Source organism: Ochotona princeps, chromosome 5 (assembly GCF_030435755.1).
Source record: "Ochotona princeps isolate mOchPri1 chromosome 5, mOchPri1.hap1, whole genome shotgun sequence".
Taxonomy (NCBI): domain Eukaryota; kingdom Metazoa; phylum Chordata; class Mammalia; order Lagomorpha; family Ochotonidae; genus Ochotona; species Ochotona princeps.
The window spans coordinates 92,262,636-92,334,724 of record NC_080836.1 but is presented as its reverse complement, the minus strand read 5'-3'; positions in this window follow the sequence as shown (position 1 = coordinate 92,334,724).

Here is a 72,089-nt window from a genome sequence, read left to right as displayed (position 1 = left end):
ATTTGATCTGCTGAGCTCAAAGTGAACTCGCTTCCCTTCCCGGAGCCTTGAACGCAAAGAGGACAACGTCTTCTGTCCAAACCAGCCAAAAGAAACTTGCAGTGCAACTCCCTAATGTCATGTCTGCTAGTGACAAAAATGGAGTCCCAACAGAACTGCAAGGCACAGGCCAGGTGCTGAAGGAAATAGAGCTGCAAGTCACCCCCCTCAGTCCTTGTCTTGGTGCCACCTGTCATTCCCTAGGCCAGCTAGTACAGCTGGTCAGCATGAGCCAAAGTGACCAAGGCTCCCTGGGTTAGTTAGCTTTGGTTCAGGTTCCAAGCCAAGGATGCATCAGTCATCTGGTCACCTGCCTTCAAAAGCAAGATCCCTTCCCTCCACAGAGCTCCCAGTCATGCAGGAGTAAGAGGGAGATTTTCTACATTCACTGAGTTCAAAGGTTGACATTGTGGACTGGGATCTTAACATCACTGAGAATATAAGACTTCTGCAGATGTTAGATTGATATATAGGCTGTGCAGTGAAAACCCAACACAAAAAAGAGGTCCCCCTGTTTATACTTTACGCAATAGGTATGCATTTTACCTAATAATTATTCATGTTTAATATCATAATAAGTGCATGCATTTTATAATACTTTACGATGTACAAAGCACTTCACATGCTAATGTGTGTGAATCCTATTAGTTGTTAAAGCAGATATTACTATCTCACCATGCCTGTTTAAAAAAAGTGAAAAAAATAAAAAGAAAGCTCAAGCAGATCTAGCCATTTGTCCTAGATGAGGCTGCGAGGTGATTAGGGCGCCCATCCCAAGCCTCCGAACCCCCAGGTGGTTACCTCAACACCATTTGCTACATATATGGACTTTGGCTCTTGTCCCTGGAAAAATAACAAAAAAGTTCAAAGTCACAGCTCTGACTAATCTCATGTGCGTAGATGAACTGAAAGGAAAATACATTTTTTTTTCTTCCCTGCCCTCCACTCCAACTCAGCACAACTGTGTCCAGATAACTACTCCAAACGAATTCAACAGTTCCTGGTCCTGGTCCTTCTCAATAGCCACTTAGGCAGCAGAGACCCAACAGCGAATCATTCTTGCTACCCCTCTCCTTACTCACCCCAGATGTCACAGATTCCCTGGAGTAGGAGCTCCTTGAGGGCCAGCCCTGGGCCGTGCTCCCTGGTGAGGATCTACTGTGCCTAACAGAGTAGGTTTCACTCAGCAACCATCTAGAATAGTAAGATTCCATTCCTGCCTAGCATGAAGAGCACAGTCCGTACAATTCTGCTCCCTAATAATGCTCACTTTCCTCAGAGAATAAGAGACCCAATGACCAAGAAAGACCAAAAATACTGGCTGCGCACAGCATGGTAGTCTAGCAGTTAAAGTCCTTGCCTTGCACGCACCAGGATCCCATGTAGGTGCCGGTTCTAATCCCAGCGGCCCCACTTCCCATCCAGATCCCTGCTGGTGGCCTGGGAAAGCAGTCGAGGACAGCCCAGGACCTTGGGAACCTGCATCCACATGAAAGACCCAGAAGAGGCTCCTGGCTTCTGTCTTCGAATTGGCTCAGCCCCAGCCGTTGCGGCTGCTTGAGGAGTAAATCAACAGATGGAATATCTTCCTCTCTATCTCTCCTCCTCTGACTTTCTGATAAAAATAAATTCATATTCCTTTAAAAGAAAGAAAAACAACTGGCTGTGACAAACACAGCCTCCTGGTTTTGAGACTGTCTCCAATTTTCTGCTAAAAAAAAGCTGTATGCATGCCATATGCTTTGCTATCAAACATAAAAGAGCAAGTGATGGGCTCCAGACCATGCAGTAAAGTCAGCCAAGCCGCTCATCCTTAGGGCAGCTCCGTGATGTGGGCAGGAAGGACAGCCTGGCACCTGCTCAGAGTCCTGAAAGACTAGATAGACAGGACACAGCAGCTGCAAGCCAAGGTTGGAAGAATGAGGCACATTAGAATGTGAGCTCTCTTTGGCCTGTCCATTAGACATCATCAAAGGATCCCAGCACCCTTCAACCCAACCAAGGGCTCTGTCCCTCCTAAACACTATACTTCACTTATTTGGGACTGGCAAACAAAATGTCACCATGTGCCACCCTTAAATGACAGACCATTTTCCTCCTGGAAATCAGCATTTCACATCATAGACTTACTTCATGGTGCTGCTTCTCCTCCGAGTTCAAGAATTGAGATCCCAGGTGGGCAACCTAATTTGGATCTCCTACATGACAGTCCTCAACTTGTGGTTGCTGTCTGCCCTTTTCCTAGATTGTCAGCCCCCACAGCCACCTCAGACCAGGCCTGGTGACCTGTCCCAACTCCTGAGTCTTGACTGGTAGCCTTTTCACCAGTATTCCCTCTGACTCAATTTACCTTCCTACCGTTCAGGCTTAGCAGAAAGTGCCTGGACCAGGGCAAGATCCCCTGTCTGGGTGACCACACAACCACATGAGGACAATGAAGGGCTGGGACATGAGCACAGACGTAAGAAAATGGAAGACACACGAAGGAGGAAAGGGAGAGCCCACTGATGGTTCCGAAAAGCTCCCTCTGCCATGGAGTGTTCCAGAAGGCGGGGCCCAGTCTTTGTATCTCCCATCAGAGAAGGCGAAAGATTCCAGGGCTGGCTTTTTCTGCTTTATGGTGGAGTTCCTGCCTTCGAGGTAAGGAGCAGATGTTTCCTAAGCTCCCAGGGATTTATCTGCCTTGTTCGCACCTTCAGCAGACAGTTCATTGCAGTTTTAATTTATACGGCTCTGTTTCACTGAGGGGACAATAACTCTCTCTCCACTTGAAGTCACAACATGGAGGCCAAAGAACAAGGCGGGCTGTGCCTCCTACCACCTAGCCTCGCGTCCCTCTCCCTCCCTGCTCACACTTCCCTGACATGTCACGTATTTCCTGAATCCAAACAATACAACCTCAGTTCTGCAGCTTGCTGCCAAGAGAGGCTCCGTGGTGAGGCAGGGAGACCAGGAGTTTGGAAGCCACATGCTGGGTTCAAGATTCAGAGCCCAGGCAGCAGATCAGACAGACCTCTTCCCTTCTCTAGGTCTCAGTTTATTCATCTGTAGCCAGAAAAGGGGGTGGAGGGTGATTTTCATGATCTATAAGGTCCCCTACAGCTCTGACATTCGATTACACTCAAGTTCATCCACAAAAGGAGGTTTCCAATCTCCATTCAGCTGGTGCCACCCCAAGCCTGGGTGAGCTTTCCCCGTGCCTCTCTGCCGCTCCCTGCCACTAAGGCTTACACCGACAGAGGGAGAATCATTCCCAGCTGCTGGCAGCCTAATCCAGCTGCCATGCGGCGAGTTTTGTTACGCCTGTTTCACAGTGGGTCATGTCAAGTCAACATGTATTTCTTAAATGCCTCTGACAAGCCCAGAAAGAAGGCGGGCCCTTCAGGGGCCCAATGACTTCATCTACAAAAATGAAAGGCTCACTCACTGGATGCCTCGGCTGCCCCTCATCCCTGCAGATATGAGATCCTCAGACTCAGGGTACCAGCAAGCAACAGGAACCGTCACCTGCTGGCCTCCCTCCTGACAGGCCCATCTTGTTTCAAATCTACACACCTGCAACCTCCCCTGGGTAGAGTGGTTCTCAAAGCCAGGTATACCCCATGCAGAGACTAGACAGCATGTCACACACTCAGGCACTCCTCCAGGAGGTATGGCCGAATCCCTATCCTGGCCCCTCCAAGCACCCAATTTCTGAGCCACTCAGGGGAGGGGAAAAAGAGGCAGGGTCCTGTGCAGATGGTGTGATCTGAAGCAAGCCCCCACAGAGCCACAAACTCCCTCTCTTGCAGACCTGCCTGAAACTCATCCCAGGCACTTGCATTCTCTGCCTCCAGGCATCTTGCTTCCAGAAGTTTCCTGTTACATGCAAACAGGTACCTATGTGTAACCTGCTCCCCAACATGTGCCTTTTCCCCCAGCGCCGCCCTCTCACCACAGAGGCACAGCAGTTCCTGTCACTCTTTCCCAGCCCCCAAGGACAGAACAAAGACCTCTGATGGAGACGGGCAGGGAGCCTACGACTGACAAAAGGGGAACCACAGCAGTAACAGGAGGAAGCAAACAGGCAAACTGTCCAGTATCCACCTGATTTGTTTCATGTCCTCCGCAACTACTGAAAGAAATAGAAATCGATGGGAAAAAAAAAAAAAGGATACGGGATAATTTAAGGGTGAGCTTCAAGTCCACTGTCTCAGGGTTTCCAGGAATAAAAATTCTCACTTTGGAGAGTTGTAAAGCCCTGTCACTGTTTGTTTGACTTGGCCAGCTGGACCTTGGCTGAAATTACTGCACATGTTTATCATTTAAAAGTGAATGACTACAAATGAATTTTGAGTGGAGAAATTTTGAGGGCAAAGTGTAGGTACACAGATGGAAACCACAGAGACACACAACTAAGGTACCTGCCCTGCCTGCCTCCCTGAGGCCGCAAGAAGGAAAAATGGGTTCACCCTGCGTGGAATACGACTGAATCCATGGGAAAGACTTCTCCAAGGGAGGGTTGTAGAATCTGAAAGAGTGAATTAAAGGAGCTTGTGAGGACATCCCCTTTCTTCCATAAGTATTTTAAAACAGAATCAGGACCCAGCACGGTAGCCTAGCAGCTAAAGTCTTCGCTATATGGACACCAGTTCTAATCCCAACAGCCCTGCTTCCCATCCAGATCCCTGCTTGTGGCCTGAGAAAGCAGTCAAGGACGGCCTATCGTGGTCCCCTGGGGTCTCCCTTACCTGCAGAAGAAATCACCGGACACTCCAGGCTCTGTTTCAAGAGCCACTTTACTTCCAACCAGTCTTTCTTCATCTTCATCGTCGTCATCTGTCCCGTCCGTCCTTCCATCTGCCTGTCCTCTGTAGCTCTCTCTCTAGCTTGCCTACAGCGGGCTGCTTATATAGCCTTTTTTCCCGTGGGTCCACTGGGTGCTACCTGATTGGCCAGGCCCTGGAGAGGAGGCAAATTTGTCTCACCTGCTGGCAAGACCAGCTCTCGTCTCTCCACTTTGCAGAGCAGCTGCCAGTCCTGGGTTATTGGCCGCAGCTGCCACCATGGGGCTTTCTTCAGCAACCCGCTCCCCACACAGCCCAAAGCCTTGGGACCGTGCACCTGAGCGGAAGACCTGGAAGAAGTTCCTGGCTTCAGATCGTCTCAGCATAAGCCATTGCAGCTACTTGGGGAGTGAATCATCAGACAGAAGATCTTCCTCTCTATCTCTCCTCTTCTCTGTATATCTGACTTTCCAATAAAAATATATAAATCTTTTAAAAAACATCAGTTGGGGCCAGCATTGTAGCACTGCAGTAAATGCTGCCTGAGTACCGACATCCAACATGGGCACTGGTTTATGTCCTGGCTGCTCCATTTCTGGTAGAGTTCCCTGCCACTGACCCAAATGCTTGGGCTTGTGCTAACCCTGTGAGGAGCCTGAATGAAGTTCCTGGCTTCAGCGTGGCCCAGGGCTGGCTGTTGAGGCTCCTGGAGAGTGAGCCAACAGGTAGAAGATCTCCGCTTCTCCCTCTCTCCAACTCTTACTTTCAAATAAATAAGTAAATAAATCTAAGCCCCCCAAATCAGTTCCTGTTTCTTAGGGATGGAATTGTGTGTGGAATTCCTCACCCACACCACTCCAGGTGTTAAGAGGTTGAAGTCCTAATCCCCACTATGAATGCATCAGGATATAGGATCTTTAGGAAAACAGTAAGGTTACATGAGGTTGTATCAGTGAAGCCCTAATCTGATAGGACCAGGATCCCCACAAGAGGCAGCAGACACACCAGAGTGCTCTCCCACCTCCCCTTCTCCGCGCATGTGCAGCAAGGGGGCCATGCAAGGACACAGCCACAGAGTCAAGAAGGGCATCCTGTCCTGGAACTGATTTGTGGCCCCCTGATGTTGGACTTCTCACCTCCAGATGTGAGAATATAAATGTCTGTTGTGTGATGAGCCAGCCAGCGTGGGGTGTTTCTGTGCAGGCTCATGCACCATTTGTGGAGTTGTCACTCAAGGCACAGCCTATGGGGCAGTGAACGTGACCATGGTCCCAGCAGGGGCAGGGCGACCATGTCACAGCACCATTAGCCCAATGGCTCTAGAATCCGCATCCTGTTCTCAAACACACTGCCTCTGGCCCTCCAAATATCAGAGCAACTGGGCCGACCCGACCCTCCCTCAAGGTTGGCTTTGGCACAAGTTCAAGGGCAATGCCAGATGTCCAGACTTGAGAAGGAAGAGAAAGAAGTAAAAGGTTGATGCTTTGGAGAAGTAGAAAGTGACCACGGCCCTCACTAGCAAACCCAAAAGGAACAGGCAGCTCGGGCGGGTCTGTGGGCCTGTCATCAGTGTTGAGCCCAAAAGGACCAGTGGAGGGGCTGATGGCCCAGGTAAGGGATGCAGTTAGGCGCAGTTACCTTCAGGAGGCCACAGGTGGCAGTCCGAGAGACTGAGGGTGTCACAAGAGGAAATGAGAGGCCAAACTCTCTAGGTTACAGGTTGGCTTCAGGGAAAGGCCTGTTTCCGAAAGTTGGGACATGCCTGTCTTTTGAACAAACTTATTAAGAGCAAAAAACGACACTCAATGTTTCAAAAACTAACACTTTAGAAAGAAGGAGATGAAAATGTAGGGGTTTGTTTTGGTTTTATGTTTTGTTTTGGTTTTGGTCTGTTTTCTTCTCAGTAAATATTTGCATCAAAATCCCGAAGTCCTCCACCACTAACAGAAGGGGTGTTGAGTATGCGTACACTAATACTGACAGGTACATGCAGGCTACCGGAGAGGGCTTGAGTACAACTTTGGCCAGTTGGTTGTCATACGTACTCCCATCGTAGCAGATTTCAAACACCTTATGGCCTAGCAACCAGCCCGAAAAATCCCCAGGTGTTTGACCCTAATCTTCAGCAAGTGAGCACCAGCTGACCTGAGCACACTCCTGCCGAGGGCTATTGGGTGGGCAAGTGATGGGTGAGTTCGCACAGAAGCCACCAAGAGGCTCATGGGCCCAGTATCCAGCACCCAGAGGAATCCGGAAGGTGACATCAGAACACAACCAGACAGCCCCCGCACCCCCGGGTGGCACCTCTCAACAGCACTGACCGAGCAAGAGCCACCAGCATGTCACTGAGCCACCCCGTGTCCCAGAAGGCAAGGTGTCTCTGTCCTTTTAAGCATCCCTATGAAAGGATAGCCTCCATGATTGTGCCAAGGGAAAAGCAGCAGGCACACAGAATCCCACAAACCCATGACATTTCTAAACCTCTAAAATGTCATCTAGAACCTTTGCCTGCAGGGGAGAAAAAAAAAGGAAAGAAAGGGAGAAAGAGTGATTTAACTGACAGAAGATGTTTACTGAGCCTTGTAAGATCAATGAGCCCAACTTGCCCAAGGACTCCTAGAAAATGCCTATTTTCCCCATAAAAGTAAAGAAGGAAAAAAGGAATTCCTAACGTCTCATTTTGGATTTGGCCAAAGCAGCACTGACTACTCCCAGCATAGACTACACACATGGGGCCAGGGCAAGTCCATCCCCTCCTCGCCACCGCCAACCCTGGCCTTTGACCTTTGGAGATCATGCTTAGGCCCCAAGTAGACCCTGAGCCCTCATGTAAGGAATTTATCTAGAACTTCATTCTGTGTCCAATGTGAGTCTTCAAAAGGAATTACAAACATGAGCTTTTGCCAGAAGTGGAGTTAATACCTCTCCACCTTATCCTTCACCGGACTTCAACTGGGCCAGTATTCAGCACCTCCTCATCCTGGTGAGTTCTTCCACTTTGCCCTGCAGATACACACCAGGGGATTTCCTCTGAGGTTTGTGCCAGTTACCACTCAGGGGTTACGAAAACCGGCTCTCCGGGCTCCCAGCCATAGCATGGCACAGAAGTTGAGGTGGCACCAGTATGCATTAAACTAATACTGGATGAAGTGGACTGGTTATCAGGATTGATAAACAGGATTATCAGACATAATCTAATGGTTCCTAGGAGTCCAGGTAGAGTAAAGCATTTAAACATTGCATAAGAAAGAAGACACAACCAGTGTGAACAATACACAATTTCCGGCAGCCTCTGACCGTGCTGCAAGCTGAAAACTACTGCATTGCTTTGAACCAAGGAATAAAAGCTGAGCCAAGTACAGGGGAACCATAGAGGAGAAAGGGTGACCTCTGCTGGTGAGCTGAGGTCTTTGCCCAACTCGGCTGAGAAGCGATCAGAGTGGGAGGGGGCAGGGATGTGTGAGAACATCCTCCTGAATAAATGATCTTTTTTCCACACTGATCGTTTTTACAATTTCACCAGCAAAGGATCATTGTTCGTTTGGCTCAAGAACTCTTTAATGATGTGTAGAAATAAAGCTTTTAGTGTGTTTAATGATCACCCTAGAAAAAAACTGCTTCCGTCTGAAACTTGATCATTTTGGTTTTTTTTCCCTGTTTTCTTTCTTGTTTTGACACACTCCATTGATGAAACAAAGAATGGACAACCAATAAAGAAATGTCCGTGCTGGCAGCCCCCGAAACTTTCATTAAGGGTCTATATTCATCCGTTGAATAAAGCACATTTTAGGGCCTGGCACAGTAGCCTAGCAGTTAAAGTCCTCGCCTTGCACACACCAGGATCCCATATGGGCACCGGCTCTAATCCTGGCAGCCCCACTTCCCATCCAGATCCCTGCTTGTGGCCTGGGGAAGCAGTTGAGGACGGTCCAAAACCTCGGGACCCTGCACCCGCGTGGGAGACCTGGGAGAGGCACCAGACTCCTGGCTTCGGGTCAGTTCAGCACTGGCCATTGTGGCCACCTGGGGAGTAAATACAGGAAGATCTTCCTCTCTGTCTCTCCTCCTCTATATATCTAACTTTACAATAAAATTTTTTAAAAAATTAATAAACCACATTTTAGAAATTTCATTTTGAAAATACTTTCAAGTAGCATATACATTTAACAATTCAGTGGGGGGGAGTGGGAGTGAGTTACTTTAAAACTCAGCAATGCTCAAGACAAAATCATTTCCATATTGCTTTCATTATGGTGTTTGATTTTGCCCCCTGAGTCTCTCTCGTGGTCTTTGGATAAGTCATGCTACCAGCTCTCCAACAGTATTCAACGATTAGCTAGGCTTTCCCGCACCACAATCAGAACTTTTATTTACCAAATTTAAAGCAAAATGTTTATTTCAACCTTTGCACAGAAGAGCTGGGCAAGGTCTTTTATTTTATGTCTGTGTAGCCAGACTTGTTACAGGAAGGGAAAGCAGAGGGGAGAGCTAGGAAAACAGACTTACTTGTCTTCCTATTTGGAGCTACAGGAGCAAGACTGCATCCGAGTGGGAACTTCTGTCTTTCAGGATTCATAACCATATAAGACATGGGTATTGGACCAGCGTGGTAGCCTAGTGGCTAAAGTCCTCGTCTTGCACACACCAGGATCCCATATGGGCACCTTATAATCCCGGCAACCCCACTTCCCATCCAACTCTCTGCTGGCGGCCTGGAAAAGCAGTCAAGGACGGCCCAGAGCCTTCAGAACCTGCACCCATGTGGGAGACCTGGAAGAGGCCCTGAGCTTCTGGCTTCAGATTGGTGCAGCTTCAGCTGTTGCAGCTACTTGGAGAGTGATTCAGTGGACAGAAGATCTTCCTCTCTATCTCTCCTCCTCTCCGTATACCTGTTTTTCCAATAAAAATGACTCTCTTTTAGTTTTTTTTTTAAAAAACATGGGTATTCAGTATACTATAACCTATACCCTATCTCAACCAACAAAATTCAATGAAATAAATTTTTCTTCTTTAAATACCTGTTTATCTGCCATGCACAATCAAAGGATTGGATTTGGGGTCAGGTGCTTCCCCCTAAGCCTGTGTATCCTTCCCTCCCATTCCTCTCAGTCTGATGAGAGGCCAGACTATTTCACAGCCAACACCTCTGGAAATCAGGCAGAAAGGACAGAAAAGAAGATGTTACTTGATATTTATGGATTGTGCTGCTTTCCTGGGCCTACACTGAGCTGGGAAAGCAGGGAAGGAGACCAGCAGTGAAAGGCAGCCAGGCAGGATCCACCCAGCATTGGTCACAGGTTCTCCAGCCCCTGGCTTGCTCATCTAGTAATGTGCTTCCCCAAGAAGACCAAGGAGAGCCAAGACTCCTTGCAGACAGTAAAATGTAGACATTGCTGTGCTCTGAGCATGACCTCTGCAGTTCAAATGTCCGAAACTTAGTCCCCAACACACCAGGGACGGGAGGTGGGACCTTGCAGAAGTGATTGCTGAGTGGATTAATGTCACTGTGGTAGAAGTGCTTCCCCCAGCCTGAAAACAAGTTTGTTATGAAATCCACTCTGGGCCCCTGTTGGTCCTCTTATGTGGGTGCGCACAACCCCTCCATCCTCCACCTTCCGCCATGGGGGGCCACAGCAACAAAGCCCCGACCGGAGGCCAGCACCTTGTTGTGGAATTTCCCGGCCTTCAGGAGTGTGAACACAACACTGCCGTTTGTCAGCAATCATTCAGACTGTAGTACTCTGTGAGAGCACCCTGAAACAGACTAGGACACGAAACTGAGAAATTAATTCTGCTATTATTTATGTAAATACCAATATTTTTTCAAGCATTTTTAAGAATTTAAGTAAGTGAAACTAATAAGAAATAGCTATGAAAGAAGAACATATTCCCAAAACTATTATGACAAATACATACACAAGTATGTATTGCTTTGCAAAAGAATGCTTTCAAGTTGTCACCATTCAAAGGGGTGGCCAGCAACCATTAACTGAGTCATTCTCTACAAATGCCTTGGTCATTTCTATCAATTCATATTTATGTAAACACCCACCCCGTACTGCACACTGGGCTAGGAATCATGGAAACAATGGCTAATAAACTCAAATAGATCTCTGTCTTGCTGGGGTTCATCATACGAGGCCAGACATCAATCAACCGCCCACACCTGTGAATATAAAACCGCCACAGTGATGAGCGCCATAGCCAAGAGGTCAACGGTGTACCAGAGCGTTGTTTTTCCTAAATGAAAGATTGTATTTTGAAAATCCACCTGTTTATTAGGCCAACCCAGCAGTGCTGAACTTGAGCCTAGGGCTAAGAAAGTGTAAATCAAAGAACCAAAATCAACATTTATAGACAACATAACCCAACAGATTCAGGCAACTGGCCAACAAAGTGCCCAGCTCCATTTAAATAGCCCTGTTCAGCATCTATGCAGTGTAAAGAAACACTTCTCAAACCTCAGTGGGAATGGCATTGACCTGGGCTCCTGTTTCATGGTAGAGTCTGATTCTGCAGGTCCGCGGAAGACCTGGGACTCTGCATTTATAAACAAGCTCTACTTCTAGTCTCACACTCTCTTAGCTCCATTTCAGGCCAGGATAGTAAAGCCAGCATGGCTCCCAAGAACCCACCAGCCTGCCCAGGCCTCACTCCCACAAACCCCCCAAGAACTAGAAAAATACAGAAGGAAAAGCATGCGACTCCTGTAAGTTGTTTGGTATTGCTGGAGGAGTTGCTTCATTCTGGGGTGCAAAGCAGCCCAAAAGGGTGATGGGAAGATTAAAAACTTCAAACATTGGTGGAATTCTACTCCCGTGTTCCCCACTAACACTTTGATGCCAACCCTCTGCACAGGCCAGCTTTGGAAAGCAGCACACTAAGCCTCTGCTTGCAATGCTGGGTATCACTGAGCCAGCATTGTGAAACCGCATGCTGAGCTGCCACTTGCAACGCTAGCACACCATTCCCTGAGTGCCAACTGGAGTCCCAGCTACTCTGCTTCTGTTACAGTTATCTGCTAATGCCCCCAGGAGGGCAACAGAAGATGGGCCCAAGTACTTGTGCTCCTGCCATCCATGTGGAAGACCAGGATGGAGTCCCTGGCACCTTGCTTTGGCCTGGCCAGGACCTGGCTGTTGCAAGCAATTGGGGTGTGAGCAAATAGTTAGAAGATTTCTCTAATTCTCTCCCCATCCCTTTCTGTCAGTCTGTCATTCAAATGAGTAAGTTTAAAAAAAAAAAAAAAACAGTGCCTGCATCTCACCTGCCAAGACTAGAGATCTGGTCCAGATGTCCTCAGAAGAAATAGAAAAACCAAGAGAACCCACTGACCTCTGGAAATTATTTCCAGAACTGGAGAATTATGGTCCAATCTTGCTGGTGGGTCTCAAACTGAGCCACACATGGAAATCACCTGGGAAGTTTGAAAGGCCCTGATGCTTAGATTCAGCCCCTAGAGATTCCAGTGAAATTGCCTTGGGGCCTGGCCTAGAAATTAGGACTTTAAAAATCTTCCCAGGTGAATGCCGTGCAGCCAAGATACAAAACCACGGAATTGCAGTGTCTCATGAATTTGCTTCTTTCAAGAGGAGGCAGGGAGGGGCAGCAAAGGATGAAGAGCTGACCTGGGGGGTTACTCTGGGAGAAGGAGTGACTGAGTACGATTTTCTAATGTCAGGGCTCTCCACCCTGAAGCTCAACAACCCCATCCCGTGAGCTCAGTGACACCAGCAGGGCTGCAGTCCACCTTCCCCCATCAGCGCTGCTTAGTAGCGCTGTCCTAGAGGAAAAAGAAAAGAATGCAATACACACAAATACTAAGATGTTTGAGCACAGCCAGTAAGAAATGAAAATGACTTCCTGCATTACAAATTCTAATAGAAGCAGAAGCACTAGAACAGATGAACAAAGTGTTTTTACTCAGATACAGTCAAGACAGAAGATGGGATGGCATTATGGCACAGATTAAGTCTCTGCGTGCAGCACTGGTATCCTACATGGGCGCTGGTTCAAATCCCGGCTGTTCCACTAGTGATCCAGCCTCCCTCCTAACGCATCTAGAAAAGCAGAAGATGGCCCAAGTGACTAGGCCGCTATATCCACACAGGAGACACAGAGGAAGACCCTGGCTCCTGGGTTGCCCCAGCCCAGCCCCAGCTGTCAAGGCCACTTGGGGAGTGAACCAGCAGATGAATGGCCTCCTTCTCTCTCTCTCTCTCTCTCTCTCAAATAAATATCACTTTAAAAATATTAACAAGAAGCAGGAAAACTTAAGAACTGACCAAAAAAAAAAAAAAGTATAAAATAAAGAGAACTGATACTGTTGAACAGCACACTAGTGATTGGGTAACCAGGTTAAAAAAAAATCAAAAAAAAAAAAAGAAAAAGAAAAGGAAATAGTATAAAAGAAAATTTGAAATAAAGGAGGTGAATACAAAAGCACAGACATTCGATAATTAGAGTTTCATTAAAAGAAAGAAAAAAGTGGAGAGAAATATTTGAGAAATAATAATTTTTGTATAAAATGTTTAATAGATAAATATGTTAATTTTAAATATCCACACACATTTGGAAACTAAGCACACAGAAAACAAAACTCAAGAATATTTTCATATAAAATAAAAGTCCTAGAAGTTATCACAAAAGGTTAATAGACCATATAAAAGAGCAAGAAACAGACTTTTATCAGCAACACCAGATGGGAAAACATTAATGTTTTCACAAAATTGAAAGAAATAAAATTTAGAACAAGGTATTCGCTGTTCAAACTATTTTTCAAATATTACAGCCATTTAAGAATATTCTCAAGCATTCAACATTTGCTTCAGAAAGATGTGCATTAAACAATTTTGGCTGAATTACTATGGCAGAGAAAATACCAGGAGATTCTGAAAAAAAAAAAATTGAGCAAGATGATCACATAAATCCCATAACAATAAATTCCCTTACTGCTTAAACAAGGAAACACTCAGGAGGAAGCCAAGACAAAGGGATGATTCAGAATTAAAAGTCCAGGTTACATTCAGGGAATGGGGCCAGAAGCCTAGTGAACCCTCAATCTCCATCTAATGGAAAAATGTAGATAAAAAGATCTGTGCCATTTTTTCAAAAGCAAGAAGAGTAAGGAGAAAGTCTTGAACACAGGGCACAAGCTGAGACAACAAAACAGAGTAAGAAACTGTTCTGTGTCAACGAGGTTGCAATGAGCTCACCACCTCAGCACAGGCAGGAGTTCGTTTTTAAATTGTGATATATGCTGTTTACAGAAGATACGTTTCAAACCTATGAACATGCCAAGGTCGAAAACAAAAGAATTGAAAATGACATATCGGGCAGTCATGAATCAGAAGAAAACTGGCCCAGGCATGCTTATTCCGGGGGCGGGGGGAAGGGGGGAGGCTACTGGAGCTACTACTGGAGCTAAAGTACCCAAAACACAGCAATCCCATGCCCAGGTATAAACTGCAGAGAAAAACACACAGGTGCAACCAAGCACTCGGAATGACCTCCAACAGTCCCCTTGTCCGTAGCTCCCCTGCCACATCCTCCAGCCCCTTCCTATACCAAGAGCCAAAGGAGAAGTCACATCACCAGAAATGTGCCGGGTGAAATGACTTCTGAGGCAGCCTTGAGTGGGGGCTTGGGAAGAGGAAAGAAAGCTTCCTCCTCCCGGGGATGGGCTATAGAAAGGAAGTCCGAGAAACTGAGGGAGGAGCATCTTTCTTGGCTTTGGGAATGGAGGACTTTATCATTATGAATCTCATTTAACTCACAGCACCTGCAGTACAAGGGAACCCCTCCCCAAGTTGGCAGCCCTATTACCTCCAGATTCACTCTGCCTCGGGACACCCTGATAAATGACCCATTAGCAGCCCACACTGAGATTAAGAAACAATTCCATTTAGAAGGATACACAGTTACCCTTGAATTGGAACAGTCTGCTTCTGCTATCTTGCGAGACCCAAAGGAGCAGGGATTTTGAGGTCACAGTCAGCCTGACCATATTTTGTTCTTATCTCCCCATTTTCTACGCAGTAATGAAATTTAAATAGCTTGCTATCGCTAAGTAAATAATTGGCGCCATAACAGCCTTCTGGAAGCTTTTAATTGTGTCAAATCAGCTCTTCAATACTAAACATTTCTTACAATCCAGTGATAGTTACAGCTTTGGGTGTTGTCTTGGCAGATGGAGAAAGAAACACAAAAGAAGATAAGAAGGCAGGAGCTTCTAATCAATCATGATAGTGCTCCAGGATTCCAGGATCAGAGAATGCCTAAGGTACTGGCTTTGACATGATGGAGAGAGGCAGGGAACCCCTGAGTAACAGAAAATCTGAAGTTAGTTCCTGCAGGGGCCCCTGCCCAGCTCTCCGACTTGGGACAAGGCGTTGAACAACCTCTTTGGATTTCATTTTCCCCTGTGCACACCAGACGCTGCAGCCTGAGTGTATACCATCCCGACTGCTTCAGGTCTAATGGGCATGAAATAAAAATTGCAGGAGGCCATTGCTTTGACTTAGGTTCCTGCACTACACCCGCACCCAACTGGGCTGAAAATCAACATAGAGTCACTCTTGCCAAAATTCCACATTGTGAAGCTTCCTCTCCTTCAAGCCTTACCAGAGCAGGTAACCTGAAGTCAACCCATCAGTTCTTTTTCTGTGGTTCTGGGTCCCTGACCCCATCTGAAAAGGAAAGTAACTTTGGGATGATCCATCTGCTTTTTGCTCTTTGTCTGCTTTCTTCAAGCCCTTCTCTGTCTACCCAACCAGGTTCCTCTGGAACCCTGATTCTAGAATCAAAAATAAAATCAATAAAGAAGGCCCAGCACGATAGCCTAATGACTAAAGTCTTCGCCTTGCATGTACCAACATCCCATATGGGCGCCAGTTCGCATCCCGGTGGCCCTGCTTCCCATCTAGCTCCCTGATTGTGGCCTGGGAAAGCAATCAAGGACAGCCCAAAGCCTTGGGACCCTGCATGGGAGACCCAGAAGAAGCTCATGGCTCCTGGCTTCTATTTGGCTTGGCTCCAGCCGTCGTGGTCACCTGGGGAGTGAATCATTGGATGGAAGATCTTCCTGTCTCTCCTCCTCTCTGTATAACTGACTTTTCAATTAAACAAATAAATAAATCTTTAGAAAAACAAAATCCATGAAGAGTTTAAATTGCCAACTGTCCTTCAACACAGGCCTAGAGTTCCAGATCCCTTCTCATACCCTTCTCTGGGGTTCCACGTCGGCTGTGCCAGTGTTCTAGGGTCCTTGCAGAGAAACATCTTTGTGAGATGCCCAAATTCCGTGACAAGCAAGAAAGACTCCAAGCACCAGCCAAATGCTGTCAAGCCCAGATAAAGGCTTGCCTGAAATGAAAGTGTCCACGCTCAGAAACTATCAGAAAAAAACAGTTGAAACAAAGCAAGCGCATGCATTGAGTGCAGGACTTTCCAGCGTCTGTTTGCTCATGTACTTGAGACTGTTCTAAAGAGAGATACAGAAGTATTTGGCCAAGAAATGCTTTTCTTTCAAAAACCAGTGCTGAGATCTGCATGCCTTGGAAGTGTTGGTCCAGAGGCAGGATCCTATTTAGTTTTCTCTCATTGTGCTCTCATCAGAAACAATTCAACATTGGTAGCAAACACAATGTAACCCTAACGCGCAGCCAGTAAGGAGTTCAGAGAGCCAGGGAAGCACGGGCTCTTCCCATGCCTTTTGGGGACTATTGAAAGGGAGGACAGCTCCATCCCTCAGCCAGTGATGCAGAGAGCAACCCAAGAAAATGTTCAACTCTCCACCCAGAGTCAAGGTGTTATGGAAATAGACTACCAGAGACTTGATAGCCACTTGGGGGAAAGGAAGAACCTTTATGTTGCTTTAGAGGGTACCTGTCTGTATCACTCCATGATGGCAGGGCCCCCATGACTACCCTCTTGCATTTTTATAGAGCAGTTACATGAGCTATTTTTAGCACTGGAGGGTGATGGGGGTGTAATTAAGTGGGAATACAGAAGAAAATACACACTGCTTAGCTTTTGTGCAATTACAATCCTGGGAACTTCCTGAGTCCTTACAGCCAGCTATTTCCTTATCTCTTTCCTTATCTTCAGCATTCTTATCTTTACCTGACTTTCATGTTCCTGGGAAACCTGGTTTCTTGCTACCACTGTGGCCTGTGGGCCACATGCAGGCCGGTTTCCACTTCAAAAGCTCAAGTTCCCCAGTCCCAGTCCACTGGGAAGACCGGAATTCCAAATGGTGAATCAGTTGGGATTCTCACCCAAGTCATTTTTTTTTTTGTAAACCCTGTGATTTTTCCTTTCCAAACATAAATGACTTTACTGATGCTCTGGTTGTAATGTAATGCCTACTCACGGTGGGGATAGGGGAGGAAGTACCCCAAATTCTTAATCCCCCACAGTGAAAATTTTCTGTTTACTTCTTGACCTTTATTGTGTGTTTAATAGTATTTTGTAACATGGCCTTTTACTTACCAACATTTGCCAAATGTCCTTCTGTTTGAATGTAAACAAAACTAAATCAGCATCCTCAATGGCCCCATCAAATTCTGCACAGACCATCACATATTTAATCAGTCTCTTTATTTAGCTATTTTAGTGTTTATAATCAATGATGGAACAGAGATCTTTGCAAGTATGTCTGATTAGCGCCTTACAATAATTTCTTGGACATGGAAATCCCTAGTAACTACTGTACCACTCATGGGGTCTCTATGTCTCTCTACCCATCAGAGGAAGTGTCCTTGCCTCTCATCTCCCCCACTGTCAGCCCATTGTCTTAGTTCATTGTGTGCCATTATTAAAGAAAGACCTGAGATGGGGGAGGTTATACAGGAAGGAGATCTATTTTGAACTTCGGTGCAGCAAAATCCAAGCCAGGCAACCGCACGTGGCTAGGGCTCCATGTTTCCTCACAGCAGGGAAGACAGCTGAGAGCAAGCATCTGGATGGCCTTGCTGTGTAACAACTCCCCTGGCAATTACTAATCCAGTCCCCAGAGGCTTGGTCCAATCTTGAAGGACAGACTGACCCACTAGCCCCTTCTGGGGGTGGTGACCAGTTGTCTAATGGGTGCCTAAAGACCTCCCACTAGATCCAACCTCCTAAAGCTTCCACCTCCTCTCGCTACCATTGCACTGGAGGCCAAGCTTCCAGTACACGGACCCCTGGAAGACAAATCATGGCCAAACCACAGCATCTTCCATTTTCTCCACTCTCTAGCTTGTTCATTTTCTAGCTGCTATAGATCCAAGCCCCCTGACCTTTATCAAACCTCCCTCAGGGTTCACTCTCCAAGTCTGGGCTCTGTGCAGGCCTCCCCTCTCCTGGCACGGACCAGTCTAGATCAGGCTGGAGTTTTCAGCCCCCAGTAGAGGTCACCAAATCCTCTTTTAAGCAAAGAGTAAGGCATCAGCAAGTTAAGGTTGCTGCTTCTGAGACGTGACCTCACACGCACCTATCCCTCTGCGGCAGCACCTGTTATTCCGTGTTCTGTTTGCACATCAATCCCCACAGGTTACCCAGGCCCCTGACTCCGGGCACCAGCACCCCCAGAGGAGGCAGTACTGCCTTCAGGGCTTCTGTCTGCCATTGAGAGGCTATGGTCTTCCAGGAAAAGCTCCAAGCTATGTCTCTAACACCAAAACTGGTAATGACAACTCAAACCCACATGTTACCACAAAAAGATGTAGCCTCGTCTTCAGCTAGGCTGGCTCGTGTGACTAGACACTTAGGCACCAAGAACAGACCTGTTTTGTTTTTTGTTTTTGTTTGGTTTTTTTTTTTTTTAAAGATTTTATTGTTATTGGAAAGCTGGATATACAGAGAGGAGGAGAGACAGAGAGGAAGATCTTCCATCCGATGATTCACTCCCCAAGTGAGCCGCAACGGGCCGGTACTGCGCCGATCCGATGCCAGGAACCAGGAACCTCTTCCGGGTCTCCCACGCGGGTGCAGGGTCCCAAAGCTTTGGGCCATCCTCGACTGCTTCCCCAGGCCACAAGCAGGGAGCTGGATGGGAAGTGGAGCTGCCAGGATTAGAACTGGCGCCCATATGGGATCCCGGGGCTTTCAAGGCGAGGACTTTAGCCGCTAGGCCACGCCGCCGGGCCCTGTTTTTTGTTTTTTTAACAGTCAGGAGTGGATAGGACCCTCTTGCCCCCACTTCACATCACACCTTCCGCCCTGGCCATCTGCAGGGGCAGGAAGCTGCTGAGACAAGTGCCAGCCTCACATGGGAGTAACCCTGCTGACAAATGGCTGTGTGTTGTGTCCCCTCCAGCTCCACTTATACACTTTACACAGTCCCCAAGAATATTTGAGTGTTTTGTGGCTGGCCACGCTATGGCAAGGCAGGTAAACCTGGTGTCTGTCTGTCTCTCTCTCTCTCTCTCTCTCTCTTTCTCCTCTCTCCCTCTCTCTGTAACTCTACCTCTCAAATAAATAAATAAATAAGTTTGTTTGTTTGCTTTTTCAAAAAGAAGCTAAAAGAAAGGAAACGGCTAATAGTGCTAGAAGCTAGAGGAGCCCATCACGCATCTGCAGAATAGCAGGAAGAGGAAACACCTTTCCAAAACAAGGAGCAGCACCTTGGGCACATTGAGATGCTTGTGGTCCTGAAGTCTGGTGAGAAGGGGGCCCAGGGCAAGATGTGAGCTACGGAAGCCTGGCAGGGTATGTTTGGGTACATGAGTTTTAGACCCTCTGACAGAATTCAGAGTCCAGTTGGTTATTATCAAAACATTACTCAGATGCTAAATTACGAAATAGTACAAGTTTTTCTGTTTCTCCCACAAACAACAAAATTTTTCATTTTGACTCTTCAGAGTATCTCAAACCAGTGCCCTGCCACGACAACTCACCTGGACAGGTTAAAACTGGGACAGTATGTTAAAGGAGAATCACAGGAAAATTCTCTGAAATGCTAACTGTAATGTGTTTGCAATTTCTTTCAAAGAAACAAAGCACATGTCATTTCAGTTTGAGTTTTGGTTTTGTTTTGGTCTCTTTTCACCCTTTGCATTAGAAGATTGTCATGGGTCCCTCAGCAGAGAAGGATGCGAGGCAGAAAAAAGCCGTTTGATACAGTTTTCAAAATAAGAATCAGGACCCTCCTTCTTCACTCCCAGTGATGATGTGCAAGCCTCCCTCTCTCTGTTCCTGCAGCTATTTCTGCTCCTATCCAGGAGGTCCCACTTCCAACCACACCAGGTGTGTTTGCCTCCAGCCCCATATTTGGCTCCAGAATTAGAATATATGCAGGCAAGAGTCCTGCAAACATGGCAACCTGAAAGGGCTGCGTAGATGGGAACCTGCGGGAAGGGCGGACCACAGGCGTCGGTCCAGGCAGGGGTTATTCTTGGAAAACAGGACAACATTCATACAAAGTCTTCCTTATGCAGAGCTGTTTGTGTATAAAGCATGCATTGAATCCTCCCATGTGCCACCTTAAATACCCTGCCACCCAGTCCAGACACCTCTAACTGCTCGGCCTCAGGAAGTTGGTGTTTCAGAATTTCCAGAAGTAACCCCAATTCTACCAGCTGGAGAAGTGGGGACAGGCAAGGTGGGTGGAGGATACAACTTGATCATGAAGGGCATGGATTGGCGTCACTCAGCTGGCATTTTTATTCTCACCCCGAAAAGTAATTCCAAAAATAAATCATCGCAAAGTGAGTGCTGGGGTGTTAGAAGGATCTTCTAAGGGGTCTTTGCAACATTGCCAGGAACCATAAGAAAATCAAAACAAGTAAAGAATAATTGGCCCTCACAAATGTTTACTGATTCAGTGTTTATAGAACTCATTTTTCTTTATCATCTAATGGTGGGGAGAGGGTAGAAGTCAAACAATACTGCAGAGTTAACTTTAAAAGTCTAACAAGCCGTCAGTTTCAAGGAATCGTCTATCCATTTGTAGGATCAGGCTTAGCTTCCTGGAGGAGTTTTCTCTAAATTCTATTCTGCTTCTTAAACCTCAGTATTGAGGCAGCTACTAAAAGAGGTAGGTTTTACCAAGGTCAACTTTCCTTGGCACTTCAACAATAAGGACATGTCATGGCATGGGCACAAGAACAGGAGTTTAGGGGGTTCTGAAACTCCAAAAATGTCTGAGATTCTAAAATTACAAGAGGAATGTGCCTACCAGTCGGACCCAGACAAGACACAGTTGGAGAGGGATAAGGTAGAGACATACCCTGCCACACCCTATATCAGTTTCTTTTGTTGCACTGGGTGGAGATATGTAAGCAAACACTGAACACATCAGTAAGGGTTCTCTGTTCCTCCCATGTCTAATAACACCACAGCCAGGCTGCCTTGTTTAGTGAGAAAGCACATAGCAAAGAAGGTGGTCTGTGGTCAATGGGGAAATGTGTTCTTTGTGACCAAACAGAACACCTGAGAATTGTTTAGACCAAGGATATCACACATGGTTGGGTTTCCTCCACATGCCATATTGCACGCAGACATCACAAATCAATCACAGCACTCCTTCAACACAAAGCCCTGATGTTACTCCAAAATCCTCTCAAACAGGACTCAGAAAGTACAACTACCAATCAGCAGAGCTGTCACAAAAGACAAAGCCCAAAGACCATCTCTGGCAGCAGCTCACTGCACGGCAGACTTGTTCCCAAGAAGGAAAAAACCATGGGGCAGGCAGAAATTAAAGTCTTGGGACTTAAAGAAACATGAAGTAAATCAGTAAGAAGATGGCCATATATCATCTCCTAAGGATTGCTAAACAAACAATTCACTTGCATTTTAGGTTTACTTGGACTTGAGTTATAAAACAGATGTAAAGAGACGAGACTCCAACTTTGAGAACATCTAACTTCGGGGGTTAAGTGAATTTTCAAGAAGGTTTACTGAAGAGTTCTTTAAACGCCAAGTTCCTCTCCATCAAATGCATTAAAGATCTTAACTACCTAACAAGAAGGAAGAGGGGGAAGAGTGTTCAATCAGTACAAATCCCACAGGCATTTGAAAAGGAATCCCAAACAGTCATGAAGAAAATGCTTTTCTGCTTACACACTTCTTGAGAAACGACTCAAGTCTTGGAAATCATCTCACCCTGGGTTTGTTACTGCCAAATGTGAACCACAGGCAAAGACAGAATAACCCCGTGGAGAGAGGTGGGAAAGAAACTGCTCGTTTATCTCTGAAAGCATGCATTAGGCTTTGTCCAAAAAAGCACGAGTGGACCACTCTGAAGTAAGTTCTGAGGTTTCCACCCGGTCACAGAGCTCTCATTCTCAGTGGCTACTAACGTCGGTTGGGCAGCGTCCAGTTCAGTTCAGAGCAGAGGTTGTCCAGCTCCATCCCTGGAGGTGCCTCGGGGCTGCCCACCTGGGAGGGGGGGAGGTAGACAGGACTGTGACCCCACCACTCCCTCAGCAAACACATGCGTGCCCATCAGAGCAGCCCTGCTACCCCTCCTACCATTTCACTTGCAGAGAGACTCGTTGCCAAAACAAATCAAGGTTGTTGATATTATCTAAGAAGTAATCAGACATCCACAGGGTTCCCAAAACCAAAACCAACAGCCAGCATGGAAGGCAGATATATGTTCCCAGACCAAAGCAGAACATGCAAAAATACTCTTTCAGGCTTGGGAGCTTTAAATTTTTATTTAGAAGTAATTTTAAGCTTATGGGGAGTGGGGAGATATGCAAGAATAAAAATAGCAAGGAAAAAAATTCCTGTTTTTCAGTTGAGATTCCTGTTTACACATTTGCTTTATTCTCTGTTCCCCCACCCTATGCACACACATTCTGTCTCAGCTTTCTTCCCTTTGCACCATTTTAGCAAAAGTTACATACATCATGACCTCTCACCTCTAAGTGCGTCAATGGGCTTTTCTCTGGATAGAACATGCTCTTGCATTACTATAATATGGATATCAATTTCAGTGAATGTAACAGATACAGCACTTCCATCTCATCCACTACCCTTATCCATTGTTTCCACTGACTTCATAAATGCAGGGCAGCATTTGTCACTCCAGTCGAGAGCCCAGGTCTGGGGACAGGGGCTGCACTGAGCTGTCACATCTCCCAGCCTTCTCCCACCTGCAACACTTCCAGCGCCTGCCTTTGTCATCCATGATGGCCCTACGCCTAGAGCTCTACCTTACCCTGTTTTGAATAGAATGTTCACACTTAAGAGTTGGTCTTATGTTTGCACCTGACACAGACCACACAATCTCAGCTAAAACACTCCATAGGTACCCTTGTCACTCGCTCAGGCCATCACCAGTGGAGGCACACAGCATCCAGTGGCCCTCATTGTGAATACAAATTTTGATGACCCAGTCAAGGTGTCACATTTCTCCATAGAATAATTGCTCCTTTTTTTTTTAACTCCTTAGATTACTCTGTAGGAAAATCAGTTAAAAGCATATAAATACACCCCTATTCATCCAAATTTTCCTCTAAACTTGGCATTGATTAATGGTCCTTGCTTGAGCTACTCTTTGTCACAACAGCTGCACAACACATTCCCACTCCAGCCCTGCCTACCAGTTTACCAGCTGGCATTCAACTTCCACTGTGGGCAAGAGTCCTGCCCCTCCCCAATAAATAAATATTTATCCATGCTACCAGAACAGAATCATAGATTCCTATTGTTAATGTTTTCTGACTCATGCTTTTATTTAGTCTCTTGAGTCTCTCAAACTGTCACCAGGAGCCCTTTCGAGTCGGCTCCTGTGTCCTTGAAGCATGCACCCATCTCTGAGTACCTCCTTCATTTCTAGCAAAACAGATGTCCAGGCTCATCTAGAACAGCCCTGTCCCAACCCCAAAATCATCTGTTTCTCCCAGGAGCCCTGATCCTTTTGGGTGAGCAGCAATACCAGAAACCAAGATTGGGGCACTTGGTGGGTTCCTGGCTACTGCAATATTACTGCTTCTTGACCTTTTTGGCCACAAAACTAAGAATGCATGCCTGTCCTATATATTTATATAACACACATACAAATATGCAAGCATATACACATATTTATTAGTATAGTATACACCAATATCTCTAACTTCAATCCTTTCCAGCAGAGCTTTCTTCTATCCCATATTATGTCTCTTCTTCCCAGTGAGAACCTTGGTTACCAACAACAACACATTTACAAGTTTTGGTTTTTTTTTTTTTTAATTGGAAAGGCAGATCAGATTTAAGGAAAGAAGGAGAGAGAGGGAGAAAGATTTCCCATCTGCTGGTTCACTCCCCAAATGGCTACAATAGCCAGAGCTAAGCTGATCCAAAGTCAGGAGCCAGAAGCTACTTCTGGGTCTCCCATGTGGATGCAGGGTCCCAGGGCTTTGGGCCATCCTCTATTGCTTTCTCAGCCCACAAGCAGAGAGCTAGATGGGAAGTGGAGCAGATGGGACACTTACCGACACCCATATGGGATCCCGACACATGCAAGATGAGGATTTAGCCATTGAGCCAATTTACCAGGCCCAACATATTTACTTTTCACTTTATTCTTTAAACTTAATGCCATCTTCTAGAAATCGTTCCATTCCAATGCCCCTTTCTTGTTTACAGTTGCATACTACTTCATTCTGTATGCCCACCAGAATTTAGCCAATTTTCTATGATCAGATAATGAAGTGGTTCCCAGTTGTTTGCTACAGTTATTTGGGGACATTTTTATTTTCATATGATTGGATATCTTCAGGAGAAATTACTGTAAGTCAAGTTGCTGGGTCAAAAGATAAATACACATATGTTTTTATGAGATGACCAAATTCCCCTGCACAGAAATTACACCATTCCTCTCTCCCACCAACAATGCATGAGGATCTCTGCCTTCCTACAGCCTTGCCAAAGAGAATATGTCAAGCTTTCAAATATTCACAAGCCTGATGGGACAAGTTTGGATTCCAAAAGAAGAAACAGAGCTATGCACATTAAAGATTTATAATGAAATAAATAGAAACAACACAGCAGAAAGAATGGGCCGGGAAGGGTGATCTAATGAGTTTCACATTGTAAAAACATAAATCAGGGATTAAGAAGTACAATGAGATGAAAGACACCAGAACTGATGAAAACCCAAATTACTTCTTAATCCCTGAAATTAAAAGGTTTGTCAACCAACATGATATGCAAACTAGGATCCACTTTTGCTAAGTGATGAATGAATTCTGGGGTTGCTCACTTACATGGCCCCCAGAGTAGTCTCCTTCTTGTTAGTTGCTGAAATGCTCTCGTCTCTTGAGTCACCACCTCTGCATCCTCTATGTATTTACCCAATGTCACATGTCTCATGGCGGTACAGTTATTTAGCCTCAAGTTTGTCCTCAGCCCCAGACTAGAAGCCTCTTGAGGACAGAACCCAGTCTATTCCCATCTGCACAAAACAGTTACAGATGAGCTTAATCTCCAGCAATTACATCACGATTCAAGGGAAAGGAGGATAATTGCAATGGAAGATGGAAACCCTCAGTCAACAACCCACATATCCAAACGCCAAGATCGTTCCAGTGTAACATTGGCTCATTGACCCGCGAATCCCCAGCTTGACCTATTGTAGCTCTTCAGCAGATCTTTCCTAAGCATATATTTAAGTGCAGATTTCCTTCAGAATAAAAAAGGAAGGTCATATCCCAGGAATGATGGTGAATGCCTAGTGGACATTAGAAAAACGAGAAACTTCACGAGTTCTGTCAAGATCAATCTATTGGTGCCTAATTACATCTCAAGCTTTGATTCCAAGTGTCAGAGCAGAATGGCACATCAGTGAGAAATCTGAGTCCATGGGATTCAGTGGGGTGTGAAATTTAAGCACAGAATCATTTACTAACAGGCCTTAATGATGGGTAAGGCATCATTATCACTCATGTAATAAATAACTCGCACAGAGAGCTTGCCAGCACTTTCACACAGTATTTCTTTGGATCCTTCAGGAAATACACTTGGGGATAGGCTTTTTACAGAAGGGGAAACCAGGAGGTTAGGTCTTACCTTATCCGAGATCAGTAGGTGCTGATTATCTGAACTCTGTAACTGCACAGTGCAAGCCAAACAGACCGAGTTAAAACCTAGCAAGTGATTAGAATTGACTGGAGAAACAGGAACCCAACGCTAATTAGGAAATTGGCTAATGAGTCTTCTCTCTACAGACATGACTCCATTCTTGGTCTTTTGCCCTGGCATGGGCTGGGCCTCCATCATGCTTTCTGTGAACCGGCAATGGCAGACAGAGAATATTATTTCCAAATTACATCTGGCCACCAAACAAGTCCCTTCTGTCCTTTCTGGAGCTCTGTCCCCTAGGCCTGAAGCACAGGGCCACCTGCTCTTCTTCCCCAGAAGCCATTTTACGAGTCCACCTCTGTAGCTCCCCATCCAGGCTTTCTTAGCAATGAGCTGCCCAAGGCCTTGGGCTCCACCAGACTCCTGATTTTCCTTCTCTTCTCTCATTTGGTCCTACTAACACCAGCTAAAAATTGTGAAATAAATCCCCCTTGGAACTCCCAGATCCCAAAAGGCATTGCCAATGCTCAGCCCCATCCCAGATCAACATTTGAAAATGATCAGTTACTGAAAAAAAGAAGTAGGCAGTCAGCATTTGGGGTGCCCTTCCAAGTCCATGTGCAAAGATCAGTTCAACAAGCTGTCACTACCACCTACCCCTGAGCACTACAGAAGTTAAATGGAATCAAGGGAAAAGGAAAAAAAAATGAGAAGAAAAGCAATGATAAGAGCTCACAGACCTAGGCACGCCCATTGCTGTAGTCAGGGTGCCACTACAGGTACAGTGATTAAGGGCACAGGTCCTGGAACCATCTATCTGGTGTCACTCAGGACAAGCAACTTACCCTTCCCAGTGCCCCATTTTCTTCATCTGCAGCACAGGTTATACTCGTAGGAGTTATCTCTTAGGGTGTTGCAAGGAACCCATGTGAAGGACATGTGAAAGCACTTAGAACAGTGCCTAGCACCTGTTAACTATCACTCCACTTTACCCAGGATCCTAACTCTTATTTTCACCTCATTTCTAACACTTGTCAAGACCAGCCTTTACAATCCCCAGGTGTCTCACACCTTCTCCCCACCCTCTCCAGCTTCCTAGTTGCTACTTGAATTCAGACTCAGAAGCAGAATCTACCAACTGCCTTCCCCCCAACCTTTCCCCCTCTACATTAGCAGGCAAGTGGTTAGCCACTAAAACATTCCATGTCCCCTGTGCTACTTCGATGAGGTGTGGCCAGGTGACTAAGTGCTAGCCAATGGATGTTAGCAAAGTGTTAAGCAGAACTCCTGGGCAGTTCCTCTTCAAAAACATGTGTTTTCTGCACCCTCCCCGCAGTTTGCTACTGGAATGATTTTGAGAGCAGCAGGCAGGACCCTAGACATGGCAGAGTGCTAACAGACAACTAGATCTCTGACAGCTTTGAGGACCCCACCCAATTCCTTACCACTTAGTGCCTCTTCCCTTCCATGAGTGAGAAATAAAGCTGTGACAGTTACTGACACAGGCAGAAGGAACGAATCCTTGCTGATTCAGATCTCATTACCTCCTTCTTTCCCAGATTCCAGTAATGGCTTCCTGATGTCTCCCGTCCCCACCCGACCTCTCCCCCCACACTGCTGTCATCTACCCAGAGCACAGCTCCTCACCCTCCCAAATCTTCAGTGACTCCCCTCATTATCCAACCACCTTAGCCGCCTTAGCTTTGTCCCCATCTGCTTCTCCATCATTACCTTCAATCCTTCCCTGCTGCCCAACCAAACCCAGTTCCTCCTTGTTCCTCACCTTATTCTTTCCTGCCCTGTATTCACGCAGACTCTTTCCCTTTAGACTTCTTGTATCCCGTCCTGGACTCCCCAACAAGGCGAGCCTCCTGTGAAACCCCAAGGCAGCTATAGCTCTCCATCCTCAAGACCGCACCAGGAGTCACCTCTCACTCCTGTCAAGGGGTCAGGGGGGCCCAGATGTCCTCTACTCTGACACAGGTCACTTGCCTGTCCATCTCGCCACACCTCCTTTGCCTCACACAGGGGCCTCAGCATTCACCTGCTCTCCTTCTCATTTGATCCTCTTGCTGCCCAGTGACCCTCGCTGTTCTTCCTTGCCTGGCCCCCTCTCTTCAGGCTCCTCCTCTTTGCCCCATGGACAGGGCTGCTGGGTCAGCTCACTGAAGACTTCATGTTGTCCCAAATCCTTTTATCCCGTAGGAGGAGTGAATTCAGATTCAGAGGCAGAATCTACCGACTGCCTTCCCCATGTGCTTGGACAGGGAGGAAGTGACAAACATGAAAAGTGGGACTATGGTTATGGTCACTGCCGCCACACGGTGAGCAAATCCTGGGCTTTCCCAGGCCGGAAAGATTTCTCCCCTCAGGGTAAGTATGCCTTGACAGAATCTCTGGGACTGGATTAAGTCCTTGACTCTGTCCTGCCACCACCACCTTGCGGCGGGAGAAGCCTAGGGGGTGTTCAGCAGTGGGGCTTGAATGAAGGGAACTCTCAGCAGCGTGGTAGCTACTGAGAGTACCTGAGACAGGTCAGACTCAATGCTTGGGACTCCGGCCATGGCCACTGCCGCCACGCAGTGAGTGAGTCCTGGGCTTTGGGTGGCCAGCATGCCAAGTGGCACCAGGCTCCGCCTGCAGGTGGCCCAGGGGCGAGCTCTAGGATTTTGGGGGTATGCAATTGCTGCCTAGGGACATCCATGAATAAGGTCAATCTGTGTGTAGGTGAGGAATGAATTCTGTGTGACTCCCAGTGACACGGTCACTGAACTTGCAGGTAAGCATGGGGACTGAGATCTGTGGTTTGGAAGGGAGAGTCCATAAGATCTGCTTGGGCCAGACTGATCCACCAGTCCACATGGGAGTCCTAAGATGGGCTGTTAGCACAGAACATCGCTGAATGCCACATGCCAGCCCGCACAAAAACTATGGCTGAGGTCTGTCTGGCAGGGCTAGATCCCAGTACCTGAGTGAGTGTCATAACAGGGGATGGGTCTCATTAGGCAGGGTCGTGACACTAACCAGCATGCAAGAGAACTAGGTCCAGTGGTAGATTTGGGGAGGCGGAGAGTGGGGGTAAATGGGCCCAACCCTATGGAAATACAAGTCCCACTGGTTAGCTTAAGAGTTGGGGTGGTGATTGGCTGAGCTAGGAGTGGTCATGGAACCTGCCAACACTCAAGGATGCTGGGGCTGGAGAAAGACTGGACAGGTCCAGGTTCTAGCACCCTCACGTGCATCCTAAAACAGGGTGTGAGGCGGGCCAGGCCACAACATCTTCCAGCTCATACAAAGGCCAAGATGGAGTGGCAGGCCAAGATGCCGGGCAAGGAGCCTAGCACCTGCTGGAGCACGTAAGATCTGGGTCAGGGAGTGGACCAAGTGGGGGAACCTGGGAAACTCCCCTATTTAGATCACAGCTCCTGCAGTGAGCACGTGTTTCAAGCCTGGACGTTGAGCAGCCTGAGTAGGGTAACTCCAACTGTTGATTAATGTATGGGTTGGTTTTGGAGGGGGGCGGACCAGGCAGGGCCAAGCCAACCTTACCTCACCAGCAAGAGCAGAAATCAGGCTGAAACACAGGTCAAACTCAGCTAGGTTATCACACCTACCAGGTTGCATGAGCCTGGGATGGGAGCAGACAGAGCAGGGCCAGGTTCCAGCACCCGCCACCAAGTGGTAAGACGTGCAGTAGGCTGGGTCAGGCTAGGCTACAGCTTCTAAGGCAAAGGCCAAAACAGGTGAGGGACTATGCTAAGCTGGGTGAGAGCAACCACTGCCATGTGCAAGATCTACAGCTGGGAAAAGACCAGGTTGGGGAAGTAAGGGGTTGCTCTGGCTGGATTGTGGTTCCCACTGGTAAGTACGGGGCTGGAATGGGAGCCGTGTTCTGGTCTGGACATGGCTGCAGCATACCTTGGCACAAGTGTGGACTGGGGCTGAGTGCACCGGACTGGGCTAGACACCAGCACTCACTGGTACTCGTGAGGACCAGGGTAGATGTAGGATGAGCTAGGCTAGGTTTTTGCCCCTGCTGAGTCAGATGTGAGCTGTTTCTGCATGTGGACCTTGCTAGACTGGGCTATAACACCCAACAATAATAACCAGAATGGATTGAAGGACAGTCAGGAAAAGCATTTGTTCCTGCTAGGTCAGGAAGTGATCTGAATAAGGCTTGCCCATGAACCCACCCATGTGTGCGAGATCTGGCATTGGGAGAGGTTCTGATGGAGGAGCCTGGAAAACTTCTCTGTCAGGTCACAGTACATGCAGGTGATCGCAAGAACCACAATCAGGAGCAGCCCAGATCAGGCCATGGAACAGTACCCAGAGACATACATTTGGCGCAGATTGGGGGCGAACCAGACAGGGCCAGTTCACATCACCCACTGGTGAATCTGAGCGCCAGAATGAAGTGTGGTCTGGGCCAGGTTTGGTTGCAAAACATAGCAGTACACATTATGGTTTGGACTGGTGCTGGCTGGGCTGGGCTGGGTTAGGCTATGGCCCCCACCAACCTGAGCTGGAATTTGGGGTGGGCCAAGCTAGACCAGGCTACAGCACCCACTGGCAAAAGCTGAGGTGAGGTAGGCCATGTCAAACTGGGCCATGGCACCCAACCAACACACGCAAGACCTGGAGGGGAGGGGACAAAGCTGGTAGGGAAATGTGGAGAGCTCCCCTGCTGGATCACCACTCCCATTGGAGAGCATGAGTTGGGATGGGGGCAGACCAGACCAAGCAGAGCTATAACACATATGGGCTTCATGTGAGCTGGACCAGGGAAAAACCAGGCTGGGTTGACTGTTCCTACTGATGCAAGTGTAAGTTAGAGTGGGTGTGGGTTGGGTGGGCTCTGCTGCAGCATCAGCTAGCAGATGCTTGCATAGGGGGCTAATTCTGTCAAGCCAAACTACAGAACCGCCTGGAGTATGCATGATCCTGGAGTGGGGGTGGGCCCAGGAAGGAAACAGTGAGCACCTCCCTCCTGGTTGCCACTCCGTCTGGTGAGCAGGAGAACCAGGACTTCGGCAGGCATGACTACACAGAGAGTGGTACCCATTGGCAGGTGGGTGGGCTGGATGGTGAGGCTGGTTGGGTTGAACTAGGCTTCGACGTCCATTGACATGTGTGTGAACTGAATGGGATGTGGGACAGACTGGACCAATCTACTGTACATACTGGCAAGCATTGCAACCAAGGCAGGGGGGCCTGATGAAAACTATTGGGAGTCGCTCCAACTAGGCTGCAGCTCCTAATGGTTTACATGGCCAAGTGTGTGGTGGGCAGGATTGGGATGAGCTCCAACACCCATTGGTTTGTATAGAAGATGGGGCTGGAAGCAGAACTGACCCAGCAATTGCAACCACCAGCATATGCATAGGCTGATAGGGGCGACAGACTGTGCCCGACCCTGTACTGGCAAGCACACCCAAGAATCTGGTCTAGGATCATTTCAGACAAAGTTTCTTTGGGGATCCCCCCCAATCAAACTGCCAGACTCCAAACCCCAACCATGAAGAAAATTGCAGGTGCCATGATCTGACCATGCAGTGCAAGTGTCAAAGCTGAACATCCTCAGAGGCTCAGACAGAGCAATGGACAGCATATCCAGGTGCACATGGAGAATATGGTAGTACATTGCAGCCTGCATAGAACACCTGGTACCACAACAGAAAACAGAACAAATTGATCAACTAGCCCAGCCAAGTGTTGGCAGTGAAAATCTGGGTAAGTGGCGACACTAAGGTGGGCTATGTCAGTCAGTAGATTCTGAAGAGATTCCATCATGCTTGGAATGGTGAGACTGGCAGCAGTTCAAAACTGTTGAACTATCAAAACCACTTCAGCAGTGCTCTTGGAGCATGCCCCACATCAGAGACCTTGGGATAGTTGAGAGAGTGAGTGTGGCTTCTCCCTTTGTCTCTCTCCTTCCCCCAGAAACAGGAAGGAAAAAAGAGAATGCGAAAACAATGGTTTGATCCACTTCCCTGTAGCCTTTGACCCTTTGAGCCCTGATCAAGTATGTAAAGATCATTAAAATAAAAATAATAATAATAATAAAATTTAAAAAACATGAAAAGTGAGGGGCAAGACCCAGGCCGAAAGAAGCTCATAGCCATCATTATTTTGTTTTTTCAATTAAAGTTTTTGCCTTGAGGCTATTGCATGTTCACACCGTTGTAGGTAATAACACCCACCTGTGAATGGCAGGAACCCAAGCTCTTATGCCTCCCCAGGATGCACATTAGCAGGAAGCTGGATAAGAAGCAGAGGGGTCAGGAGTTAAACCACACCCTCCCATATGGGATGCGGGCATCCCAAGTGATGCTCCAGCCACTGTATCTGGCACAGGCAGGAAGCCACAAACACCTCCAGACCTCCTCCTCTGATCTTATTCCTGTGGGTTGGTTCACCCATCAACATTGCCCACGAAGGCCCTCTTTCCAATAGCTAAGAAAGAAAAAGGAATGAAAATCCCAAGTAAATGTGCTGGGGTCCATGCAGTGGATGACACAAAGGTGTGAAGAGAGCAGCTCCCCTGTTTGGCAAGGCCCAGAGGAGCTTCCAGCTGTTTGGCAAGGCCAGCGGATGTCTCTCCAACCACCTTGATGCAGTCTCACCCCCTTTTGCATGGACACTCAACCACCCCACTAAGAATTCTGTAACCAGGGTCTGGCGTGGTGGGCTAGCAGCTAAAGTTCTCGCCTTGAATGCACTGGGATCCCATTCGGATGCCAGTTCTAATCCCGGCAGCCCCACTTCCCATCCAGCCCCATGCTTGTGGCTTGGGAAAGCAGTGAAGGATGGCCCAAAGCCTTGAGACCCTGTGCCCACGTGGGAGACCTTGAGGAATTTCCTGGCTCCTGGCTTCGGGTCGGCTCAGCACCAGCCATTGTAGTCACTTGGGGAGCGAATCAACAGATGCAAGACCTTCCTCTCTGTCTCTCCTCCTTTCTGTATATCTGACTTTGTAATAAAAATAAATAAATCTTTAAAAAAAAAAGAATTCTGTAACCTATTGAGGCATTGTTGTTTGCCCCTGACCTGGTCTTTGCAACTGGTTGAGCTTGGGAGTTAATGTTATTGATAATGTCTCAGTGAGTGGGCCTTTGACTACATACAGGAGTACAATTAAGCCCATGCCATTTCTGGACACCTTATTGTGTGCCTACCCATTGCCCTGGAATCTGGCCCAGACAAGTAGCATGCCTTCTGGGAAATGGCTTGATAAGAATCCTACAAACTAATGGAAGTGATGGGAGTATGACCTGAAACTTCTATAGCAATAAATATAGTTACTGTGACCTTAAAGGCTAGCCTGTCTTTGCAATTTCTTTGGAGCATAGGAAATGTATCTGATTTAGCCTCTCATATAATTTTTGGTTAGAGGAATTAAAGGATGCTTTTATTAATATTATAGAGATATGATTTTAATTATTGTTTGATTGTTTATGGGGTTACAGAAGCTGTAGTTGTAGGTGGGGTTAATATTTGAAACTTTTGTCTTGGATTTTTATGTTTTTTCCCTTGTGACATATTTCTCCCATTAAATGATGGCAAGTTGTGGAAATAGAAATGTAGTAGGAATGTATTACTGATTAGCAGGTAATCACACATGCCTTGGCCTTGGAGTCCTGGCTGTCGCTCCATTGCTACTACTGAAGAATGAACAATGGCTTGCTTTGAAGAATATGAATACAGTATTTTGCAGAATTATCTTTCTGCTTAGCCATGAAGTACAGACAGAATGACCAAATGTCTGTATATGCCCCCTTAGTCTTGAAGTAAAAATAGAACAATTAAATGTTTATGCAGAAGCTTGTGATGTGGCTGAGTAAATAGAAAAGGACAACTTCTTGAGCTGTTATGAGAAGGCACCAAGTGACAGTGTCCGTGTCTTTTCTTCTCATCCATGCCACACACCCTTCTCAAGCTCCAAACACGGCTGGAGCTGGCCTCAGCCACAAATGTCCCCTGGCTCAGGAGGAAATTATACATCTCAATGAAGCTTCTTTTTTTTTTTTTAATTAATTACATTGCATTATGTGAAACAGTTTCATAGGTTCTGGGATTCCCCCAACCCCTCCCCGTGCCCTCCCCCCATAGTGGATTCCTCCACTTTGTTGCAGTAGTACAGTTCAAATTCAGTCAAGATTCTCTGCATACATATACCAAGCATAGAGTCCAGCATCTTATTATCCAGATACATTCAACGGTTTCTTGGGGAGACCATCTCTGGTCTGAAGGTAGAGCTGGCAGAATATCATCCCAATCAATTGAAAGCCCCAACACAATATCAACAACAATTTACAACATTATGGAATTAATTGACATGGTATTGAGTAACCAATATGTTTTTTAAAATGCAAGTAAAGAAGTTTCTACAGACCTCCTCAGGGGCCCTCTACCCCTCAGAGGAAGGGGCCATATCAGACATTTCCCTATACCCTCTTTCACTGCGTTTTCTCAGCCTTAACCCTAACACTCCATAGTAACAGCCTATGGATTTGTAACCCTCCTCATCCTCACCTGTGCTGGACTTCTCTCCAAACCCACCACACACACTCTTAGGGATGGATGTATCTAATTGAATTCTTCTTGACAGCCCTACAGGACCTACTGAAGCCAATCCCTTATATGAGTAGCCGCTTACACATTAAATTGAAATGGCAGAGATTTCTTCATTTATTAAACCAATGAAGACCAGAGTAGACAGAGAGAATCTATGGAGAAGATGAAGTCCAAAACCATTATTCAAAGAATGGCTAGAACCTAGATTTTCTAAGGAAAGGAAGAAGTCATGTGAGTGTGATGGAGGTGGGATCTAGAACTCTCCATCAAAGTTCTGAAAAGTTCCCCCTTCTTCTCTCAGTCACAACTCAAGCCCCATTTAAGGGAAACTATAGCTCTAACAAGCCTCCTTAGGAGCTCAAGAACTTTCTGAAGTTGGTGTCTCAAGATTCTCAGATGTGGACTGTAACTGACTTCTTTAATTGGGCTTCTGGAAACCCAACAACCTTTGCAAAGGAAATCTCAAATCCTGGCCCCTTATCTTCCATCATCACAACTTCTGTCTAGTCATAGAAAATAAATAATAATAATAATAGTAAAATCCATGACTGGATATAATGAAGACATGGCAGGAAGAGTTAGGTTTAAATTAATTGAATACATGTGGTATTCCATAGTCTCCAAACTGCACAATTCATCTTAGTGGGAAAAGTCATTAGACTCCTATCAGGGTCACCTCTCTGCAAGCCTTTCGAGTGGAATTTTTTGGACCTGCAACCAGGAGAGAAATTCCACATTTAGAAGGAAAATAATTATTTTATAAGATGAGTTATCAGTCCCAAAATAATTTCTGATGGTTAAGAAAATATCCAAACCAAATTACATGTTTTGTTCAAGTTGATCCCATTACAGTCTCTGATACTCCTGTGAAGTCTTTATGTAACCCAGAGTGAGTCCCTCCCAACCACAAGAGGTCACAAGTAAGACAGGCAGCCTGACCCAGGCTTCATGCAGAGCAGATGTCCCCAGTACATGCCAACTAGGAGGCAGGAAGTATGCTGTTTGTGGCTTTAGCCTCTGATGGTCTGCTTATGTGAAGTTAACATGTAACTGGAACTGCTTTGAAAACTAAGCCATGTGATAGCAATTTCAAATTATTTCACTTTTAATTACTAACCAGTTAAAGCTGTTTGCGTGCAAGATGAAGAACACTTCAGAGGCTGTCAAGGTTTATAACATTCCTTGGGTGACAGGTGGTCTGAATATTTAAAGAACTTTTCTGTGCCCAAGATAACCTTGACTGGAAGAATGAACAGGGGAATTTTAATGGAAATACAACCTTTGCACACAAAGTTGGAGTTCATGAGACCTGAGCCCTGATGCAATGGACAATGGATGGAACCACTGGGCTTCCTTGAGAGGTCACATGGCAAAGCAAGGATGGGCTTGAAAGTTTTATGTTGAACAGGCCTGGACTAAGTAAGTTGAGCAAGTTGCTAAGACTCTCAGAGCTTCGAGTTATTTCTCTATGTGGGAAATATCGCCTGCTTGCAAGGTTGTCCTGCAAGCCAAATGAGATCACACATGTAAAGCGCTGTTGTCCTTAGTTGGCCACGTGGCTCTGCTACATCATGTAGAAGCAAAGGGAATTCCCCCTCTGAAGACCTCATCATCAAGCTTGCCCAAATGAGCTGACACTAAAAATATTAACAGGAAAAATGTGTGTGCAAATTTATTGCATTCAAGAACATGAATGCCACACACACCAAAAGAAAGGCCAGATGGTTAAAGCTTAGATGGTACTCAGCTGCAGGAAAGAATAAACTAAGGATTCCAGAAAGAGGTGGATATGGGTTTTGAGAGGTTGGGAGGAGATGCCCAGCCAACAAAGGCTGTCTTGCTGGATAAATAAAATCAGAAGAGCAGGAATGGCTTGTAACCAAGCTTCTCCAGATGAGAAGCCAGAACTTCAGAAGTCCCATTCTCTGCTTCGGCAGGACGCCAGGGAGGAGCACCCAGGACAGCTGCCTTGCTCCTGGAAGCTCCTCCCTCAATTCGTGAGAAACTGCAGAGACTCCTTCCTCGACTTGGGGATGCAAAGGGGGCAAGAGACAGGGAACAGCACAAGCTCAGAGAAACCGTGGAATCTCCTTTAGTTCAAAGCATTGAGGATGCCAAAGTACCATACTTTGCAGCATCACTGACTGAGGCCCAATAACCGCTACACAACAATTACTTTACTTACTGCTTTTATTCTTAAAAGTCATAATTGTGTGTTTCAAATGGGAGGTCAGGACATGTCCACTGCCTTTGACTTAAGCAAGAAGACCTACCTACCATGGCCCAGGAAAAAGCAGATGAGAGAAATTCAATCTCTGACTTCACCATAGTTACATAAATCCCGAAGATTTTTGTCTGTTCCTATCTTCTTCCCAATTTTCAACCCTTTCAGACAGAGTGGAATACCTCAGAAATTCAGTGTAGGGTACACATTTAGAAGCAAGGATTCCAAGATAATCTGGAGGTCCATTTTTTATGATCTTACACAAAATCACACGCCCAGTGCCTTAAGAACTGACCTCGGAAAGTGACTCACCACAGAGTCACAGAGGCCAACATATGTTTGGACCAGATGACTATGTGGCTAGACTGGATCCAAGGGAGAAATAGTCATAAATGAGGGCTATTGTTGACCTGGAGTCTCGAGTCTGATGAACACAGATCGGGCAGCCAACCCATTGGAAGGGTGATGGACTGTAAACAAAACAGGTATTTCAACAGTTTTCAGTTGCCTCCTCTGATGAAGGCTAAGGCTAGCACCTTATAAATCCATTGCACTTCGTCAGTTGCCCGTAAATTTCAGATGTGTCAGTTGGTGCTTACATCATGGGTGGACAACAGATGAGTATCTTAAGTTAGAGTCTGGTGATCAGAAACAGGAGAGATACAGGTCAGAATATTCAAAATAGTTTTGACAGCAAGACAGGACACTTAACCAACCAGGCAGGGACCCTACATCTGGAAGGACTGTCCCATTCCACAAAACTGGCCTGTTAGCAGCAGTGCCTGTTAGTTGAATATCCTGAGGAATTGATTTTCTTCACACTCGCGGCCAGAATGTGCATGAACCAGTTAGCATCAGCTTTGCACGAAAACTTGAATGCCAAGTTTAATCCCCTGTGATTGAAAAGAGCTGAGCTCTACCTCCCCTGAAACAGAACTCAACAGGCCTGTAATTATATGCGATGCCACCAGGAGCATGACTATAATACCATTTTACAACACAAAGGAGAACAATTGAGTTCCATTCATGAGAGGAAAGTACTACAACGATCCCTCTCTCTGTGGGACCGAAAGTGTACGTCACTGCAAATAGTTTTCCTGTAATTAATTTTTACGAAACCAACCATAAAGAATCATGCAGTTGATTTCTGCGGGTTTTTGCTTCTTCTTCTTCATGTGCCCTGAGGGAATTTTAGCAAGCCAGAGAAAGAGAAGCAGTGAATGGACCATTCTGGTTTCAGCGTGGGCAGATGAGTAAACAGATAAGAAGTCAATCTGTCTTAGCATCCCCCACTGACCTGCCTCCTGCATGTCCGCTCCCCCATGCTCCCCTCCTCAGACAAGACCCTGCAGAGCCCAATCCACTCCGAATGGATGAGACACTCCTCTTTCCAAGACCCCTAAGGAAACTCCTCTTGGGGTCTTTACCCGGTGACCCTACCTCACAGCTCAGCTTTATATGACTGAGCCGTGGTTTGCCTACATGTCCACAGGAGGAGCGATCCTGCTGCACTCTCCAAGATGCTGCCTGCTTCGTGCCTGACTGAGTGGATGGCTGCTTGCAGGGACCCCGGGGCAGCCCTGGGAGCACAGCCCACGCACGTGGGAAGGACGAGCCAAGAACATGGTGCCAACCAGAGTCCTCTGCCACAATCCTTGCCCCAGGTACTGGCAGGTGTCTGTCATCACAGCAGTGTCCCTCTGAGGGAACAAGAACCCTTCCTCTCCACCAGCCTTCACTTAGAATGTTATTAATTTTCCCTCCCAGACTCTGGTCCCAAGATGCTGTTCACATCCCCTTTTCTGTGAAAGATCCAGACCACTTGGTAGGGGAGGGGAGTGGTTGCTTTAGTTGATACAGATTTATTCTAGGACAACCAAAGTATCTTTCTGACCCTCTTACAGAACAGAGAGAAAACACAGATTTCATTTCTGGTAGGGCATGCTGCCATGCTTATGATGTACATTTATTTTCCATCTTTTAAATTCTCTGCACAGTAGACGTAGAGTGAAATGGATGTGTCCTCTCTGTGCACTCTTGGAAAATTATTGTAGAGAACATCCCCATTATTCTTTTTCCCTGAGATGAAACCCAGTTCCTTCCTGTCACGTGTCAGACAATTCAGAGAGAAAATACAATTAAGTAAATGTTCTACATAGAGCAATTGGCTTTTCATTAAAGTTTTCGTTGTAAGATCCCAATGTGAAAACAGTACATTTTTATTTCGGCAGTTTTCAATTTACACCGACGAGGAAGGCACCGCTTGTTTTTAATTGGCAGCAATTTATTCATCAATTAATTACATTAAAGAAATTACAAAGTTGGTGGCTGCTGTTAGGATAAACACGAGTCTTTCATGAAGGGCATTTGAAAGCACAAATACTCTGAGATTAACAGAACATGTGTTTGCAATACATAAATTCTGTCTAATCCATGGAGAGGGGTTCTTTTCAGTGCAGAGAACATCAGATTTGGTGCAAAGTCCTAAAACCCAGAGACACATGATACCCAAGCAGTAGCGATAAACACTTCTAAGATCTTCCCCCAGCTGCCTGAATTTGGGTGTAAACATATCAGTCCCACCTTCCTATTTGCAATTGTCCTCCACACTTGACTTTGGCATCTGCATTTCTCTCTGGAAGCACAGCCTGGTGCATTGTTGAGCCCAACCCATCGTTCTCAATACCAAGACACTTCAGACTATTTTATGGGAAAATCAAATTTAAAAATAAGTTTACTTGAGTGCAAATAAATTGGAGGGGCTGGTGTTTACGGTGTAGCAGTTTAAGCAGCCACCTGTGATGACAGCATCCCATATGGGCACCAGTTCGACTCTTAGCTCTTCCACTTCTAATCCAGCTCCCTGCCAATGTGCCTAGGATAACAGGGGAGGATGACCCAAGTGCTTGGGCCCCTGAACCCATGTGGGAGACCCAAATGAAACTCCTGGCTTCTGGCTTCAGCCTGGTCAAGTCCTGACAATTGTGGCCATCTGAGAGTGAACCAGCAGATAGAAGATTCTCTCTGTATCCTTCCCTCTCTCTGTGTAACTCTGCTTTTCAAACAAATCAATCTCTTTTTTTTTAAGAAAATCGAAATCCATTCATACAAGCAACGTTCAAAACACTCATAGAAATTTATATTCTAAAAAAGCCATGAATGATTTCAAAATGTTGTTGCACCAAGATCAACTCTTGGCTCCACTCCCTGTGAACTTCCTGGAGGAAGCCAGCCACACAAAGAACCTCCCAGCAGCCATTTGGGAGGGTCAAGGTGCATGAAAAATCAGCAGCAAAGCACCTCAGCCCTGCAGCATCGAAGTGCCAGGAGCACACCCGGCCAGCGGCACTTTGCATTTTTGCCAAAATTTTTCACATCTGTATTTATTTTCATTTTGCTTCAAAGAGAGACAGAGAAAGAGAGATAGAGACAGGTGGACAGAGACAGTCCACCCAACTCCCCAAATGTCCGTAACAGCCAGGGTTGCCCCAGACCAAAGCAAAGAGCCCAGGACTCCATCACCACAATCCTCCAGAGACAAGAAGGGTTGGAACTGGGAGTTCTGCCAGTGGGAGTTGAGGGTGTCACTAAATAAACACTGAGACGGGCCTTGAACAGTAAGGCTCAAGTTCAAAGGCCACTGAAGAGGGAAGGCAGCAGGCTCAGATTGGCACATAGCAAAAATAACTCTTGGAGCCTGGCACGGTTGCCTAGTGGCTAAAGTACTCACCTTGAAAATGCCAGGATCCAGTATGGGCGTCAGTTCTAATCCCGGTAGCTCCGCTTCCCATCCAGCTCCCTGCTTGTGGTCTGGGAAAGCAGTGAAGGACAGCACAAAGCCTTGGGATGCTGTACCCATGTGGGAGACTCAGAAGAAGCTCCTGCTTCCTGGCTTCGGATCAGCTCAGCTCTGGCCATTGTAGCCACTTGTGGAGTGAACCAGTGGATAGAAGATATTTGTATCTCTCCTTCTCTCTGTAAATCTAACTTTCCAATAAAAATAAACGAATTTGGAAATAAAGAGAGAAAGAGAGATACAGAGGAAGGAAGGAAGGAAGGAAGGAAGGAAGGAAGGAAGGAAGGAAGGAAGGAAGGAAGGACTGACTCTTGGGACCAACCTGTGGCACAGTGGGTTAAGCTATAGCACACAGTTCTAGCATCCTATATGGGCACTAGTTCAAGTCCTGGCTATTCCACTTCCAATCCAGCTCCCTAGGACTGTCCCTGGGAAAAAACAATGGAAGATAACCCAGGTGCTTGAGCCCCTGCGTCCATATAGAAGACCCAGGTGAAGCTCTTGGATCCTGGCTCGGATGTGGTCCAACTCTGGTTCTTGCGGTCATTTCAGGGGTGAACTAGCAGATGAAAAGATCATTCTCTCTCTGTCTCTCCCTCTCTGTGTAACTCTGCCTTTCAAATAAATGATCGTCAAAGAAGAAGAAGGAGAAGAAACGGCTCTGGCGGGAAGGATGTATTGCCTGCGGAAGGAGGCTGCGGAGAGGTGAGCTGGGAGGATCCTATGATCTTCCTGTCCCGCATCCCTTCTCTGGTGACCCTCATCAGGGCTCTGCCCTGTCCCCTCCCACCCAGGACATCCTCCCTATGAGATCCTTCAATATGGAGGACTGACCCAAAACCTGATAACTATTGCCTCCTCCACTTGCCCCTGGCGCCAGCTTCAGTCCTTGGGAAGTGGTGTGGTTTAAACACAATTCCATTCAGCTTTAGCTATTGGCACCTCTTGTCCCTGACAAGACAAGGGTGGCAGATGAACAGAAGCAGCCTGCTAGCTGATGCTGTCTGAGCAAATATGCTTGGCTGAGGTGCACAGACCAGCATGCGACTCAGCCATGCTGACCCCAGCAGGAAGTCATCATTCCATGCCTTACCTGCCCTCCGTTTTCACCATAACTGGTTTTCCTTTGGCAGTGGTACTTGGCTTAGTGCCGGCACTGGCTTTGTGGCTGCCATGGAAGGCACCTCCCAGACCTCCAACTCCACCCAGAGCCCCAGGTGTCACCCTCAGAAACCTAGCTCCCCCTATGCACAAGGACAGCATGATGGCAGAGCTCCCGGGGGGAGGGAGGAGTGAAAGAAAGGTCAGTGTCGAGTCAGTACCCACCAGTCCAAGCAGAGTCCTGGGCACTGCCAGCCATCCAGCATGGCTCCGCCTCAGATACAACAGGAGGGAAGCTAGAAAACCATTCCTCATACCAACTCCTCTCAGAAATGATGCAATGGCACATTGTAAGGACACCACGCCTGCTTAACTGACGGAATCCAAGTATATGGATGAGGCAGAAGAGAGGAGAGTAATAGATTAGAAATTGTGTAAGAAATCTGTCCCCAGGCCTGGGGCTGTGGCATAGTAGGCTAAGCCATCCCATAAGGGCACTAGTTTGAATCTCAACTGCTCCACTTCTGATCCAGCTTCCTGCTTATGGCGTGGAAAAACAATGAAGTAATAGTCCAAACCCTTGGTCCCCTCCACCCACAGGGGACACCCCAAAAAAACTCCTGGCTCCTGGCTTCAGGCTGACCCCGTTCAGGTAATTCCAAACATTTTGGAGTGAATCAGAATATTTCTCTTTCCATCTCTGCTTCTTTCTCTGTCTGTAAATCTGTCTTTCAAATAAAAATAAATAAATCTTGAGTCTGGTACGTGGTGGCCTAGTGACTAAGTCCTCACCTCGCAAGCACCAGGATCCGGTATGGGCACCAGTTCTATCCTGGTGGCCCCGCTTCCCATCCAGCTTTCTGCTTATGGCCTAGGAAAGCAGTCAAGGACGGCCCAAAGCCTTGGGACCCTACACCAGTGTGGGAGATCCAGAAAGAAGTTCCTGGCCCCTGGCTTCAGATCAGTTCAGCTCAGGCTGTTGTAGCCACTTGGGGAGTGAATCAGTGAATGCAAGATGTTTCTCTCTGTCTCTCCTCCCTTCTGTATATCTGACTTTCCAATAAAATACATACAAAATCTTCAAAATATAATTTAAAAATTTTTTAATAAATAAATCTTGAAGAAAAAAAATAATAGGGAGCCTGGTGCAGTTGCCTAGTGGCTAAAGTCCTCACTTTCTATGTACCGGGATCCCATATGGGCACCAGTTCATGTCCTAGCTGCTCCACTTCCCATCCAGCTCCCTGCTTGTGGCCTGGGAAAGCACAAAGCCTTGGGACCCTGTACCCACGTGGGAGACCCGGAAGAGCTCCTGGCTGGCTTTGGAGAGGTTCAGCTGCAGCTAGCTATTGTGACCATTTGGGGAGTGACTCAGCAGGTGGAAGACCTCTTTCTGTCTCTCCTCTCTGCGAATCTGCCTTTCAAATAAAAATCAATAAATCGTTAAAAATAAAGAAAGAAACACATCCCCACATGAACCCAAACGTAAAACAAAGCTGAACCTTTGCAAGGGTTTACTTGTAACAAGCTTTCGTCATGGAATCCCATAAAGGCACTGTCAATCAGGCGCTCTCGCAGAATTTTTTTTAAATCAGTTGAGACTTAATGAAAACGAATCCCAAGGCATAAAGAAATTAGACCGCATAACCATCTACGTGGTCTAATCATGACTTACAAGGATTCTCATGCTTGACAGAGGATTAAGATGCTGATGCCAAGTTTATGAGCTGAAGACATTGCAGCCGGATGACCCTGCACAGCTCTGCTCCAGGGTACACAATGGGTGGCGTTTAACTGCGAGCATTGAGTTGATGCGCCTTGGTCATCGGGTTAATCTGCCTTTTCATTAAGACCGGGGGATGCTACTAAAAGGCATTTCACCATGATGTGAAGATGACTTGGACCAGATGAGTGACAGCAGAGAATCTCTTTATCCCCCTGAGAAAATCCAGGGGCCTGAAGGTTGTTAGAAATCTCCGCATCTGTCACTAGGGGCTTAAACATCCCCAAAGAGCTTTTAGCAGGACAGGCCTGTAAGAGAGTTAACAGAGCAAAATGTGGGGTTCAGGCCAAGCTCGGAACGCCCACTTGGTGTTACAGCACAGTTGGCCTCACCAGATGTTGGAAGCCAAAGCGATCCTGAAAGATCTATATCTGTCTGGGAGATTATTACAAACACAGCCAGCTCCCCCAGCAAACTGTGAACAGGCAGTGAGCTCTCTGTAGCACTCCTCTGCCCTCTGCATGCCCTGAAATGCCCCCTCCTAACCCACCCCGCCAGACTGTCCCGCTGTTCTCACCTAAAGAAGAGAAAGGGGTCATTACCGCAGGTTCCATTTAAAGATTTGTTTATTTTTACTGGAAAATCAGATCTACAGAGTAAATGAGAGACAAAGAGAAAGATCTTCCATCTGCTAGTTCACTCCTCAAGTGACCACAATGGCAGGAGCTGAGCCAATCCAAAGCCAGGAGCCTCTTCCGGGTCTCCCACGCAGGTGCAGGGTCCCAAGGCTTTCCCCTTCTGCTTTCTCAGACCACAGTCAGGGAGCTGGAAGGGAAATTGAACAGTGGGGATATGAACCCACACCTACACGGGTCCCCAGCATATGCAAGGTGAGGACGTTAGCCACTAAACTACCATACCAGGACCTACAGTTTCCATTTTTAGACCTCTCTTCCTCCCACGACTGAAGCAATGGGGGTTTGCTGAGAAATCGCTTTGTATTTATTTACTTACTTGAAGGACAAAGTGACAGAACTACCCCCAAAAGACCGCAAGACCTGAGGCAGGCAGAAGCCAGGTGGCAGAACACGGGCACTTGGCCATCCTGCACTGCCTTCCCAGACGCATTAGCAGGAGGCTTGAACAGAAGCAGAGGAGCTGGGACTTGAACCAGCACTCCAATGTAGGATTCAGACACCACAAGCAGTGGTTTAGTTTGCTGTGCCACAGTACCACCCTTGCTGATCAGTTTCTAGCACCAGAAACATCCTTTAATGTCTCCATACACTTAGCACAGACCTGCTCAACTAGGCCGTGCCCTGGGCATTGGGAGAAATGATGGGACCCTTCTGGCTCTCCAAAAGAGGAACAGATGAGTAAGGGGTGAAGGGCCTCCCAGGAAACAGCTCAAAGGTGTGGGGAGAACAATCTTACAGACAAGGACGGTGACACGGGTCAATATAGACATTGGCCAAAGCCAATATCCTGGAGGAAGGCATCGCTACCCAAAGGAAAAAGCAGACATTTGGGAGACATGCATACACCTGGTTTTGCACCTGGTTTTCTTTGCAAGTTCAGTGCTGTAATGTCCACAGTTAAAATCAAGACTTGCTTGTGAAGGGTGGTATTTTTCCTTACATATTTTGTGTATACCTTCCAAAAACACCTGACCTTCCCAAACACCATAGTACTTGCCAAAAATCCAAAACATAAAATTTAAACAGTTTGAGGACAGCACAATGGGTCAACTGGCTAATCTTCCACCTGCAAGTGCTAGTATCCCATATGGGCACCAGTTCATGTCCCAGATGCTCCACTTCCCCTCCAGCTGCCTGCTTATGACTTGGGAAAGCAATGAGGACGGCCCAAGTCCTTGGTCCCCTGCACTTGCATGAGACACCTGAAAGAGGCTCTTGGCTTTAAATTTTCCCACCCTGCCTTGGAGGGAGAAGTTGGGAGGAGGTAAAAGCAAGCACAGTTTCCAACCAGAGATCCAGGTTCAGAGAGGTTAAAAATCTTATCAGAGGTTACACAGTAAATGAAAGAGCTCCGGGAACCAGGTCCCCATCAGGCTGACATGGGGGTCTTTCTACCATAATCTGGCCTGAAGACTCTGTCCCTGTTGGTCCTCTGGGGGAAAAAAATGGACTCACTTTTCAAGTCTTCAGTCCTTGGAGACTTGCATTTTGATAAAACAATAAAGCTTTGTTCAGTACTGGGGGAAAAAAAAAAAAAACTACAGTTTGCCTCGAGAAGCGGCTGTAGTGCTTTGCTGGGGCCCTTCCAGCTGCTTCTGGCTTTATTTAGTCGTGGTTGCCCTACAAAGAGAGGGGAGGAGCTGATGGAGGAGCATCAGTAATGAGCACAAGCCTGCAGCAGCTAAATCCTTTCCAAGAATCAAAGCTTTTGCTTTTCAGTCAAATGACAGGGCATGATGTTTTGGATGATTAAATCTGTGATGAAACTGGTTATAGAAACGATGGCAGAGCCAGTAGTGATTCGCACTTAAATCTGGACACGAAGACCTGCCACGGCTACTCCGTGGAGAACAAGTTCACCTCGTCACAGCCCTCTGCACATGGCAATATGCTCACCCTCGCACAGGGAATCAATAGCTCAAGAGAGAAAAGCAGATCTGGGTGAAAAACCATCTTATGCCATCCTTGGGTGTCCGCGGTTCTGCTCCAGGTGTGGGTCATTCAGTTGTCTGCAATGACCCTAATTAGCTGGCCTTCAGAGTCTGCCTAAGCTGACCCCTGAAGAGTCTTTGTTCTCTAACAATATTTACTTTTGAAATGAAGTTTTGCTTTCACAATAAATCATGCTTAGGATGCCAGGGTAGACAGCCCAAGCTCTCACAGCATAAAGCTGAGCTAAGATGTGATAATAACCTAGATTAGTTTGTTCCCTTGTAGAATGTCAAACCAGTTATTTACATCTCAAATACCCGTATGTGGGTCTGGGAGACAATCTGTAGCTCTAAAATTCTCTCATTTTGAATGAGTCCAACCCTAGTGCCCTGTGAACTATAGAGGCTATTAACCACGTTTTTAATAGGCATGAATTATTATCAATGAGTCATCCCAAGTGTTTATCTTAATGCATACCTTGTCCTATGAAGAATCTCCCAGAACACCTTACATGCTGCAGTGTGGATCCCAGCCACAAAATAATTGGGTTGAGTGATGCTTCGTTCCACTGTAATATCAAAGTGGTTTGTTTGTTTTTGTTTTTAATTTGCCATAGAAGGAAATCTAAAGCAGGTAGAACATTCGGGAAACAGAAATGCTTAAACCAGCTGTTTCCTTCTCCGCTTCCCCAGCTGTTGCCCCCAGGGCAGAGAGGGATGCAAAAATAATATCCTTCTTAGTGTTGGCAACTGAAATTTTTTTCTAAATGTTATTTTTAATAATTTTTACATATTTGATTAGGGTGTGAAGGGTCAAGGGCTAGAGGAAAGTGGGTGAGACCATTATTTTCACATTCTCTTTTTTCCTTCCTGTATCTAGGGGAAGGGGAGAAGCCCCACCCAGCCTCCCAACCATCCCAGGGTCCCCAGTGTGGGGCATGCTCAAGCGGTTTTGATAGTTCAACAGTTCTGAATTGCTGCTGATCTTTCCACTCCAATCACGATAAAAATTTTCTCCAGACTCCACTGGCTGACACAGTCCACCTTAGAGTCTCTGTTTGCCCAGGTATTCATCATGGGCGTCAGGTGTTTGTCTTGGCTATTAAGATTCCCACATCCATCTCAGAGTCCCATCTCTGGTCCTAGATTCCCATTTCCTGCTGCTGCACTCCCTGGAAAACAGCAGGTTATGTCTCCTGGTGCTGGGTCCTGCTTCCTACTTGGGAAACTTGGATTGAGTTCTTGGCTCCCAGCCTTCCTAGTTGTAGGCATCTGAGGGTGAACCAGAGGATGGAAGATCCTCTCTCTCTCTCTCACTATCAAATAGTTGAAAAGACAAATGTTTATGGGAAATTGATATAACAGATAATTTCATTTTGGTGCAAAAATATTTGAATTCCATGCAGCATTTTTTCATCATACACATGATCCAAGAACTCAGGGAGACTTCTCACACACTCAGATTTCAAAAACACAGCAAAATAGACTTACTTTTTAATTCCATTTTCCATGATTTTTTAAAATGTTGATATTTATTTGGAAGGTAGTTACAGAAAGAGAGACACAAAGAGAGAGAAAGGCCATCCATATCCTGGTTCATTCCCCAAATGGGTCCAAGCTCTAGGGCTGAGCCATGCTGAAACCAGAGTCCTCGAACTGCATCCACATCTCCCACCTGGATGCAGGGGCCCAAGTACTTGCACCCTCTTCTGCTGCTTGCCCAGGCACATTAGCAGGGCACTAGACAAGAAGGAGGACAGGGACCGGTACAACAGCCTAGTGGCTAAAGTCCTCACCTTGCACGTGCTGAATCCCATATGAGTACCCGTTCTGATCCTGGCAGCCTGCTTCCCATCCAGCTCCCTGCCTGTGGGCTGGAAAAGCAGTCAAGGATGGCCCAGAGCCTTGGGACCCTGTACCCACATGGGAGGCCCAGAAGAGGCTCCTGGCTCCTGGATTTGGATCAGGTCAGCTCTGACCATTGCAGCCACGTGGGGAGTGAATCAGCAGACAGAAGGTCTTCTTCTCTGTCTCTCCTTCTCTCTGTGTATCTGACTTTGCAATAAAAATAGAGATGAAGAAGGAGGAGGAGAAAAGCAGCTAGGATTCAAACCAGAATCCATTTGGGATGCCAGCATTGCATTCATCCACAGCACCACAACACAGGAGCCACAAACTTTTCTTTTCCATCTTTTTGAAAGTCAGAGAGACAGAACCCTCATCTGCCCCCTCACCCTCTAAATGCCCGTGACAACTAGGGCTGAGCAGAGGCCAGAACCAAGAAGGGGAGAGGTCGGCCCAAGTCTTCCATGTGAAGCAGAGGAAGCCAATGACTTGAACCCTCGACCACTGCCCTCCAAGGTCTGCTGTAGGGAAACAGAGCAGCAGTCAGAAATCAGAGCCAGGCACTGTTGCATGGGACATGGGCATCGCCACAGCTGGGCTGAACACACTCTCCCTCCACAGGCTTTCCGAAGTCTCCTTGCGTGTGGGGACAGACCAGCGGTACAGTGGAAAATGCCTCATAACTACTCTCTGGGGGAAAAGTGTATGCATGCATCAATAGATGCGTGTACCTGGGAAATAATACATACACTCATCGATACACTACCTATACAGCATCAACTTCACAACATGAAGGATTGTATCTTTCAATTTATAAGCAATTTAAAAAATACGCAAGGGGCCCAGCAGGGTGGCCTAGCGCTAAAGTCCTCGCCTTGAACATGCCAGGATCCCATATGTGCGCCAGTTCTAATCCTGGCAGCTCCACTTCCCATCCAGCTCCCTGCTTGTGGCCTGGGAAAGCAGTCGAGGACGGCCCAAAGCCTTGGGACCCTGCACCCCCATGGGAGACCCGGAAGAGCTCCTGGCTCCTGGCTTCAGATCGGCACAGCTCCAGCCATTACAGTCACTTTGGGAGTGAATCATCGGACAGAAGATCTTCCTCGCTGTCTCTCCTCTTCTCTCTCTCTCTCTATATATATATATATTTGATTTTGCAATAAAAATAAAATAAATCCTTAAAAGTACACAATATTCTTCATGATACAAATTTCACATAGCCAAAAGCCTCACACATGACTTTGGGGATTTTTGCCAATTTCTTGTACCAATATTGAGTTCACAGCTGACCGAAGGGAGGCTGGGGGGACCTGAATGTTTCTGTGACAACCATTTGGTGGACACTTGATCTAGGAATAAAAGGCAGGAAATCACAGATCCCCAGCTCCCGGGTGAGTGCTTGCTTGGGCTGGACTCACTGCAATCCTCTACCTTTCTGAGCAGGAACAGAGGATGTCCTACAGAAGAGGGCCCAGATCCTCCACTGAACCCTCAGCAAAATCTTGCTCCTTCCTCTTTGCCTGCACGGTGCAGGAGAAACGCAAACATCAACATTTCCAGAACTCAGAAAGTCTCTCATCTGGGATACTCAGAAGATGGCACAGCTCTTCCAAACACTCGTGTCACCCTTGAGTCAAGAAGGCAAGGCAGTAGAAACGATCATCATTTAAACACCTAACACGAGGAAGGGGTGGTGACCAGGAAAAGTCTACTCCAGGTGAGTAGAGTCCAAGAGAACAGTAGGGTTAAAACCGTGGTGAGGTTGAAAGAGGGTGGAATTATTAAGACGTGGAGCACAGTGCAAGGAATTACCATAGTTCTCCTGAGAGGGTGCTTACAAGACAGCAAAGCTTCCTATCACGACATTATCACCCCTCACCACCTGTGCTCCCTGCCACAATGACACTGTCACACACACCCTCACCAGAGCCAAGCAAATATCAGTGTCATGTTCCCGAACTTCCAAGACCATGCATAAAACAAATCTCTTTAAACTTTTAAACCTCAAACCAGATGTGATAGTTCAATGGTTAAATTCTCATCTTGAAAGTGCCAGGATCCCATATGGATGCTGGTTCATGTCCTGGCTGTTCATCTTCTCATCCAGCGCCCTGCTTGTGGTCTGGGAAAGCAGGATGGCTCAGAGCCTTGGGGCCCTGCACCCATGTGAGAGACCTGGAGGAGGTTCCTGGCTCCTGGCTCCTGGCTCCTGGCTTTGGATCAGCTCAGCCACAGCTGTTGCAGCTATTTATGGAGTCTCTCCTCTCTGTAAATCTGATCTACCATTCCAATAAAAATAAATAAACTTTAAAGAGGAAAAAAATCCTTTAAACCTCTTTATATGTTGCCCAGTCTCAGATTTTTGTAGGAGCAATAGAAAATGGGACAAGGCAGTAAATGTCCACCATATTGGCGTTTTAAAACATTGCATCAAAAAGAAGCATCTACAGTCACTTTTTTTTAAGATTTTATTCATTTTTATTACAAAGTCAGATATACAGAGAGGAGGAGAGACAGAGAGGAAGATCTTCCGTCCGATGATTCACTCCCCAAGTGAGCCGCAAAGGCCAGTGCTGCACTGATCTGAAGCTGGGAACCAGGAACCTCCTCCGGGTCTCCCACGTGGGTGCAGTGTCCCAAAGCTTTGGGCCGTCCTCGACTGCTTTCCCAGGCCACAAGCAGGGAGCTGGATGGGAAGTGGAGCTGCCGGGATTAGAACCGGCGCCCATATGGGATCCCGGGGCGTTCAAGGTGAGGACTTTAGCCGCTAGGCCATGCCACCGGGCCCAACAGTCACTTTTTAAAAAGGTGAAAATGCAAGTTTGCTTTTGTTTCCGTATTATTTTTTAAAAGTGGCCATGCTCCTCTCATCAAGTGGCAGGGTCTGTTTCTTTGCCTCTTAAATAGAGGCATAGAAGTGGTTCTAGCCAGGAGAATATTAGCAAATCTGCCACAAGCCAAGGCTGGCGAAGCGCTTGCATGCATGCTTGGTAAACTTTCTTTCTTGCCAGTAGGCGTACTTCTGCCATTGGGTATGCAGCTCATGGGTAATTAAAGGTAGGTGGCCACCATGCCACCATGCCACCTGTCCTCACATCAGCTGCCAGGCTTCAGTGGGCAGGTATAAGTCTTAGCTCAGCTGCCTGAACAGAATTACCTCCACTGACCCAGAGACTCGTGAAACAACCAGATGTAGTCTCTACATCTTAGAATCAATCATTATGCTACCAAAGTTGATTCCATGAAATTACCACTACACAAGGATTCGCATGCATAGAGACCAGATCTGAGGCAGGCCCAGGACAGAGCACGTGGTCTGGTGAAAGGTTACCAGTGACCTGAGGGGCTTTAACAATGGATGATTTGTAAATGTTCCTTTAGAGTTTTTCTTTTTTTAATAAAGACGTTTATTTTTGTTGCAAAGGCAGAGTTACAGACAGAATGACCTCCCATCTGCTGGTTCACTTCTCAAAAGGCTGCAATGGCTAGAGCTGAGCTGATCTGAACGTGAGAGCCAGGAGCTTCTTCTGGGTCTCTCACATGGGTGCAGGGTCCCAAGGCTTTGGGTCGTCCTCCACTGCTTTCCCAGGCCCAAGCAGGGGGATGGATGGGAAGTGGAACAGCCGGAACATAATATCTGAGATGCCAGCACCTATAGGATAAGTCAACTGAGCCATACACCAAACACTGAGTTTAGCCTTATAAGCTTTTTTTTTTAATTGAATTTAAAAGGAATGACCGGTGTCTGCCTGGAGTAGAGGTTCCAGGAGACAGGCCAGCTAAAAGGTCCCTCCCCGGCTCAGGAGAAAGCCCGGCTGCACACACGACTCCCATGACTTTGAACAATCCCAGAGCAAAGTCAAGATGCACGGATTTATCCAAAGTTATCTACGTTATCGCTTCAATTAAACATATGGCTGAGGGATCTAATGAAGAAGGCGTGAGTGATGGCCACGGGATCAATACAGCCTTTGTGAACTTATTGATTTAGCATTCTCCATGCAGTAGAATTGATTTATGTCCTCAGATTTATTTTGATAACTCAATGATAACTCTACTATTCCTGAATTAATGTCATCTTTTCTTCAGGCCAAAATGTTTTTTTCCTAGGCCAGGAGAAAACCTTATATCAAACCATGCTGATTTTGTTAAGCAATTCCATGCCTAACAGGATGCCATAAATCAAAGAGAACCATGTACCGCCATCATTGTAAATCATCCATGGCATGGAAAAGTACAACAGCATTCCTTTGTCAGTTTCATAATTCCATCATGTAAAACGTCCTCCCTGTCAAATCCCTGTCTCCCCATCCCTCGCCGAGGCAGCCATTTCATAGTGCAACAGATGATTGCAAAAGTACATTCATCTCCATCGCCCACAGCTTATACTTCCAAGAAGTGTGGGATCATGGGTCCCACGTCCTAATTAGCATGATCTTATTGGATGAGGCCATTGTCTTTGTGCAAGGTTATGTCTCAGGCATATCCAAGTAACTCAATTAGTTAATGCCACATAAATGGTCATATTTGAAAATGTTTTTTCAAGGGGGGGGAATAGTAATTCCCAATCAGATCTACAAATCCAAAGGGAAAAAAAAGAGAGAGATAGAGAAATCTTTCAATAAGATGACAGAATGGAACGGTCCAGCACATCAACACCTCTGGCCAAGCCACTGCGGCACAGCTCTGCCTTCTCCCCAGCTCACTGTGCCCACACTGTGCCACCATCCAGCCCAGGACAGCACCACTGCTCACTATACCTGGCCAGCCCCTCGAGCTGCCCCCTCCTACCACTGCTGCCTTTTTCAACCCATTTTCCACTTTGCAGCTAGAGAATTTTTTTTTAACGCAAATCTAATCAGGATGCTACTGCTTATTCTTTCCCATGGCTCTCAGAGAACAATCCTGGTAAATTCTCAGAATGTTCTCCAAGACCCTGCCTGCTGCTCCCTGCCTCGCTCACCCTGGCCTCTGGGCTCTGGGCTCCAGCTGAGCTGGGACTCGTCCCGGGTTCCACACATAAGCTGGCCCAGGCATCCATAGCACACCTTCCCCTTTGCCAAGCCAGTGCTTCCTCTAGGAAGAGTTCCCTGAGCCCAGACAAGGGTCAGACTCTTCCACAGCCCCTGTGACCCCTGGCCTGGTGTCTTCTCTGTTGCACTGCATCTCCTCAAGCACGGGGACCACAGGGCCTGGCGCAGACAGAGGCTCAGCACACTGATGCCAGCACATGAATAAGAGGAGCAGGGCTTTCACCATAAGATGGATGGTTAGATCTTAGGAGGCACCGAGGGGCCGTGGGGTGGGGGAAGGAGGTTACACCAAAGTCGCACCTGCCACTGAGACTTTTACAATGGAAGCAACTTCATTATTGAAAGCCTCAGATCAACAGAAGAGTTGCAAAACCATTACAAATGGGCTGCTATAGGCCTCACACCCGTCCCCCGTCATCACCCCTCACTCACCTGATGCAACATTCGCGTTTTGCCATGGCTTCCTGGTCATTCCACATGCGTGCTTAGATACACACTGGGATACACCTCCCAGACACACTCTCCTGGGGGTTTTTTCCTCTTTTTTTTCTTTACTATGAATCATTCAAAATAAGATGCCAACACCCTAACCCTTTGCCCTTCAATCTTAAACACATTCTCTTCTGCAGCCACCATGGTGACCAGCAAATCCAGGCACTGCGTCATTAGTACAATCACACTAGGTCATCATAATCCGGATTGAAACTTTATCAAATCCACGCAACTATTTAAATATTTTAAACTATTACCAGTCGTGACAGACCCTCATCTCAGAAGTCCTCTAGACATAGCAAGTTATAAAAATCCAATAAAACCCCAGCAGTGGACAAGTGTCGAGTGAAGAAAAACTCCCTAGAATTTCACTGAGCAGAAGCAAGGCATCTCTAAGCAAAATTCCAGAATAGCATAGACCCCTTGAGAAGACTCCAGAGACAGCAACCTTGGGCCTAAAAGACCTTCAGTAAGATCAAATCAACCCTACCTTTAATGCATCGCTCACAGCACTGAATGCATTGAGCCCATTTCCACGTGGAAGTCCCACTTCTCCGGACTGGCCCAGAGGGAGCTCCCCCAACAAGTTAATCAGGGAGGAGACAGGCCCGGTGAGGCCTGAGCCAAGCATAGCCGGGAGACCCATGAGAGGCCCATGGAGGCCGCTCACACTCACAAGGGTAATTTGAAGTATTTACAGCGGCCGATGGGCCTTGAATTAGTTATAGCTTCCAAAAGAAAATTTCACGGAATCCTGACAAAGCCAGCCCCACCGCCGGCTGCTCGCTGCTGGCTGGAGGTCAGGGAGGAGAACACGCTATTAGTCTGTATTAAGGAGCCAGCACCCTGGTAATGGCGTGCTGGCGTGTCATACAAATGCAGCTGGCCTGACCTTGACTGCCATTCAGCCCCCGCACTTCATCTTCAAAGGATACCGAAGAGGTTGCAGGAGGGGCCGCGGGATGATTAGCCCTTGCGGGAGGGTGCAAGCCTTCTAAATGGGGAAACAGCTAATTATACAGGAGGCCAATTAGTAAAAAGCAAGGAGGAAATGGACAGAGTGGCATATATGGAGATAAGATCATTTGGAGGTGAGTGAGGCCCCCAAAATTCTGCTTGAGACTTTGATAAGACAGCCATGTGGTTACTTTTTTATATTTTTAAATATTCATTTACTTTCACCAGAAAGTCATATTTACAAAGAGAAAGATCTTCTGTCTGCTGATTCACTCCTCAAGTGGCTGCATGGCCAATACTGGGCTGATATGACAAAAGGGCAAGGTCCCAAGGCTTTGGGCCATCCTCCAGTTTTTCCAGGCTACAAGTAGGGAGCTGGATGGGAAGTGGGGCAGCCGGGACACAAACTGGTGCCCATGCGGGATCCAGGCGCATGCAAGGTAAAGACTTTAGCCACTAGGTTACCACACCAGGCCCCCACGTGGTTACTTTTGAAAAAAAGCTCTTCAAAAGCTCAACAAACGCTCTGGGGAAAATAACAGGCAATGCTCAGCTAGGCAGTCCCAAGAACCTAGACAAATATGCACCTGCTTGAGACTGACCAAAAACATACACATTTAGCCAATTACAAAAGGTGTTTGATCCATGAAATAGAACAGGGTCCTCAGGACACCAATGCTGTGTGTGGCACAGTGCGCTAAGCCACTCACTGCCTGTAACGCTGGCATCCCATATGAGTCCCAGCTGCTCCACTTCCAATACCGCACACTGCTAATGCTCCAAGGAAGGCAATGGAAGATGCACCCAAGTGATTGGACCCAGGACCCTTGTGGAAGACCTGGATGGAGTCCAAGGTTCCCGGCATCAACCTGGCCCGGCCCTAGCCTTTGAGGCCATTTGGAGGGCGGGAGAAGGCTTAACTAGCAAATGAAAGAGCTCATGCTTGTTCGCGCTCTCTCTCTGTAATTCTATTTTTTTTAACAAATAAGTAAATCTCCTGAAAAATTATATAGAAAAGGGTCATAAGTCCAGTTGTCTATGGTGTCAGCACAAGCTGCCCTCAGTTAGGAGGCAATGGAGGGACTGCACCCCAGGATAGGGGTCAGCAGGTCATGGGATCAAAAGGTTACGGGGGCCAGCAGGTCATGGGGGTCAGCAGGTTGCAGAGGTCAGCAGGTCGCGGGGGTCAGCAGGTCACAGCCGCCAGTCACATGCAGTGCTATGAGCAACCCAAGATGCTTCTTCCTTTGTTAAATGATGGACAAGCATCACGAGCAGAAGAGTTCACAACATGTGTGCACATCACACGGAACCAGGCGTTCACAGAGTTCAGTGGGACACAGTCGCTTCCTTCCAGACCTGTAGTATCTACATCCGACCTGCACCGTGGGAGCACAACTGGATGCTGTCCTTGTGCCAGAAGATCGGATAGTTTACAAGCATAAACTATTTGCTTTCTTCCCCTTTTCAGAAAAGACCTCTCTCTCGCTTGCTCGCTGTCTCTGTCTCTGTCTTACACACACACACACACACACACACCCCTTCTGCTGTTATATATTGTCAAGGTGGCCAAGGAGCTGCACAAAACAATGGCAACAGTGTTTCTACGTCCCAAGCCGCCTGTGAACTACTCCTCTCCCACAGTCCTGAATGTGGACTGTTGGGTGGGGTGCAGGTGGACATGCTCCAAGAGGTGCCAAGTGCAAAGCCAAGCCCTGAGAAGACTCCCCAAGGGGGCTCCTCAGCACCTGCTGGCCGGCTGGAGAGGTGCCCCGGTCCCCTGGAGCCGGCTCCTGGGAGCCTCCCGCTTCACAGAGGCGTTTAGCGAATGCACCCAAGGGCCACACATGCACCAGGCCCAACGGAACACCACACTTGCCAATGTGAGGAACCACCAGGGGACCAGGGTGTACGGCACACCTCATCTCCATGGACTTCAGAGGGGGAAGAGGGGGAGTAAGAACGTGGACTGCAAAAGGAATGTTATTTTACTCATTTAGATATAACCCACAGGACTGTGAATCTATTTTTTTTAAGTTCCTTTTGAGTTTCCAAGGAGTCTATTATCTCAAAAATTAAAATGGTCATGGAGCTCAAAAGAAATATCTTGGTAACTGTGAATATTAGTGAAAATGAAAATTCTACTGTACATTTAAGTCTATAACATACAGGAAATTACCTGAATTCCAGGTTCATCTATATGGTCTCCCTCTAGTTTTGCGTTTTTGGTAAAAAGAGAACAAAACTTAAATCCGCAGCTTCTTTGCAGAGATGTGTTACCAGACTCGGCCACTAGGGGGTAGCATAACCCATTATTTTACCTCTTTCATGTCTTTTTTTTTTTTTTTTTTTTTTCGGGGTTCTAACCATTCCCTGATACTAATGTTGTACTCAAAGGAAAACCTGTGCATATAATAAAAAATTGTACATTGAATAATACAATGTGTTAGGTATAATATGTTGTATAACTAGTATTATGCCATATAATTGACAGCATTACTATATATGCTACAATATAAATTATTGAACTATATGATTACATATTGCACACATATGTAAGCTGGGAGGAGGTAGGATTGCATAGCATGCACATGTATGTAAAGTGTCACTGGAGCACAAGAAGTCAGTGGGAGTTCAGCTCTTCGTACTAAGGAAAGAGAGAGGCAGAGGCACTGCTTCGCGTTAGGGAGAACTGGGTGTAAAATAGCCAGAAAGCTCCAGACAGGCTCACGCCACCTGCAAAGCTGAGAGCTCACAGTGCAGGTGTGGACGGAGTCATGGGATGCAGAGGGTCATAGCCACGGACTCTGGGAGATGCTTGGCGGAGCTCAGAAACCAGCAGAAGGTGCTAGATGCCAGACAGAGAGCAGAGAGAGTGTGAGGGGGCTGGGGTCTGAGGTCGGGGTCTGAGGCCGAGCTCACAGCTGCAGGCCACGCCAGGTCAAGAGCCCAGGCATAAACAGCAGCAGACCAAAGCTCCAAATAGCCCAATGGCTAACACACACGGCATCTCAAAAATGTGCCTTTTCCCATTCAGTTCTAAAATAAGACCAGGTGGAGCTAAAATTCCAGCCTGCTCAGACTTTCTGGGACCTAAAAGCCCTGACTGTTTGGAGGCAGCTAATCTGGGAAGCATGTCTGTTGGCTTCCAACTTCACCTCCAGGGTGAGGATGGGGAGCCGTGCGCACAAAGGGCTTTCCCGGACCTTGATCTGTGCACCAGGATGGCCGATGCACAGCCAGAGCTGGAGCCACCTTCTGCGCAGCCCCAGCACAGGCAATACACCCGGGGCCCACTTGGAAGGGGCGCACTTGTCCTCTGAATCACTTCCTGCGCTCCCATCCAAGGCCTGGATGACATTCCTGTCAAATCCATCACGCAGAGGAAGAGGCGGAATCGGGTACCTTGCCCAAGGTCACAAGTGTGAGTGCTGGAGCTTGAGTTCCCAAATCATCTGTTCTTTCTGTTGCAGTCACTGCTCAGCAAAGTATTCCTCTAAGAGCCAGCAGGTACACCAAGGATCTTCAACAAGCTTCCAGAGGACAGTGGGTACTTAGCCCAGCACATCCCACATCTGAGCAGCAGCCAGGCTCTGTATGCACCTCCTAACCCTCCCGACTGCACCTTCCTGCTCCTGCACACCTGGGAGGCACCTGCCAACCCCAGAGGAGATGTGGACTGAGTTCCAAGCTCCCCACTTCAGCCCTGGTCCATCCCTAGCCAGCATGGGCTTTTAGAGAGCGAATCTGTGAACACTCACTCTTTCCTTTTCAAATAAGCAGATTTTAAAGCAAAAAAAAAAAATTCATAGAAGATGCATCTTATGAAAAGAACCTATGCATGAGTTTCAAGAAGAAAAGGTTATGCTAAAATAGACTCACTTTTTTACTCCATTTTCCACAGTTTAAGCATCCTGCTATAAACAGCAAGCTTTAATTTCACTTTTAAAAAAAAAATACATGTACATGAAAAGTGAAAAAAAGCACTAGTGGGCTAGTGGGGATCCAGGAGAAAGGGAGGAAGAAGATGAGGCCCAAGAATGAAGAGAGGGAAAACACAAAGTCTAAACACAAGGGCATCATGCCAGAGGCAGGGAAGAGGCGTCTGCTGCTGAGGTCATTGAGGGGTGGGCGGATAACTGCACCTGGCACACCGCACGCTGCGGGACAGATGCAGGATGAAGGCTGCTGTCCCAGCTCTTCCCCACTACAAGAGACAGGATGGGGTGAGGAGCGAGGGTGTCAGGGGTGAGGAGCGAGGGTGTCAGGGGTGAGGAGCGAGAGTGGCAGGGGTGAGGAGCGAGGGTCTCGGGACTGAGCAGAAGCAAAGCATCCCAGCACACTCATCTCTCCTGCTCTGTTCTGTGCTCTGATGAAAGAGGGAGCGAGGAGCATGTGACTAACAGGAGGAAAATGGTCCATCTCCGGCTGGAAAATGAGTGAAGTAGGTACAAGAGAAGCTGTAAATATGAGACTGGTCCCCTGAAAGGCCAGCAGTGTCCAGAGCAGAGACCCTGTGACAAGCCCTCAGGACAGATCAAGAGCCCTCCCATCCCCGATCTTGTTGCACCTGTTCATTAGCTTTGCACATCACGTCTACCTAATGCTTTGCCCCCCACCCATGGCCCCTTATGGCTGTCGAAGATGGCAGGGACATCACAGGTGAGCCCAGAAAAAACAGGGTTGTGAGCACAGAGACCAGCTCAGGGCCGCACAGTCTGCATCCACCAGGATCCACACATGCCTGAGGTGTGCATCTGTGAGCTCGCTTGCAGCTTGCTCCTGCTTAGATCAGAGAGCAAGCACCATCCTCCACCTTCCCCAGCAACAGTTCACCTCCTGCCCCTGCGTCGCTCCATATTTTTCCCTCGTGTCTTTCACTCCCAGCACAAATGCTACCATCTCCTCCAGGAAGCCTTCCCATCCCACCTCTCCCCACACAACCCACCCACCCCTCCAGAGCCAGCTGCCACCTGCCAGCTCAAGGGCCCCATGACACTTCAATGTACTTTTTAGTATCTGTTGGAGTAATACTCAGCTGCTGGAATGGAAAACCTGCTTCAGAGTAGCTCAGATAAACAGGCGTTTCTGTTTCTCACATGAGATGTCCCGAGGAAGGCAGCGATGGGGAAGGCCTGTAGTATCAGTGACAGCATCTTCACGGCAGCCTTTTGTCCTGGGCTTGTCACATGTTCCTGCAAGGCCTGGGCAGATAAAATCTCCTTCCACCCACTCCCCTTGGCATGTGGCTTCTAGAATGTGCTGAAAATGCGATGTCATGAGCCGGTAGCAGCTGTGCAGAACAGCTGTGCGGAGCCTTGCTTCCATCCCTTCTCAATAGGGCAGCCTCAGACCCTGGGGCTTGGTGCGCTTCTTCCCCAGAAACAAGGCATCCTTCAAAGCTGCACGGTGACCTAGTGCTTAAGTCCTTGCCTTGCATAGTGCTGGGCTCCCATATGGGTGCCGGTTCGTGTCCCAGCTGCTCCACTTCCCTTCCAGCTCCCTGCTTGTGGCCTGGGAAAGCAGTGAAGGATGACCCAGGATCCTGCAACAGCTTGGGAGACCCGGAAAGAAGCTCCTGGTTCCTGGCTTTGGATCGCCTCAGCTCCTGCCACTGTGGCCACCTGGAGAGTGAACTATAGGACAGAAGATCTTTGTCTATATCTCCTTCTGTTTATAAATCTACTTATCCAATAAAAAAAAGTACATCTTTTTAAAAAGACACCTCTTCCACTTAAAAAAAAAAAAAAAACCTGTGCCCAGCGAATTGTGCAGTGCCCGAGGTATGAGACCCAGGACGTGCTGCCTTTGGTGGCAGAGCAAGTGGGCTGTGAGCCACTGCATTAGTCCAGGGCAGCTTTGGAGAACCCTACACATCTTTTGCCCCTTGCTGCCACCTCCTGCACCTCATAGCTCATGCCTATACAATCTTGCTGGACGCAGACACTGGTAAGGCTGCAGCCCCAGAATGCTGTGGGCAGAAGTGTTGGCACCCCTGTGCACGGCAGTTGCCATAGTGACAATCAGCTGTCCACAGTGGGGGGCCTCCCTCAGAACTGCTTTATTAGTGAGCCCTCTTCACGGCCTCGTGGTTGCAGCCTGGCTGCCACACCGGCGGGCATCACACCTGCTGTCCAGCCAAGAAGAAAGGAGATCAGCAGACTTCTGAGAATCCATCACTGCAAACTGCTTGCAGGGCACCACCGCTGGCAGCAGCAGCTGGGAACTGAGCATTTGCCTCAGCTGGCTTCTGGATAGACAAGGAAAGGAAAGAGGTGGAGAATAGTTGGTGGGTCAGCCCAGGAACAGTGTCACCCCCACTCCTGAAGGCCCTAGTCACAGTGGTGTCTTTTGCTGCTGGGTTTGCGTGCTGTCATCTGCAAGGGGTCTGAACTGTCTGTCACTGTGCCATTCACAGAGCTGGGAACACGAGCATTTGGTGACTATGTGCTGGGTAGAAGGGATGCTGTGCCCTGCCCTGGAGCTGGAGGCCTCCTGGCAGGTGCAGCAAAGTGATGAAAGGTGCATCCTTTGTGGATCCCTGAGCTTCTCTCATTGGAAATCCATCTGCACAGCTTTGGCAAGGTGTCAGGCATGTGGTCTCATCAGCAGAAAGGGTTAAATAAACCATTCTGACCTCAGGTCTCCCGTTAAGATTCACTGGTGGGAGTTTCCATTTGGTGCCATCCAGGCAAGCAATTATGAGAATTAAGAATTCACCATCTCCCTGGCTATCCCCTTGATGTCATTAGAATAAAGACAGCAATGACATTGCCAACGACCCAGACGGTGGAGAAACCTCGGATTAAGCCACAGAGACCCTTGCCTCGAAATCCTATAACGAGGCATTAACACGCGTTCAGGCTGCAGAATTGGATTTAAACCCAGCTCTCACGTGCTCCTCCAACCTCACCCTTTCCCCACACCTAATCTCATTTTGTTCTCAGCATATTGAAAAGAATAGGAATGCAACTGCCGTGGAAAGTGACTGAGTGAGCGCTTTTCACTTGAGAAAGGTTCTTCACAAAGCAAAAGTGCATTAAAGGCAGAAGTCTCAGTCTTACCATTCCTCCTGCCCTGGGAGACAAACGCTTTTGCCACAATTCACAGCTTCAGGGACCTGCTTGGGGCAGGGTGTAGAGGAGAGGGGTGAGAGGGGCTGGGAGGGGTACAGCCACTCGACCTTCCCCTGGTCCCAGCCCTGAGAACACAGCACCAGGAAGGAGGCGGGACAGGGCCAGTCCCGCGGCCCTGTGGCCCTCGGGCTCTGCTCCGCCTTTCCCCACCCATGCCAGTGAAACAATATCTTCAGGCGCAGCAGTGACCAGTGGCGACACCTGCAACGACATGTTGAGTCTCAATACGCCTGTGCCATTGGACTTCTCGACCTCCCTGGAGGCCACAGGACTTCTGTGACTTGCCCCCACTGTACAGATGAGAACACTGAGGCTCAAAGAAATTAGATCGAGGACCACACAGCTGGAGGGACAAGCCTGGACTCAAACTCACCAAAACCTCTTGCTTCCTCAGGGCACCCCATAGCTTAGAGCAAAGCAGTGCTTCTCAGTGTCCTAGGAGAGACCCAGCTGGGGAGTTTGAGGATTCCACTGCCACCAGCAGGATTTGAATCTCTGGGCATGGAACTGGTAAGTCGCTACGATCTGGAGGTCAGCATCTCCTGAAATTCACCCACTGAAAGCCAACCCCCGGTGTGATGACCTGTGGCAGGTGAGAACTGCTCTACATTAGGGTGAAGGCCTTTGTGGCAGGCTTCCCCTGCAAGCCAGAATGTAGGCTCCCCTTACGCTCGGAATCTGTGCTGTTCTTGGCCTTGCCTGCCTCTGGCATCATGAGCAGTGCCTGTTGCCTGTAAGCTGCCCCGTCTAAGGTGGCATGGTACAGCAACAGGGAAGGGCTAAGACACACAGGCATCGGAACCTGCGAGGGGCATCCTGGTACTATGCCTCCTTGCTGCCTGACTCTGAGACACAGCCAACCCGCCCACATCCTGGTGCCCACCAGAGCCAGCGGACACCAACACACTGAGTGACTCAAAGGGACTCAACCGTGTACCACAGCCCAAACAGACCCGGGACTTCGCCCAGCAAAACCCAAAACTGGCTGGCTGCTCCAGGCCACAATTCTATGGGGGGTCATGCCACTGTTCACTTTTGCTATTCACTCAAGATGCATTGTGTAAGCGCTGTGTGCAGGGCTGTCAGCACAGGGCGGAAGCTAGCTCCTTCCACCCACGGGGCTATCCTGCAGTTCCCTGACCTCCAGCCAAGAACAGCCAAGCTGTTATGAGCACTGACAGACAAAAAGCAGCAGCCATGGGCTCCTCAAGTGCCCACTGGGTGCCCAGCGCAGGAGGGCTGCAAGAGGCCAACAGGAGTGATCCCCAAGGTCAAGGACCTTTGTGCACAGAAGGAGCTTGAGTTCCAGCAGGACAACCTTCCTGCAGGTGGCAGAGCCAGAAGCATTATCCCCATGCCAGATCCCAGGATATATGACTCAGCAGCCACCATGGCAACGGGCACTGATAGGAGTATGGAGACACAGCCAATCAGGTCATCTTTGGCAGACAAGGGCCAACAGGGTGGCCAGCATCCCATCCCCAACAAAACAGCTTCCAGTTGGTTTTATCACCTGGTAAGGTGAACTAGAGTACCTTTCTCCTAGAGTCATTGGCAAGGTCGACCATTACAATGACCCCTGGTGGAAATCCCCGCATGGCTCAGGTGCAGCAACCAACCACCACATCACCCACCTTACCATGGATCCCTCTTGACCAAGGTGGTAGCAAGGGCCCCATTAGTGTGTGCCCTGTTGTCCAGAGAAGGAAGCTGATTTTCCAGAAAGGTCAAGGGATTATTACGCAGTCACAGCCAACACATTAACACAGCCAACCTCAGTTCAGGCCTGTCTGATTCCAGCGTCCACTCCCTGTACATGAGAAACACCATACCACTGAAGTCAGTAAGCGGGAGCCTGTGACCTCCAGAGATCTATGAACTTGAATGGGGAAGGAATCACAGCAGTGTTCTGTAGCATGGGGGCGGGGGTTGGTGAGGGAGGCAGGCCGTGGGACGCCTCAGGCCCCGCAGGGATATATTTCATCACTGACATTATTGGAAGTCAATGGTGTGTGCAATAATAAAAGCAAGACTGGCTTCAATCTTGTTATTGTTTATAAATTTGCTACAGACCATGTACCCCCTTGTGCCTAATTAAGATTCAGCGTTTCTCTTGATCATGAATGTTAAGTACCCTGAAAGAATTCATAAAAGTACTGTGAACCTACCAAAGTCACAGCTATGTCATATCACATGGCAGATGGTGTGACATCCCAAGTATGTAGTTTGGAGGTAGGCGTTGTGGCACAGCACGTTAAGCTGTCATTTGGGACACCTACAGTTCCTATCAGAGTGCTGGTTTGAATGCCACCCCTGCGTCCAGTCCCTGCTCCCTGCTAAGATATCCTGGCAGGCAGCAGAAGGTGGCTCATGGGTCTAAGTCCCTTCCGGCCCATGGGAGACCTGGAGGACCAGAGATCCAGGCTGCTGGCTTCAGTCTTACAATCCTGTTTGCTGCAAGTATTTGGGAAATGAACTGACAGAGAGATTCTCTTCCTCTCTCCTTTTCTCCCTCCCTCTCTCTCTTTCTCTTCTGTTACTCTCTCTTTCAAGTAGATGAAAATAAATTTGAAAAATATTTTTAAGTATACATGTATCACTTATACCCATAACCACTGCAAAATTAAGGTGATTGCAAGGCCTGCTGGATGTCTTTATTCGGTGAGTTGATACAGGGGTGAGCTCTTACCACCGCCACAGACTGGGCTTTCTATTTTTTGGGGGATTTGGACACCCTGTGTGATCGGCTGCTTTTGTAATCGTGTGACTTGTAAAGGGGATCCCCAGGCTCCCTTAGGCTCAGGAAGAAGCTGCAAGGGTCCACTCTCCCAGATGAAGGTGCAGCCCACTTCTGGGAAAATTAGCATCATTATGCTATTTCATTTCGCATGTTTGTAACTTCTCTCCCCAGATAAATGAGCAGCTCTTGAGAGCAGGAACAGAATCATATAGTTCTCATTCCTTCCTCGGGCCCTTCAAAAGCGTGATCATTTGTCCTTGGTCTGCTGATCCCCGATGGATGCCCTTCAAACCTCCAAGGTCTAAACCTAGCCACGGGGCTCAGGGACTGGGCGACAGACGACGCGGCAGGAGCAGGCGTGGCACTCAGCTCAAGCCTTCCGGCTGGTGGGTAATCCTTGGGGATGTGCCACTGGGGCTTGCTTCCGAGAGACTAAATATAGCTGTCAGGGAACTGGTCCACAGGAATTTTCCATTCAGACTGACAGGGCAAGGCACAGTGCCCAAATGCCATGGGAACTGCAGCCATCTCCAAGCTGAGAAAATCCTCCAGGACACGATGGCATCTTTTTGTTTTGCCCTGGGAGTCAAGTTTTCAGCAAAGAATTGCATCTTCCTCAGAACTCACAGGACTCCAGACTGCGACACTAGGGAGCCAAAGAGAGTCCGGGACAAGGTTCTACTTGATACAGTGAAACTCCGACAGGTCCTCTTGTCCTGGCTGTGTAATAAGCACCCAAGGCCTCACAGAACTGAGGTGTCAACACTTCTCCGGGAGCTCAGATTCTGTGGGTCAAGATTTCAGGCACAGGCCTGGCGCCATGGCCTAGCGGCTAAAGTCCTCACCTTGAACGCGCCGGGATCCCATGTGGGCACTGGTTCTAATCCCGGCAGCTCCACTTCCCATCCAGCGCCCTGCTTGTGGTCTGGGAAAGCAGTCGAGGACGGCCCAATGCCTTGGGACCCTGCACCCATGTGGGAGACCTGGAGGAGATTCCTGGCTCCTGGCTTCGGATCGGCAGAGCACCAACTGTTGCGGTCTCTTGGGGGGTGAATCATCGGACGGAGGATTTTCCTCTCTGTCTCTCCTCCTCTTTGTGTATCTGACTTTGTAATAAAAATAAAATAAATCTTAAAAAAAAAAAATTCAGGCACAATGGGGCCAGCTCTTCCACTCTCTGTAATGTCTGGAGTTCCCAAGCTGGATTTCGCTCTTGCATATCTAGTGCGGGGGCTGGGTCCGTTGCAGGGCCAGCCAGCACACCGACACGCGGCCTGTGCTTGTGCCTTGTGTTCTTCATGACTCCACGGCTGAACTCTCAAAGGAGGCTGCCCAGCAAGGTTCTAGACAAGAAGCATTGTGAATGCACAAAGACACAGCATAGCTTCTTCAGATCCAGCCCACGCGTCCACCACCACCATCTCCAAAATGCCTACAATAGCCAGAACTGGGCCAGGACAAAGTCAGGAGCCATGAACTCCATTCCAGTCTTCTGCATGAGCGGCAGGGACCCAGGGATTTGAGCCATCCCTGCTGCCTCTCACGGCCTGCATAAGCAGGAAGCTATGTCGGGATTGAAAAAAAAGCCAGAACATGAACCAGGCACACTGACAAGAGCTGCAAGCACCCCAAGTGGCACCCTAACTGATGCTCCCAATGCCTGCCCCTGTAGCCATATTTCAAAACTACTAGACAGACCAAGAGACAGGTTACTACTCCCAGGCTTCAAGGGCCACCAGCAGGCTAGATATGAGCTGGCCACTGGCCGCTGATCTGAGTGGGAGAAGAAGAGATTGGCATGTGACCCCCTACAAGCCCGTCCTTCATGGTTGTCTCTGCACTAGAGCAGTTCCCAGGAGGACCCAGCAGCCTCTGTTTCCCAGATGAAGAGAATCCCCCAGACACGGTCCCCCACCACCCCCGCCTGCATTCCCTTTCCTCCTGAGTATCTCTTCATCACCCAAGTCCCCTCTGGCAGAAAACCTGCTCCCCCAAAGTCCCCTTCTGCATGCTGGCGTGCTTGCTGCTCCTGTATGAAGACACATCACTCATGTTTTGCTGCAGACACCCTTGGCTGTCACTGTTGCTTACATAAGAGAGCTTGGAAGAACGGATGGAACGCTGCAGAGGCGCCTTGGCTGATACCCTGGCACACGCACCTGCAGCTGCTTTGTGCCACAGGCCGTGAAGCTGGAAGCAGAGAGAAAGCTCATGGAAGGGGACTGACTGGAGGCTTGTTCCTTGGCATCTTCAGAAAACAAAGTCACTCCTCTGTGGTCCAACATTTGAAGAAATCGGAAGAGGAAGAGAGGAAGCAAGGCACTGTCTATAGGAAGTCCCGCCCACAGAAAGAAGGGACATGCCACCTGAGACACAATGGCATGCGCAGAGAAGGCAAGACGGGGCCTATTCCCTCAGCAGCGAGCCCACAGCCCAGCAGCTAGATACGGGCCACATCTGCCCCAACAACACCCTTGTCTTCTTTGATAAACAAACAATTCTTTTCCAGGTGACCCTGGTAAGCGGGGTCTGATCTAGCACGAGTCCTGTTGACATCACCCATCAGTCCAAGGATACATGGACACCAGGCCAGTCCACTCAGGAACACATCCCAACAAGGAAGCTGGGAGGAGAGGCAGTGTGGGGCCCAGAGCCCGAGCCCTTTGATGAGCATCTCTCCAACCCCAACTCTCCTTATGTCATTGGTAAAATGGAGTTGACCATATCCAGCTCGTAGGTTGGCACTAGGAGTAAGGCAAGCTTAGAACAGTGCTGGGATATACAAAGTGCTCAGCCTAGGACTGCTCTTGCTGCAAACGTGGCGGCTGCAGAACTACCTGTGCTATTGCAGAAGGCCACCCTGAGAGAACCAGGTCAAGGGTGGCAGCATGACAACAACCTGAGCACAGGAAGCCAAGCAGCAATCCAGCCTTCGGCAGTGATTAAGGAAGTCAGAAATGTACCTGTGCTAAATTGCTAAAGATGTATTTTATTTATTTGAAAAGCAGAGTGGAGAGGCAGAGAGAGCAAGGAGACTACCCCTCCTCTGGCTCACTCCCCCAGTGGCCACAATGGCTGAGGCTGCATCAGGCTGAAGGCAGGAGCCAATAGCTCCTTCCAGTCCCTCACGTGAGTGGCAGGAGCCCAGGCATGTGTGCCATCTTCCACTGCTTCTGTAGGTGCAGTAGCACGGCAGAGCAGCCAGCCAGTGGGGTTTAAGTCATCGTACCACAACCACCAGCCCCTTTGCAAAGTTCAATCTGGCTTGAGTTTGATTTCTGTTTATGTCACCTGAAGAACATCTGAGTTACGTGCTTTATTAAAAATCAGCATGATACCAAGAGTCATGGCCATAGTGCATGTCCTCAATGACAAAGTCCGCCCGTTGAAATAATGCTGAAGATATACAGGAGATATAATCTGAAGATACACAGGAAGAACAAAACCTATTTAAATAACAGTTGTTAAAAATGTCCAAAAAAAAAAAAAGGCCAGGGATAACCATATGAAGAAACATGTAGAACCTTCATGAAAACAATTTTTGAAGTTCTGATGAGGGTAGTACATACATTTTTCAAAACGAGGCAGAAGATGTGGCAGAGGGAAAGAACAGGCATGTGGTGCCTGGAAACGAGGACCAGAGAAGCAGGTAAAAGAGAAGCACCTGGGCCAGAGAAAGGCTCTGCTCGCACGTCTTCATGTGCCACAAGAGTGTGGATGCAGGTGGTCCCCCACGCCCTGAGACTCACAGTCAGGGCACGGCCAGGGAGGAGCCAGCCTGCCTCTGAGTCCCCGGGGTCAGTTGGTCTGCAGAGTGCTGGGGTGAGCAGCAGCCCTGGGGAACGGAACACGTCCCAGTGTTGGACTCTGGGCAGCATAAGCAGCACTCCCCTTAAGCCTGAAAACCTGAGCATCCCACGCCTACCGCCCCTCTTCCCACACCTGCCCATCTCAGTTCCCAGCTCACACAGCAGGTTCATTTTCTCTTTTTATTATTATTATTATTTTATTTTTGATACTTTTTATGTAGTTGAAAAGGATATATACCCATGTGGACCACTGATTAGGCAGGGGAGCATCAAGGCATGGGCAAAAGCAGGTGACACTAATGCTTCTAACTTCTTTTTTCCCCTGTACCTGTGGAGAACAGTAGAGAAGGGAAGGGGTCCACTCTCAGCAGCCAAACCACATCAGTACCCAGGGATGGGGGACAGATGCCCACTATCATCCTAGGATCCCCAATGTGGACAAGAGTGTTCCAGGAGTATTGCTTAAGTGGTTTTATACATACTGGCAAGCATGGGAACCAGGATAGGGGGCAGGCATAACGGGGGTCATGGGGAGTCGCCCCAACTAGGCTGCAGCTTCCACTGTTTTGCGTGAGGACCGAGTATGAAGTGGGCAAGATTGGGCTGGACTGCAACAACCATTGGTTTGCGTGGAAGACAGGGCTGGAAACAGAACTGTCCCAGCAATTGCAATGACCAGCATGTGCATAAGCTGACTGGGGCGACGGATGGTGCCGGACCCTGTACTGGCAATACATACAAGAATCAAGTCTGGGATCACCTCAGACGAAGTTTCTTTGTAGATCCCTCCAACTGAACTGCTGATCTCAGAACCCCAACCATAAGAGACTATGTCAGCCAGTGGATTCTGAAGAGATTTCATCGTGATTGGAATGGCAAGATTAGCAGCAATTCAGAACTATTGAACTATCAAAACTGCTTGAGCAGGACCTTTGGAGCGTGCCCCACGTTGGGGACCTGGGATGGGTGGGAGGCTGGGTGGGGCTTCTCCCTTTGTTTCTCCCCTGACCCCAGATACAGGGGAAAAGAAATGATGATATTAGTGTGGAAACAATGGTCGTACCCACTTTACTGTAGCCCTTGACCCTTTGTACCCTAATCAACTATGTAAGCTTATAAAAAAATGGAATGAAAAAAAGGTTTTAAAGGAAAAAAAAATAAGTGGCTTTGGCAATTGCTCCAAATGCTGTTGATTTCATTGCTCCAAGCTTGAGCAACTCCTTGCAAGGTCCAGTAGCTGCATCCACTGTCCACTTGCCCAGATACTCACTGTCAAAGCTTGGCCAGGAGAGTTATCCAATTTGTTCTGCCCTCCATCCTCTGACATGGTACTTGATGTCCTCTGCAAACCTCAATGAGCTGGCAATCATGTCCCCATATGCATCTGAGCATGCTGTCTGTTGCACAGGCATCAACAATTGAGGAGACCCAGTCCTGATACATATAGCCCAAGGTTGGACCACAGATACTGTGATTTTTCCCTGTGGCAGGAGTTTTGAGTCCAGCAATCCAGTTGGTGGGGTCCCCCAAGAAACCTCACCTGAGGTGACACCAAACCTGACTCCTGTATATTCCAGCCAGCCAGTGTGGAGTCTGGCTCAGTCCATCACACTTATCAGGCCACACACATGTTGATGGTTGCAGTCGCCCAATCAGTTCTGCTCCCAATCCCATCTCATATGCAAATCATTGGATGCTGCAGCCCAGCAAAACCTTGCCCACCACACACTTGGCCATCAAGCACGCCAGTGGGAACTTCAGCCTCATCGGGGTAACCCCCAGAAAGCCACACCAGGCCTACCCCAGCCCTGTTTCCTGCATATGCTGGTATGTTCAGCAGACTAGTCTAGGCGGTCCCACATCCCATCCAGTTCTCATACACACCCATGGGTGCTATAGTCTCCCTCAGCCCGAATGACTCCACTATCCAGCCCACACACTGTGGGTGCTGCCATCTTGTCCAGTCAAGCCTACTCCCACCCCTGGTTCTCATGCTCACCAGTGAGAGATGCAACCAAGAAGAGGAGTACCCAGTTTTGCTGCTATGATCCAGTCTGACATGACTTGCTCCTATTCCCAGCACTTGCCATCAGAAGCTATGGCAAAACCCAACCAGCCTGAACTTATTTTGGCTCTTGCATATGCCAGCAGATACAGTGGCCTAACACAGCCTGGCTCTCCCCCTAACCCAGCTCACACACAGATCAACAGATGTTGTAGCCCTGCCCAGCCTTGTCCAGTCCCCTACCCCAGCTCTTATACTCACCAGCAGGGGAGCCTCCGCAGCCCCCTAACAGGGTCACTCCCATCCCAAGGTCTAGTGTGCACCAAGGCATGCTGCAGCCCAGTCTGGGATAGCCTCACTGGCAAGTGTTGTGGCCTGGCTCCACTGGCAGGTACTATAACCCAGCCTCAGCTCTCAGGCTCACTGGGGCAGGCTGCATCCTGACAAAGGAATTCTCCACGTTTCTCTATTAGACCACCTCCAAGCCACAGATCTCACAAGTGCCAGTGTGAGCTTGGCCTCCTGTCCTGACGTTCACTAGGTGCCCAACTGGCCAACACCCATTCCAGCTCTTACCGATGGATGCCAAAGCCTAGCCCCACCTGGTCCATTCCCAGACATGGCTCTTATGTGGTTCAGTGGGTACTATCACCTAGGCCAGCCTGTTCATTACAGGTGCTATGACCTAGCCAATTATGGTACACACCCAGACCCAGCCCACACACATGACAAGCAATGCTGCAGTCATGTCCAGCCTGTTCCACGCTTCACCAATCCCAACTCTTTCATTCACCAGTGGGAACTGCAGCCCAGCAGGGGAGTCCCCTTAGCTCCCCAGCCAAGCTCGCTCCAGCTACAGATTTTGTGCGTGCCAGTGGTTGCTCCAACCCAGACAGGCATGGCCCACCCTTGTCTTTGCCCTTGCCATTGGATGCTGCAGCCTGGCCTGGCCTGGCCTGGCTCTCCCTGAGTCCCAACTCTCACCAGTGGGTGCTGCAGCCTAGCCCTGTACAGCCTGCCCCCATCCCTGTCTCTCACTGCAACCGGCAGGTAAAGCAGCCTAGCCCAGCATGGCCTGCACACTGTCCTGGCACCCACACATGCCAGTATGTGTTACAGCTTGGTCTGACCCTGCCCAGTCCACCTCCGAAGCCAGCCCCCACACCTGCTGACAAGTGGAACAGTCTTTCACGGTCTGGGCTGTTCCCAGCCCCAATTCTTGTGCTAACCAGAGAGAGTTGCAAGAGCAGGTTCATTGTCATGAACTTGGTTCTCTCTCTTTAGCTCCCAGAGAAGAAAGAAATCCAGGCACAAATATCCATGGTCCTGAGCACCCATCACATCATTTCAAAGCAACGATTTCATGGCTTTTAGGTGAGAGATGCAAGAATTCAAATCTGGTCCAGGTTGGTGTTTCATCCTCCACCCTTAGGAGGCAGCTTGAAAGATATGTGCCTGCTTGTTTGATGTGAAGACATAAGAGCATCGGGACAGAGACGATCCCATCTGATCCAGCTGCCTGCAAATCTCTGCCTGACTTCCTTCCTTTCGGCTGAAGGCATTGAAACCCTCCTTTAAAATGCAAATATCATCTGGGAAACTTGACACATAAATCATTGTTTGGCAGACATGCCCACAGGCCCATAATCTGAGGCAGCTTATCCATCATTGCTGCCAATCTCCACGCTATGCTACCTGGAGACGTGTCTGGACTAGACAAGGATGGGGTGGGGACACCTGGGTTCTGAACTCCATGCTTTCCCCTGCAAAGCAAGGAGGGGTATATTTGATTTTCCACACAATCCCAAGTCCCCGTGCCCCCTGCGCTTGATGGAATGTGCCCTTTCAACATTGGCTGTTCAAATGGCCACTGTGATGGCATTCTGAGATGGAGAAGGCAAAGCCCACCCTTTTAGAAAAGAGGTGGGATGGGAAGCCATGGTGACACAGCCTAAAATACCACCCCCTCAGGGTGCCTGGCTTGGGTTGTGGCTACTCTGCTTCTGATTCAGCTGCCTGCTATGAACCTGGGAAGGCAGCTGAAGATGGACCAAGTGCTTAGGCCTCTACCATCCATGAAGGAGATCCGAATGGAGTTCCTGGCTCCTGGCTTGGGCCTAGCGCAGACCTGGCTATTGTGGTCAGTAACCAGCAGATGAAGATCTCGTTCATTCTGTCTCTCCTCTTTCCCAATCTCTCTCTCTCTCCGCGTAATTCTGCCTT